The 72,089-nt window shown below is 39.0% G+C and overlaps 2 protein-coding genes and 2 pseudogenes across 13 annotated transcripts in view; 3 read left to right on the forward strand and 1 right to left on the reverse strand.

Moving 5' to 3' along the window:
• Window positions 1-6,702: 6,702 nt before the first annotated feature.
• On the forward strand, window positions 6,703-7,137 carry LOC144380311 (ubiquitin-ribosomal protein eL40 fusion protein pseudogene; annotated as a pseudogene).
• A 4,641-nt stretch (window positions 7,138-11,778) lies between these two features.
• Window positions 11,779-12,384, reverse strand: LOC118553135 (large ribosomal subunit protein uL6 pseudogene; annotated as a pseudogene).
• Window positions 12,385-17,494: 5,110 nt separating this feature from the next.
• On the forward strand, window positions 17,495-57,509 carry ZNF573 (zinc finger protein 573). Of its 11 annotated transcripts, none has more exons than XM_036120083.2 (7): window positions 17,495-17,548; window positions 25,274-25,329; window positions 29,595-29,667; window positions 33,878-33,966; window positions 35,248-35,380; window positions 36,485-36,583; window positions 53,840-57,509. In XM_036120083.2, exons 3-7 carry the CDS (start codon window positions 29,637-29,639, stop codon window positions 55,543-55,545), a joined length of 2,058 nt encoding a protein of 685 aa, XP_035975976.2. In that variant the 5' UTR covers window positions 17,495-17,548; window positions 25,274-25,329; window positions 29,595-29,636; the 3' UTR covers window positions 55,546-57,509. The 11 variants fall into 11 exon arrangements, with proteins under 11 accessions (XP_035975976.2, XP_035975970.2, XP_077919387.1 ...); XM_036120077.2 differs by having other exon boundaries at window positions 17,498-17,548; window positions 25,248-25,329; XM_036120078.2 differs by having other exon boundaries at window positions 17,527-17,571; window positions 25,248-25,329.
• A 4,871-nt stretch (window positions 57,510-62,380) lies between these two features.
• LOC144378667 (uncharacterized) overlaps window positions 62,381-72,089 on the forward strand; it is an 18,412-nt gene continuing 8,703 nt past the window's right edge. Inside the window, exons 1-3 of one of the 2 annotated variants that reach the window (XM_036120095.2) lie at window positions 62,381-62,953; window positions 68,675-68,757; window positions 70,545-70,671. In XM_036120095.2, the coding sequence (XP_035975988.2) occupies window positions 68,749-68,757; window positions 70,545-70,671 (136 nt within the window). In that variant the 5' untranslated portion in view covers window positions 62,381-62,953; window positions 68,675-68,748. The remainder of the gene's footprint in view (window positions 62,954-68,674; window positions 68,758-70,544; window positions 70,672-72,089) is intronic. The other variant, XM_036120105.2, reaches the window with a different exon arrangement.

Here is a 72,089-nt window from a genome sequence, read left to right on the forward strand (position 1 = left end):
TTATTATGTTGAGGTACGTTTCTTCCCTACCTGCTTTGTTGACAGTTTTATCATTAATGGATGTTGAATTTGTCAAAGTGCTGTTCCCGCATCATTGAGATGATCAAATGATTTTTGTCCTTAATTTTGTAAATGTGGTGTATTACATTGATTTGTGGATGTTTAATGATCCTTGCATGCCTGGAATAAATCCCACTTGGTCATGGTGTATAACCCTTTTAATATATTGTTGAATTCAGTTTGCTAATACTTTGTTAAAGATTATTACACCTATGTATCTGGTTTTAGTCATGGTAATGCTGGCCTCATAAAATGAGTTCGGAAGAATTTGAGAAGGATTAGTATTAATTTTTCCTGAAATGTTTGGTGGAATTCACTAGTGAAGCCATCTAGTCCTGGACTTTTGTTTGTTGGGAGGTTTTTGATTACTGATTCAATTACCTTACAAGTAATCAGTCTGTTTAGATTCTTCTATTTCCTTATGATTCAATATGGGTAGGTTATATGTTTCTAGGTATTCATCATTTCTTCTAGGTTGTCCTTTTTTTTGGTGTATAATTGTTCACACTAGTCTCTTATAATTCTTTGTATTCCTATGGTATCAGCTGTAATGCCTCCTTTTTTATTCTGATTTTATTTGAGTCTTCTCTTTTTTTTTTCTTGTGTGTGTGTGTGTGTGTAGCTAAAGGTTTTATCTTTTGAAAAAACCCAGCTCTTAGTTTCATTGATCTTTTCTGTTGTTTTTAGTCTCTATTTCATTTATTTTCACTCTGATTTTTGTTATTTCCTTCATTCTACTGCCTTAGGGCTTCATTTGGTATACTGTATGTCCATTTTCTTTGTCTCAAGATGTATTTTTAATTTAATGTACATTCTGCTCAAGTGCATATATACACTCAAAATAGATCATATGCTGGTCTTAAGGTCTTAAGATGTCTTAAGACACTAAGAAGGATTGAAACCATACAGAATATGTTCTTTGGCCACAGTGGAATTAAATTTGAAATCATTAAAATATCTAAGGAAACTCCCAGTATTGGAAAATAAATACTACACACAGGAAATTAGAAAATATATAGAAATGAACAATAATGAAAATGTAGCATATAAAAATGTATGTTATGTAGCTAAGATAGTATTTAGAGGGAAATCTATAGTTTAAATGTTTATATTACAAAAGAAGAAAAGTATAAAGTCAACAAACTAAGGTTGTACTGCAAGATTCTAGAAAAACAAAAGCAAAATAAACCCACAGTTACTGGAAGGAAAGAAAATAAGAAGGATAAAAACAGAAGTTAATGAATTAGAAAACTGACAAATAATAGAGAAAATCAACGGAGCCAAAGCAAAGTTGAAAATATCAGCAAGCTTGATAAACTCTTAGCAAAAATGATCAAGAAAAAATAAAGAAGAAAAACACAAATATCAGAAATAACAGAGGGGGGCACCTGGGTGGCTCAGTTGGTTAAACAACTGCCTTCGGCTCAGGTCATGATCCTGGAGTCCTGGGATCAAGACCCGCGTTGGGCTCCCTGCTGAGCAGGGAGTATGCTTCTCCCTCTGACCCCCCCCTCTTGTGCTCTCTCTCTCATTCTCTCTCTCTCGAATAAATAAATAAAATCTTTAAATAAAAAAGGGAGAAGCAGGCTTCCCTCGGAGCAGGGAGCCCAATGTGGGGCTCGATCCCAGGACCCCGGGACCATGACCTGAGCCGAAGGCAGATGCTTAGTGACTGAGCCACCCAGGTGCTCAAAATAAATAAAATCTTAAAAAAAAAAAAAAAAGAAATTACAGAGGGTTTCTAATTACAGATCCTATACAAATTAAGTAATAAAGAATACATGAGTAAATAATAATTAAGGAAAATATTATGAACCCTTTCATACAAGCTAGATGAAATGGATACATTCCTTGAAAGACAGCAACTAGCAAAGATTACTCAAAAAAATATGTAATATGAATGGCTGTATATCTACCATAGAAATTGAATTTATAGTAAAAGTATTGCCCTAACAGTTATAAGTATTGCCCTAACATGGCCCTAATGATTTTATGGATAAGTTCTATCAAGAAATAACACCAATACTACACAAAATCTTTTAGAATTAGCTCCTAACTCACTGCAGGAACCCAACATTAACCCTGCTACTAAAACCAAGAAAAAGGCATTATTAGAAAACTATAGATTTCCCTCATGACCACTAGTGTAAAAATCCTTTTCAAGTACTAACAAATAGAGTCCAGTAATATTTATAAAATACATAGTGCAGCATAATCCAGAGTTTATCCCATGAATACAAGTTGGATTAACATTTGAATATTAATTAATGTAATTCAACACATTAACAGATTAAGAAAGCAAAATGATAAGATCACTTGAATAAAGGCATAACATACTTAGACGAAATCAAAACAGAGTCCTCATAAAAATTCTTACCAAGTTAAGAGTAGAGAGGAACTTTCTCTCCAATAAAGGGCACTCAAAATACATAAATAACGTATTCAATAGTGAAATATTGAAGGCTTTCTCATTTAAATCAGAAACAATGGTAGTGATTGATATATTTATAATCTTGATTATGGCAATGGTTTCACAAATATACACATACATCAAGATCTGTCAAGGGGCTCCTTGTTGGCTCAGTTGGTTGGGCATCTGACTGGATTTCTGCTTAGGTCATGATCTCAGGGTCCTGAGATTGACCCCTCTGGCTCTGTATTGGGCATGGAGCCTGCTTAAGATTCTCTCTCTCCCTCTCCCTCTGCCCCCCCCCCACAAAATTTGTCAAAATGTATCTTGGGCCCTTGAGGGAAACTTTTCATATAGTATCTCAAAGGAAAGACACCACTACTCTGACTAGTTTTGGGTTCCTTGCAATGCATTCCTATTGCTCCCAACACGCTCACCTGGACACCATCCTGCTTTTCCCCATCCGAGGTTCTCTCCCTTGTTCCAAAAGGGAAATCACTGCTGGCTTTGAAATAGCAAGTCCTGCTCAAAGATATGGGATATTAAAAATGAATATAGTAGGGGCGCCTGGGTGGCTCAGTCATTAAGCGTCTGCCTTCAGCTCAGGTCATGATCCCAGGGTCCTGGGATCGAGCCCCGCATCAGGCTCTGCTCCACGGGAAGCCTGCTTCTCCCTCTACTCCTGCTTGTGTTCCCTCTCTCGCTGTGTCTCTCTCTGTCAAATAAATAAATAAAATCTTTAAAAAAAAATGAATATAGTGTCAACTATACTTAAACTACAATGAATGAATGAATGAATGAATGCATGAATGTTTTTTTATTTAGAGTTGGTTTAACCTAAGCAAATTCAGATCTAATTGTTCATCAGAAGAATGATGGAAACAGCAATTCACCATTTGGCAAATACCAGAGTAATAATTGCTGCATGCAGCAATCGTTGATGGAAGCTAAAATATAGGGGAAGGTATCATGAGAAAGAGGACAGATACAGAGTATTCACAACAAGCTTAATGACTGCAGTGGTAAACTAGTGGCTTTATAGTGCAGAAGCCTGGAGAACACTACTATAACCAACAGATCAAATTAGCGTTACTGGTAATAAGGGACGCCTGGGTGGCACAGTCAGTAGAGTAAATGACTCTTGGTTTCGGCACAGGTTGTGATCTCAGGGTCATGAGATCGAGCCCCATGCCGGGCTCCACACTGAGTACAGGGTGTGCTTGACACTCTCCCTCTCCCTCTGCTCCTCCCCTCTGTGCTCTCTCTGTCTCAAATAAATAAGTAAATCTTAAAAAAAAATAGCATTAATAAGTATACAAACATCAACCAAATGGGACTAAAAAAAAAAAAATAGATGGTAGATCTATCAAGATGGTAGGCTTAAAGCCAACCATATCAATAATTCCATTGAACAATGACTTAAACATTCCAAGTGCAGGTGGCTGAATAATTACCCCAAAGATATCAAGTCCTAATCCCTGGAATCTTTAACTATTACCTTATATGGTAACAGAGACTTTGCAATATGATTAAAGATGGTGAGATGGTGAGAATATATTGGATCATCTGGTAGGCTATAAATACAATCATAAGTATCCTTGGGTCTGTGATGGGAGAAAAGGGGTAGTGCAGAGAGAGATATGAGATAGATCTACAGAAGAGAAGGCCATTTGAAGACTGAGCAGAGACAGTTTTAAGATGCTAGCCTTGAAGATGGGAATGATGCAGCCACAAGCCAAGGAATTTGCAGCCATCAGAAGTTGGAAGAGGCATGGAATGGATTCTTCCTTACAGTCTGCAGAGGGAGTGCAGCCCTGCAAATATCTTGCTTTTGGGATTCTGGCCTAGAATTGTGAGAATAAAATCCCACTGTTTTAAGCCATTTTGTGGTAATTTGTTACAGCAGTCATAGGAAACTAACAGACCAAGAAAAAGGCAGAGATTGTCAGATTGGATTTTAAAAAGGCAAGATCCAACTATGTTCTGCCTACAGAAACAAATCTAAACATAAAGACACAAATAGGATAAAAGTACAAGTATGGAAAAGAACATATGTTGCTAAAACTAATCAAAAGATTGTTTCAAAACTCATAAAACCAAAGTTGGTAACAGTGCAACACCAAATCCAGTTAAGAGTTAGGGATTTCAACACTCCTTTCTCAAGGATTGATAGAACAAGTAGATAGAAAATAAGTAAAGATATCAAATGCCTGAATAGCATTATCAGTCAACTTGTTCTTGATGTTTGTAGCCCACTCCACCCAAGAAGAAAATACAGTCTTTTCAAGTGTACACAAAACAATTACCAAGATAGATTACAATATGGGTCATAAACAAGGTTCACTAAATTTAAAAGGATTCAAGTCATACATATTATATTCTCTGGCCATAATCATTCAAATTATATTCTCTGGCCACAAAAGGATTAAATTATAAATAAAAAATATAGAGATACCTAGAACACCCCCAAATATTTGGAAAAAAATAACAGAATTCTAAATAGCTCATAGGTTAAAAAATTAAAATAAAGATATTAGAAGGCGCCTAGGTGGCACAGTCGGTTAAGTGTCCGACTCTTGGTTTTGGCTCAGGTCATGATCTCAGGGTCGTGAGATCAAGCCCTGCATCAAGCTCTGCGCTCAGTGGGGAGTCTGCTTCAGACTCTCTCTCTCCCTCTCCTTCTGCCCCTTCTCCCCACACGTGCTCTCTCTCTAAAATAAATAATAAAACAAAAATCTTTAAAATAAGAATGTTAGAATTAGTAATTGAAAGAAATGAATACAAAAATATTGAAATCTGTAGCTAAAGTTTTTAGAGGAAAATATGTAATTTCTTATAGGTAGATATGTAATTCTAAATGTTTATATTAGAAAAGGAGTAAGGCTCAAATAAGTGAACTCAGCTTTTACAGCAAGATACTAGATTTTTAAAAAGGACAAATAAAAAAATAATTTAAAAAAGGGGCATAGTAGGGGCACCTGACTGGCTCAGTTGCAAGCATGCAACTCTTTACCTCAGGGTTGTGGGTTCGAGCCCCACATTGGGTATAGAGACTACTTAAAAATAAAGTCTTAAAAAAAGGCACAGTAATAAGAAGAAAAGAAATAATAATGATCAAAGCAGAAATCAATGACAGAGAAAAAATTAGAAAAAAACCCAAAGTTCATCTTTTGAAAAATTGATAAAGCTCTAACCCACTGGGGAAAAAGAGAAGACACAATTACCATCAGAAAGAAGAAAGATGGCATTACTGCTAATTCTACAGGTATTGAAAGGAGAAAAAAAGTATTTAGAACATACCTGTTAATAAATTAAAAACTTAGATAAAATGGACAGATTCCTTGAAAAACACAAATTACTAAGGCTCACATACAAAGAAAATGAGGTGATGTCAGTAAGATATTGGAATAGGAGGTTCTAGCTCTTGACTCTCAACAGAAACACTAATTTAACAACTATCCATTCATGAAAATACCTTCATAAGAGCTCCTGAGTCCAGGTGAGAGGTCATAGCACACCGTGGAACAAAGAAATAAGACAAGACATACTGAAAAGGGTAAGGAGTACAATTTAATTTTATCTACATCACTTCTTCCCGAAATTGGCACAGCACAGAACCAAGAGAAATACTCCTGGTCTACAAGTTCTGCATGGAGTAAACAAGAAATTAAATGAATGCCCAAATTGTCCCAGCCTTTCAGGGTGCTACTTGAGAGGTCTGTTTCTGTCTGTCACACCTCACACAAAACAGAAGAAACTGGCATGGCTAGATCACCTAGCGGGTAACTAGGAACACAGGGCCAGGGGCTCTCAACAACCAGCAGGCAGCCCTCAACAGATGGCCCATGGATGAGCCTGAAGGACATTATGCTCAGTGAATAAGGTAGACACAGGACAAATATTTCATGATACCACTTATGTGAGGAATCTAAAATAGACTTATAGCATAGAGTAGAATGGTGGTTGCCAGGGGCTTGGGGGATAGGGAAATGGGAAGTAATTAGTCAAAGAGTACAAAATTTCAATTATACCAGATAAGTCCTAGAGATCTACTGTACAGCATCATGCCTGTAGTTAAAAATACTATATTGTATACTTAAAAAGTTGCCAAGAGGGTAGATCTTAGGTTAAGTGCTTTTATCTCTCACACACACACATCATCATCATCATCGTCATCATCAAGAGGGCAGATCAAGGTGGCCAAGCGGATCGGTGGCAGTGGCCTTGCAGAGATGCAGATTTTTGTGAAGATCCTGACGGGCAAGACCATCACCCTTGAGGTCAAGCCCAATGACACCAGGAAGAATGTCAAAGCCAAAAGCAAGAGAAGGAGGGCATCCCACCTAACTGGCAGTATCTGATTTTTGCCAGCAAATAGCTGAGGATAGCTACACTCTCTCAGATTACAATATCCAGAAAGAGTCCACTCTGCACTTGGTGCTATACCTGCAGGTTGGCATCATCGAGCCTTCCCTCCACCAGCTTGCCCAGAAATACAACTGCAACAAGATGATCTGCCGCAGATGTGTTATGCTTGCATGCACCCCGGCACTGTCATCTGCTGCAAGAAGTGCAGCCACACCAACCACCTATGCCCCCAAGAAGAAAGCTCAAATGAGGCCCCTCTGCTCGCTCCTCCTTTGCCTGCAGGGTGGTCTCCTGTCTGAGCCCCAAGGCCTTTGGGCCTCAATAAAATTTCTCTTTCATTGACTGGAGCAGTAAAAAAATAAAATAAAGAGGGCAAGAGGAAACTTTTGGAAGTGATGGACATGTTCATGGCATAGACTGGTGTGATGGTTTCACAGGTATAAACTTATATACAAACTTATCAAGTTGCATACATTAAATATGCACAGCTTTGAGCCCTACGTGGGGCTTGAACTCAAGACCTGAGATCAGGACCTGAGCTGAGATCAAGAGTTGGATGCTCAACCAACTGAGCCACCCAGGTGCCTCAAATATGCACAGCTTTTTGTATGTCAATCATACTTTAATAAAATGAGTATTAAAAAGGAAGAAAATGATCATCTGAGTAGCTTCATATCTATCAAATTGAATTTGCAGTTAAAAAATCTTTCCTTTATTGAAAATCCAAGGACAAATGGCTGGGAAATTTTACTAAACATTTATAGAAGAAATAATACTAATTCTAAAATTAACTCTTCCAGAATGGGAATACCTCACAGGTCATTCTATGAGTCAGCATTATCACGATACCAAAATCAGACAAGGACATTATAGGAAAAGACTAATATCTCTTACAAACAGAGTTTCAAAAATTCTAAACAAAATTTTAGCAAATCAAATCCAACAATATATAAAAAGTATAAGAAATCATGATCAAGTGGGTTTTTATTCCAGAAATGTAATGTTAGTTTATAATTCAAAAATTAATAAAATTGTTCCTGGTAACAGAAAAATCAAATTCAATATATTAATTAAAAACAAAGTGCTGATTTCAAAAGATGTAGAAAAAGCACTTGAAAAAATCTAACATACTTTCCTCATATAACTCTAAATAATGAGATGAGGAATACAATGGGATATCCTCAATCTACAAAAAACCTGCAGCTAACATTGTTCATAATGGTGAGTAACTGAATGCTTTCTCCCTAAAATCAGGAACTAGACAAAGATGTCCATTCTCACCACTTCTAATCAATACTGTAAATACTAACCCATCCAACAGGGCAAAATTAAAAGAAAGAAAAAAAAAGCAACCAGAACAAAAAGGAAGAATCAGTCTCTCTTCAAAATGGCAAAATCTTCTACAGAGAAAATCCTATTGAATATACAAAAAACTTACTAGCAAGTGAGTTCAGCAAAGTCAATTTTATTTCCTACCAAATCAATTGTATTCCTAAAACATAACAACAAACAACTGGAAATTAAAACTAAAAAAAAAATTTACAGTAGCATCAAATATATAAATTACTAGGTGTAAAAATCTGACCAAAAATGTATAAAATTTGTACAAGAAAACTACAGAACACTGGTTGAAAGAAATTAAGTAACACCTAATGGAGATATATACATCATATTCATGGGTTAGATGACATAAATGTTGTCAATTCTGCCCAAACTGATCTATAGCCAACACAATCCCAATCAAAATTCCAGCAGCCTTCTTGTAGAAATTGGTAAACTCACTCCAAAATTCATATGGAAACAAAAGACTTAGAACACTGAAAACAACTCTGAAAATGAACAAAGTTGGAAGGCTTATATTTCCTGACTTCAAAGTCTAAGTCACAGCAATCTAGACTGTGTTATTGCCTTTGAGACAAATTAATGGAACAAAATACAGAGTCCAGAAATAGGCCCACACATATATGGTCAAGTCAATTTTTGCAAAGGTAATTCATTTGAGAAAGGGTAGTTGGGTCAACAAATAGTATTGGAACAACTGGATATCAATAATTAAAAACATTACTTTGAATCCATACCATTGAGTCATTTGAAGTTTATCCTAGAATGAATATGGATCCAACTTCCTTCCCCCATCCTTCTCTTCTTCCTCTCCCCCTCCTTCCTTTATTTCAAGAATGGATACCAGTTATCCCATAATTATCAATGAAACTGCTAATATCCTTAAGATGCCACATTCAAAGTATACCAAATTTTCTTATTTTTTGGATCTATTTCTAGATTATATATCTGGTTCATTCTGTTCCATTGGTCTGATTATGTATCAGTATGCTATTCTTTTAATTAGGGCTAGTACTCACTCATTGATCCTTTTTTTCCCCCAGACTTCACTTCTATTATTTTTTAAATTTTTAAAAAAGATTTTATTTATTTGAGAGGGAGAGAGAGGAGAGAGAGCACAAGCAGGGGGAGCGGCAGAAGGAGAGGGAGAAGCAGACTCCTCGCTGAGCAGGGAGCCCGATGTGGGGCACAATCCCAGGACCCTGGGATCATGACCTGAGCTGAAGGCAGATGCTTAACCGACTGAGCCACCCAGGTGTCCCTCACTTTCTATTCTTATATGTTTATTTTACTGTACAAATTTTAAGATAATCTAAACTAATTTTTAAAAGTTGCTGGTATTTTTTTTTTAAGATTTTACTTGTTTATTTGACAGAGACACAGAGAGAGAGGGAACACAAGCAGGGGGAGTGGGAGAAGGAGAAGCACACTTCCCGCTGAGCAGGGAGCCCAATGTGGGGCTCGATCCCAGGATCCCAGGATGATGACCTGAGCCGAAGGCAGACGCTTAATGACTGAGCCACCCAGGTGCCCTAAAAGAGTTGCTGGTATTTTTATGTGAATCTCACATAATTGATAAAATGACTTAGGGAGAATCGGTACCTTTATGAAAGATATTTCCATTCCAAGATTATGGCATGTCTTTCCATTTGTTGAAATCTTCTTTTATGACCTTCGGTGGTAATATCCCATGACTGTTTTGCATATTTCTTACATTGTTTCAAGATATTTTATCTTATTGGTTGCTTACTTAAATGATATTTCCTTTCATTAAATGTTTTTTTTATTTAAATGTACATATTTGTTTCTTAATTTTGCACGCAATTTCTGTTCCTTTTTAAGATTTTATTTTTAAGTAATCTCTACCCAATGTGGGGCTCGAATTTACAATCCCGAGATCAAGAGTTGCATGCTCTACCAACTGAGCCAGTGAGGCACCCTTCACCCAATTTCTTAATAGCTTTATCATTTAAATTTAAATGCAAAGAAACTGTGGTGAAATAGTCACAGGAAGATCTTTGAGAGATGCAGTATGCTTTATTACATCCCAAAGACACTGTGGCCTGGGGAAAACTGGAACAAATTAGCAGACTGAATCTGGTCTAGACACACTGAGGAATGGCTTAATCCTCCTTAAACAGGATTTCTCTGGGGCACCTGGGTGGCTCAGTCGTTAAGCGTCTGCCTTCAGCTCAGGTCCTGAGCTCAGGTCCTGATCTCAGGGTTCTGGGATCAAGCCCCACATCGGGCTCCCTGCTCAGCAGGAAGCCTGCTTCTCCCTCTCCCACTCCCCCTGCTTGTGTTCCCTCTCTCTCTCTGTTAAATAAATAAATAAAATCTAAAAAAAAAAAACAGCAACAGGATTTCTCTGAGCCAATGTTTTCTCTTCAGGAACTGCAGTTACAGTGCCTCACCTAGCATCTTGAACCCCAAATTCTAATCTATGGTAGTCAGTGTTGCCTCTTAATTATTCCTTAATCCAGGGCTTCTCAAACCAGCTACAGGAACATTCCCTAAACAACAGAGTAAATGCCTACTTTGAGAGTCTGATACAAAAACAGAAGTCCCGTAAAAACAAGTTCCTTTAAAATATTTCTTCCTATCTACACTTAAAATCCACATGAATTTGGTATTTTGCGCAATAATAAATTTATTTTTTATACTGTTTTACAGTATTTAATATATAATTATATAAAATTACTTCTATAATTACATAAAATTATATTAAAATCCTGTTTAATATTATTTATATTAATTAGATCAATTATTTAGCTTTATGTCTTCCAAATTTTCAAGTAAAATGGCATCCAAGAAGAAATGACCTTATTGGGGCGGCTGGGTGTCTCAGTCAGTTGAGCCTCAGACTCTTGGTTTCCACTCAGGTCATGATCTCAGGATCCTGAGATCAAGCCCCAGTGTGGGGCTCCCTACTCAGCACGTGGAGTCTGCTTGAGATTCTCTGCTTCTCACTCTCCCTCTGCCCCTCCGCACACTCCCACATGCTTGTGCTCTCTCTCTCTAATAAGTAAAAAAAATCTTTAAAAAAAAGACATCCTTATTTTCACCATTTTACAGTCGAAGAAATGAGGATCAGGGGTCACAAGTCCCTCTCACCCACATTCAGAAAATGATCACGCATGTTCTCTCTGCACTCTCATACAATCACACCCTCCATGGAGCTTTTCACTCAAAATATGTCACACTTGCAATCACACTTAAGGTCATACATAGCCAGAATCCCCTCTGGACAAACCTATGCACATCCCCAGCTATGACCTAGAATGCCAGTTCATCTCCTACATATACCAGGCCAGGCCTGCTTCTAATACACCCAGGCCTCTCCTTCTGCACTCCAAACTGAAACCAGACTCACCCCCACACAAAAGCATAAATCATGCATCTGTGCACTCCTAGGATGAGCAAGTGCTCTCCAAAGTCTCTGGCACAAGCTGGGTGACTCCCATTTAGGTCAGGCTGGGCACTGAGATGTTTCACAACAACCTCCCCCTCTCCAAGTAAGTTTGCTGTTTTTTTTTTTCTCCCCCAAATCAATACAGCTTTTATTGTATCTTTAAAATATCACAAATACATCTGAAAAATCATCTGGCATCTTGCTGTTTTTGTAGCTGGACAACTTAGATCTTATTCATCAGCCTGCTGAACTGTTCCTTTTTCAGAAACAGATACCATCCCAAAATATTTTGATATCCTTGTTTTTTACTGTTGTAGCTTGCTGAATCAAAGCAGCTGAGTTTGATGCAAGTTCAGTGTCATTTCCTTCAAGAATTAACTCATCTTTCTGGGCTTGAAATACAGAACAAGCCACACCTGGCCTCATCCCAAACCTGTGGATATATTTTTCACCCAGGAAATTTCAACAAGAGAACCATTCTCCTGAATAACAACGTTGATGGGGAAGTGAGCATTCACAGACCTCAACTTGTAACGGAAGCCCAGTGTAACGCCTTGATCATGTTCTATACACAGATAGTGGGAATAATAGCCAGTTCTTTTCTATTCCTCCACCACTTGCCAACCCTGAGCCTCTCCTTTTTCTTTCCAAGAAGACTGAGTTCTACGTTGATGTGATTGAAGTCACTTCACAGAGTTCCTCTGGGGCCCTTTACAGTTAACAGTGCATCCCTTCAGAGTGATGTTGACTTTTCTGGAATGGCGACAGTGTGATTACTGAGGATGGTCTTCATTCCCACAGTAGATGTGGCAGAAAGCATCTCAGTTCCACTGTTTTGGGACTCATAGCCTGGACATTTTCCAGAAGGCTATGCTGCTGCAACTAAACATTTCATGGAATATGTTCTTCTGAGCTTGAATAGGCAGGTGCTGAAACCTATGAAGCATTTCACTTCAGGCTGGGCAGGAGTTCTTTGCTTCAGGCTCAGTCTTGTGGCAGAGAGGGACTGACGACCCAGCTCTGGTTGTCCCCTTATTCTTGGAGCACTGGACTACACTTCACGGAGGCCTTAGAGGTTCCATGCTTTCCACTGGAACTCAGCCATCTGCCGACCTGAGGAGCCTTTAGTGGAGCTCCTGGAGGCATGATGTTCTGCTAGGCAAGGCCCAGGGCTGCCCAAAATGTGGAATCTCAGTGCCGGAGCAGACAGGGCTTAGGCCTGTGTGGGTAGAGGCGGCAGAACAAGGCAGTGGAAAGATCCTGTATGCAAGACTTTTATTTTTTTTTTTAATATTTATTTATTTATTTATTTGACAGAGAGAGAGAGACAGCGAGAGAGGGAACACAAGCAGGGGGAGTAGGAGAAGAAGCAGGCTTCCCGCAGAGCAGGGAGCCCGATGTGGGGCTCAATCCCAGGACCCTGTGACCATGACCTGAGCCAAAGGCAGACGCTTAACGACTGAGCCATCCAGGCGCCCCTATGCAAGACTTTTAAATCCACCTGTAACATCTGTCTCTTAAAAGCAGCATTTATTACCATTTACACTTAATGCAGCTACTGAAATATTTTGATTTAAATGTGCCATTTTATATTCCACTCTATGTTGCATGTTTCCTTTTTCTCTCCTTTATGTTGGATTTTTAAAATTATTATTCCAATTTTTCCCTTTACTGGTTGGTAAGTTCTTTTAGTCACTGCTCCAGGAATTGTCATACTTACCAAAATACAAGGTTTTCAATACTCTTATTCTCCTCTCAAGTAATGCATTTAATTACATTTGTCCCCTTAGACTTAAAATACAAGATCAATAACCGCATATCTCTGTATGTATATAATTACTGAATTTAAATGACACCCTTACCCAAATTACAACAGTACAATTTTGTTTGGTTTGTTAGTGTTCATTTACATTTACTCATAACACTGATACAAGTGGTGTTCAGAAAAAAGTTAGGTCTTGTCAAAGAAAAGCAAAGCAGGATGCTACTTACAGGTGGTAAAGAAAGATTTTATTCATTAATAAGTACCATAGTAGGGAAGAAAGTCCAGTGTAAGTAGCTCAAATTTCCTGAAACAAAAGGCAGGAGACTTTTTTTTTTTCAAGATTTTATTTAAATTCCAGTTAGTTAACATACAGTGTAATATGTTTCAGGTGTAGAATTTAGTGATTCATCACTTACAACACCCAGTGCTCATCACAAGTGCCCTTCTTAATACACATCACCTATTTAACTCATCCCAACACCCACCTTCCCTTCAGTAACCTTCAGTTTGTTCTCTATAGTTAAGAGTCTGTTTCCTGATTTGCCTCTCCTTTTCCCCCCATGTTCATCTGTTTTGTTTCTTAAATTCCACATGCGTGAAATGATATGGTATTTGTCTTTCTCTGACTGACTTACTTCCCTTAGCATAATACTCTCTAGCTCCATCCGCGTCATTGCAAACGGCAAGACTTCATTCGTTATAGCTGAATAATATTCCATTATATACACACACACATATGTAAACCACATTTTCTTCTTTTAAAGATTTTATTTATTTGAGAGAGAGAGAGAGCATGAGCAGGGGGAGGGGCAGAGGGAGAGGCAGAAGCAGACTCTCCACTGAGCAGGGAGCCCGGGGCGGGGCTCGATCCCAGGTCCCCAGGATCACAACCCGAGCCGAAGGCAGACACCCAACTGACTGAGCCACCCAGGTGCCCCTATATATATAAGCCACATCTTCTTTTTTTTTTTTTAAGCCACATCTTCTTTATCCATTCATCAGTCGATGGACACGTGGGCTCTTTCTATAATTTGGCTATTGTTGATAATGCTGTTATAAACATCAGGTGCATGTATTTCTTCAAATCAGCATTTTTGTATCCCTTGGGTAAATACCTAATAGTGCAATTGCTGGATCATAGGGTAATTCTATTTTTAACTTTCTGAGGAATCTCCATACTGTTTTCCAGAGTGGCTGCACCAGTTTGCATTGCCACCAACAGTGTAAGAGGGTTCCCCTTTCTCCACATTTTGCCAACACCTGTTGTTTCCTGTTGTTGATTTTAGCCATTCTGACTGGTGTCAGGTGATACCTCATTGTAGTTTTGATTTGTATTTCCTTGATGATGAGTGATGTTGAGCCTCTTTTCATGTGTCTGTTAAGGGCAAGAGACTTTTTTAATGTTGCTAAAAAAAGACACTGCAGGGTATTAAGTTGGTCCCTGTGACTAGGCCACCTGGGTTTGCTAATTTGCACTTATCCAGAGGAGAAACAAATTCTTTTTTTTTTTTTTTTTTTACTGCCACTGACAAGACCTTGAAACAGGTAGAGTGATCTACCTCTAGGTGCTCAGCTGCCTCGATGTTGACACTTTGCTAAGGGCAAAAGGCAATCTTAGTCCAGTGCCTCAGGATCCAGTAAATCTTATTTAACATATAAAAATTCCTTTGGAAACTTCCTTTATCTCTACCCCCAAGATATATGTTGGCAATCATCCCTCAAGCATATGGCTCACTGACATACATCTGAAGGGTCTCATGACTAAGGTTTTATTAGACAATAATAAATGACCTTTTCCTAACAATAGCCAGCTTCCTCAAGGTTCTGGAAACCTTGCTTCCAAAATTCCTTAGAGACTTATGCTATCCCTGACCCCCTCCCAACTTGAAAGTATATAATCAGTCACTCCTCATAACCCCAGTGCAGCTCTTTCTGCCCATGGGTGCCTATGCTTTAATAAAACCACCTTTTTACACCGAAGATATCTCAAGAATTCTTTCTTGGCCATCAGCTCCAAACCCCAACATTTCCTACATCAATAAATAACCTAGAACTACATGCAACAACATGCAACTGGTGAATCACACAAACAATGTTGGGCAAGAGAAGTCAGATACAAGAATATATACTGTGTAATTCCATTGATATAAATTAAAAGATTGCCGGGGCACCTGGGTGGCTCAGTCTGTTAAGCGTCTGCCTTCGGCTCAGGTCATGATCCCAGGGTCCTGGGATGGAGCCCCGCATCGGGCTCCTTGCTTTGCGGGAAGCCTGCTTCTCCCTCTCCCACTCACCCTGCTTGTGTTCCTGCTCTCGCTATCTCTCTCTGTCAAATAAATAAATAAAATAAAATAAAATAATAAAAAGATTGCCAAATCAATCTTTGCTCTTAGAAATTTGGATAGTGATCATTCTTGGAGAATGAGAAAGAAAACAGAAGAGAGCATGAAGACATACTTTGGGATGCTGGTAATGTCCTGTTTCTTGATCTGGATACTAGTTAAATAAATGGATGTGTTCAGTTTCTGAAAATCCATCCAGCGGTACTTAGGCTATATGTGCTCTTAGGTATGTATATTACACATCAAAGAAGTTACTATTACAAAATCAGAAGGGCTTCTGCTTTTTTGCTCCAAAATGGAAAAAGCTTGTAAGTGATTACTACTGTCCTCAAAGCAAGAAAAAAAGCTAATAAGCAAACTGAAAATTAATAATTCTTTTTATTGCCCTCAGAGAATTGAGGTCACAGGGCAAACAAATGGTCTGAGAACTGGAGAGAGAATCACAGATAACCTGAAGGAGAAGCTGCTAGAGTCAGGGACTGGTAGGAACTGATGAACTGCTGGAAACTGAGTGGGGACCAGCTTGAGAGTTAAAAACTCCTACAGGCCCCCACTTTCTTGAGTTTGACCTCTAAGAACATCACCACTTTCTCAGAATGAAGATAAGAAGAAATTCTCCTCACGCTTCTAGCAGGGGGAGGGGAAAATAACCATTTTGAAATATTTTAGATAGCCTGTTGTCCACCTGCCCTCAAGGGAAACTAATTTACCAGAGAATAACCAATGCGGAGGAAGGGAAATACCCAGCCCCCTCTAGCCCTCCTGTGTCACCTACCTGGTTGAGGGAGGAAAGGACCTGAGAAGAACTTGTGCAGGTCACAGCTCAGGGTCTCAGGCAAACTGAGAGACTGGGACCTAAAATTCTTCCCCACCCCTACACTTCCTCTATATCAACAGGATTCTTGTATAAAAACAGGGTTAGAGCTGAAAAAAGAAAAACCCGCGATCATATCAATTGATCAGAAAATTATTTAACAAAACTCAACAGCCTTTCATCATAAAAACATTAAACAACAAAATCCTTGCTAGTTATTTTGTGGATATCGACAGAATGATACTAAAGTTTGTATGGAGAGGCAAAAGACGAGAATACCCAACACAATATTGAAGGAGAACTAAATCGGGGGCCTGACAAATAATTATCCAGTCAAATCTTAATATTTATATAACATTTCTCTCTGATTATGCTTGGAAAAGCTATTCCTAAACCAATATTACCAAACATATACAAGATTATCACCAGATCACTTTTACATTTAATTACTCAGTCAGCGTTGAATATATCCTAGTGTAAAATATTAAATTAATATTACTTTCCTCCTACTCACCATTATTAAATGTAGCTAACACGGTGTCTTGAGAAAACCAGCCCATTCTTGGCAGTACCAAAAGTTACTTTCCTGTATGTTATCACCAGGCTGCAGCTACCTTAGGGAACACTGCACCAGAGTCCCCGACATGGCCCTGGGGCCGCACCAGTGACCCTACCTTGCGGCTCTGCACCCACAGGCCTGAGGTTTCGGCAGCCGCCGTTCCGGACTGCCCTTCCCTGCCTTCTAGCCTGATCTGGACCACCAGGACGTGCGCACCGCGCCCTCTCCTGTTTCCCCTCCAGCGTTACCAGTCGTCGCGTGCCGCACTCCTCAGAGCGACAACTCTCGGGGTGCCCGCGCAGGGACGTCCCGGCGGCCAACTCGCGCTCTAGCGAGGCTTCTGGGATGCGGGCTACTTTTCCCACAAGCCACCGCGGCCACGGACATTCAGGTTCGAACTACATTTCCCAGAGGGCAGCGGTCACAGCGGATCTTTGGCTTCCCTTCCATTTTCGCGCGGTTCTCGCGCTGCGCACGGTGAGTTGAACTCATCTCAGGATGTAAGAGCACCGGGTGCGGACAGGCTGGACTCCGGACAACCAAGTTAATCCGGGGTGGGGGAGGAAGTCTTTAAAGCGTGGAAGCCGGTAGTAGGGGCGGCCAGTTGTTACCGTGATCTCAGGCCTGCGGTTCAAGCACCATAGAGGAGGGTGGTGTGTGTCTATAGGGACAGGTGGGGGTTGGTGGTGTGTGTCTATAGGGACGGGGGGGTTGGCGCGCGCGCGGCGAGATGTGCCTCCGTTACAGTGGGTACGCTTGTGGAGTGAAAGTGAGACAGGTGCGTAGCTGTGCGCGTGTGATGTGCATTTGGTTGCGTGTCTTTTACCTGTGCGGCGATTGTTGTGGTTCTGTTGTGTCATTGTCCCATGGCTCTAGGTTCCCTGCTGCTTCCTTCGTCTTCTCTCCTCACAGCTACTTGAGGCTGCCACCGGGGAACGGTCGTAAGAACGAAGTTCGAGGTTGGGAACGCCTTGGAAATTCTTTACTTGGGAGCTCTGAGGGGCAGCCACGTGTCTCAGAACCACGGCGTTCCCAGAGATCTGACCGCAGGGATTTGCTGTAAACCTTACACAGATTACACGCTGTCCCACTTCCGTCTGTTTGTGTGTGTGTGAGCAGGGCAGGGGTGGACCTAGAGAATGTTGTGCAACGAAGTCATTCTGTACTCCAAGGAAAACCTGGCGTCCTATGTATGACTCCCTACCTGGTCCTGCCATTCCCCCAAAGAAGGACCCTGATGAGGAGGAAAGAATTGTTAAATCCAAAAAAATCAGTGTTTGGGCTAGTTTTTCTTTCATAAAATTACTGGTTTTAGGGCATGCTTTCCTTTGTCAGAAATGTCCTAATTGTGATCTGGTTTCTTCCCAGTGGATGTTGGGTACTACTGAGGTAAACCTCGTTAACATTCTCATGTTCATTGGGTTATCAATACATCCTCCTGTGTATTCTCTTATTGTAGACCAAAAAGATTCAGAGTTTTTGGTCTAGAATCAAGGACAATTTTCCTGTTTTTGATGATGTGAAAAATTAATGTTCAGGGTTATGGAAGTGTTTAATGATGAACCCATATGGTTGACTATTATGCAGCTGATAAGATTATGTTTATACAGGGGCATCTGGGTGGCTCAGTCGGTTAAGCGTCCCACTCTTGGTTTTGGCTCATTATCTGGGGGTGGTAAGATGGAGCCCCTACTACAGCTCCCGACTCAGGGGGGAGTCGACTTGGGATTCTTTTCTTTTCCCTCTGTCCCTCCCCCATTCATGCACATGCTCTTTCTCTCTAAAATAAATCTTTAAAAAAAAAAAAGATTATGTTTATAGAGTTAGACTTAAGAAGAAAATGTACACTCTATAATGTTAAGCAATATTCATATTTATCAACAGTAATACCCTGGAAAAATTTTAATTAAATATGAATCCCACTTAAGAAGGTATTACTGTGAGAAGTTTTCCAAGGAGTGCATCATAAATATTTTAATTGTTTATTGAGGAAGGGTAGTGGTGTAGCTACATTTATGAAGCATCTATTGTCTATCAAACACTCTTCTACCTTTATTACATTCTATGATGCAGTCTGCAAGTGCCACTTACCTGTATTGTGTTCATTTTCAGTAGAATCTTGGTAATGAAAGTGTTGGGGAGATATAACCAAAGGATATCCAAGGACTAGGTGTAATTTGTTTCCCTTGTAATAATTGCCCATGTCATGCATAGAGTTCAGGTTTCATAAATACAAGAATGAACAACCTGTTCCTGTTTTTTCTCTATGATTTTTTAAAAAGATTTTATTTATTTATTGAGAGAGTGCGTGCACGAGCATGAGTGAGGTAGGGGAGGGCAGAGGGCAAGGGAGAGAGAATCTCAAGCAGATTCCGAACTGAGGGCAGAGCCCTACACAGGGCTTGATCTCACGACTTGAGATCACGACCTGAGCTGAAATCAAGAGTCGGTTGCTCAACTGACTGAGCTGCTCTCTGTGACATTTTAACATTAGTCATATGTTGAAATGTCTTTGAAATATTTTGAAATACCTTATATTCTGGTGATGGCATTAATGAAGGCTTGTTGTAAAACATGCAGTATCCTAAGGAACTTCTGATAAAGAAATATAAACTACTCTCATTCCCATCACCCAGAGTTATGCTATTAATATTTTTTCCATTTAGTATATATGTATTGTTTTGTTTTGAAGAGTATGATCACATTAAGTTTAAGAGTCAAACCATAAAGAAATAAGAATCTGAGTTTGCAAAAAGAGTCCATGAGTTTTATTATTTTTTTAAAAAAAGATTTTATTTATTTATTTGACAGAGAGAGAGAGAGAGAGCACAAGCAGGAGGAGTGGCAGGCAGAGGCAGAGGGAGAAGCAGGCTCTCGGCAGAGCAGGGAGCCCAACGTGGGACTCGATCCCAGGACCCTGGAATCATGACCTGAGCCAAAGGCAGTGGCTTAACCAACTGAGCCAACCAGGCGCCCAGTCCATGAGTTTTATTATATGTGCATGTGAGTGGAAGAGAGAAGTGACAATTTCTGGTTTGAAAAACTTTCCAGATATTTACATCTTTTAGATAATAGAAATAACCATTAAATTAATTACCAGGGCAGCAAGTATCAAACAGACGGTATTTCAGAGTTAGATTTTCTTTAGAGATTTTTTTTTTTATTTTTAAGAAATCTGTACACCCAACATGGGGCTCAAACTCACAACCCTGAGATCAAGAATTACATGCTTGGGGTCCCTGGGTGGCTCAGTTAAGCATCGGACTGTTGATTTCAGCTCAGGGCATGATCTCAGGGTCGTGAGATTGAGCTCTCTGTAGGGCTCTGCGTTGAGCATGGAGTCTGCTTGGGATTCGCTCTCCCTCTCTCTTCGCCCCTCCCCCGTTCCTGCTCTCTCTTCTCTCTCCTCTGTCTCTCTAAAAAAAAAAAAAAAGTCCCATTCTCTACCAACTGAGCCAGCCAGGCACCCCCAGGGTTAAATTTTTAAGAAGAGATTTAAGATTGGTTTTACAAAATTTTGCAATAATAACTGATTTTTTAGGTGTCTTCCAAAAAACATTTCCAAGTATGGATTGTACTAAGAGAAAAGAACTAATAATTTTACTTATTCACATTTCTTTCTTTCACCGATTAAAGGTATTGAGCCTCTTATTAATGTTCTCACTTTATGAGACACCTGATCAGATCAGATTCATTGAGCAAATTATGATTCAAAAAAGTGTCTTTTTTTGCTGCTGCAGTTAGGGGAAAGGCAAATTTCTTTCCTAGATACTCTTAATATTTTATTCAGAAGAAATGCATTCTTGGGGTGCCTGCGTGGCTCAGTTGGTTGGGCGACTGCCTTTGGCTCAGGTCATGATCCCAGAGTCCTGGGATCGAGTCCCGTGTCGGGCTCCCAGCTCAGCGGGGAGTCTGCTTCCCCCTCTGACACTCTCCCCTTTCATGCTCTCTCTCACTCTCTCTCTCTCAAATAAATAAATAAAATCTTTAAAAAAAAATGCATTCTCAAGCCAAGGTCCTCAATTTTTTTGTGTGTGTTATAAGAGTAGAGCTAAGAAGCACAACTTTACTCTAGAAAGGAGATTTTAGAATTGCTTCTTTTGTAATAATCAATTAGAGAACATGAAATGTTCTTCAGTAAAATAGCTAACATTAATATAGTATTATAGCATACTCTTAAGTTTTTATAGAGATTATCTTTCTCTAAAATATTAGTATTTAGTAGGTGAACTTCATACTCTGGATTTTACTGATGAAAAACCAAGGTAATCAAATCTCATGGACTCTAAGAACATTTCCACATTTAGAAAATCTGAATACAGATTTTGTCTTAAATTCAACAGAATGCCTGGGCGCCTGGGTAGCTCAGCCATTAAGGTCTGCCTTCGACCCAGGTCATGATCCCAGGGTCCTGGGATCGAGCCCAACATCGGGCTCCCTGCTCAGTGGGATTCCTGCTTCTCCCTCTCACACTCCCCCTGCTTGTGTTCCCTCTCTCGCTGTCTCTCTTTCTGTCAAATAAATAAATAAAATCTTAAAAAAAAAATTCAACAGGATGCCATTCCTACATTATGTATATTTATTAGCCCGGACCAGTATCATGATTAATAATGGTCTATATGCCATCATATAGTAGAACTGAATTAATTAACCTGTTACCTACTGGTAGATTTTTGTGTAGATATTTAATTAATATAAATTCCTAGGAGTAGAATTTGGGATAAAACAATCAGACTCTTACTAAGTGCTTATGATTTGCCTAATCATGCAATCTTAGTATTTGGGTTGATAAAAAAGACTCAAATGACATGGTTGCTACTTTTATGTTTCTTTTAGTAAGTAAGGTAAACACTGAATGGGAGTAAATGCATCAGAGGCCACTAGGGAGATTCAGATAATGCAACTTGTGATTTTATAAGGGAGTGATGTTATTCTGACAGTAGCTACCATTGTCACCTTACTGTCAAATTATGCTGACCTAAAAAAGCACTGTGATGGTAAGGAATTTATGTATAAATTTTTACCCTTTTTATTAATATAATTCTTTACTATAAAATATATCTTTTTAAAGTATATAATTTAGTAGTTTTTAATATAGTCACAGGGTTGTATAACCAGTACCACTATTAATGCACCACTATTAATTATGTGTAAGTACTGCATTTGTTTTTTTATGTGGTAAATTATACATAACAAAATTTCACAGTTTAACCTTTTTTTAGAGGGGGGAGTGGGGAGAGAGAATCTTAAGCAGGCTCCACACCCAGTGGAGCCTGATGTGGGGCTTCATCTCAGAACCCTGAGATTGTGACCTGAGCTGAAATCAAGAGTCAGACACTTAGCCAACTGAGCCACCCAGGTGCCCCAACATTTAATCATTTTTGAGTATACAGTTAACTAGCATTAAGTATATTCACATTGTTCTGCAACCATCACCACCAGTCATCTTCAGAACTTCTTCATCTTCCCCAACTGAAACTCTACCCATTAAACACTTCCCATCCCCCTTCTACGCTCCACCCCAGTCCCTGGCATCCACTTTCTGTCTCTATGAATTTGATTATTCTAAGAATCTCATATAAGAGGAATCATACAATATTTGTCCTTTTGTGACTAGCTTATTTCACTTAGCATGATGTCTTCAAGATTCATCCACGTTGTAACTTGTATAAAATAACCCTGATTTTTATGGCTGCATAATATTCCCTTGTGTGCATATACCACATTTTCTTTATCCGTTTATGGACATTTGGGTTTCTTCCACTTTTTGGCTGTTATAAATACAAACACTTGTGTACAAGTTGTTTTGGATTTTTTTTTTTTTTTTTTTGAGTGAATGTGTATTTTCTATTCTTGGGTATATACCTACGGGTGGAGTTGCTGGATCACATGGTAACTCCTACATTACCTGTTTTATTCTCATGATGTTGATGTAAGTGAAACTAATAGAATAATTCAGCAGCTTTCTGGAGGATGTGACTAACAGGGTGGGAAATAGCTCTGTGAAGAAAACTCAACATCAATATATGTAAGACTATTCTCAGAGACTTTACCCATCTTTTAGGCAGTAATCCAGTGGTGAGCATACATAAAAATCAGAGAGTGTTGTATTACTGGTAGCTGAAGAAAACAAGAACCATTTAGCAAAACAATCCAAATTTAATGTACTTCTCCAAGACCAAGTAAATACTGTTTAAAAGAATGAACTTTGCACATTTTGGAAAACAACTTCCACTTAAAACATAACAAAGGTTCATATGCATATACATTTTAATTTAAGACATGGCCATTGAATCAGTAACTTCATATACTGAAATTCTCATCAAGATCAAAAGAAAAGTATGTGCCATATATACAGAGGAATATTATACAGCCATTCAAAAGAAGATTTTGCTATTTGCAACAACATGGGTGGATGTTACCCTAAATGAAATAAGTTAGAGAAAGACAAGTAGCAATACTGTATGATCACACTTATATGAGGAATCTAATCCTCCACCCCCTCAAAAAAAAAAAAAAACAAAAACCTGAATTCAGATACAGAGAAAAGATTGGTGGTTGCCAGAGGTGGGGGGTGGGTGAAATGCATGAAGGTGGGCAAAAAGTTCAAACTTTCAGTTTTAAATGAGTCATGGGTATGTAATGCCCAGCATGGTGACTATAGTTAATAATACTGTTATAATAATAATACTGTATTGTATATTTGAAAGTTGCTAAGAAAGTAGATCTTCAGAGTTCTCATCACAAGAAAAAAATGTAACTATGTATGATGATGGATATTAACTAGACTTAACTGTGGTGATCATTTTGCAATATATACAAATACCGAATCATGCTATATACCTGAAACTAATATAATGTTACATGTCAATTATATCTCAAAGAAATATGTAAGTTTTAGGGTCAAGTCTAATGCAACAGTATATTATCTCTAAAAACTGGTTATTGAGGCATGACCTTCTTGAGGTTGCTTTAGGTATTTTCCATTAGCTTTGTTTTCTAAGTATCTAGTTACTTGATCCCTGGTGAAATTTTGAGATTTTATGACTCAGATTGCATAACAATATTCTGGAACACATACACACACACACACGTATACACACACACGTACACACACACACACACAAATACACTTTGGCTAAGATTAGCCATGTGAGCTTCACCTTTCTTCATTCATCAGTACAATGAAATGCCTATGTCAAAGGAAATCTTCTCTTCAAATGTCTATGTAAAGAAACCTGTCTCTTGTGTGTAGGCAATTATTATTACTTTCCAAGAAAAAAAAAATTAAGAGAAAAAGAAAAGCACTGTATGAGTGTATAGCTTTCTGGACTTTTTCTGTCTACTGGAGCCTGATGATTTGTCAGCCTTTCAATATTGAGATATGCATATATTTTACAAATAGTATAGTGTAGCTATGGTTTCATAATCTGATTTTTCTGACAGTATTTCTGGAGTATTTTCCATGTCTTCATTATTTTCCCTTCACATTTTGTATGTAATGTATTCAGCAGTCAGTTTTTCTGGAATCAGAATGTTGAACCCTGCCTGACCAATTCTATGGCTTTTCTAACCTGTACATCCTTTCTTTTCTTTTCTTTTTTAAACGACTTATCATTTGAGAGAGAGAGAGTAGGGGGGAGGGGCAGGGGGAGAAGGAGACAAGCAAGACTCCCCACTGAGCAGGGAGCCGGCCGCGAGGCTCCATCCCAGGACCCTGAGATCATGACCTGAGCTGAAATCAAGAGCCTGACACCCAACTGACTGAGCCACGCAGGTGCCCCTAACCTGTACACCCTTTCTAACCTGTTCATCCTCACTGATCCCAAAGCCAGGAAGTAAGGTGTGGTTTAGCTGGTGTAGGTCCTTTTCAATCCTGAAAGCTGTGAATGAAGGGAGGAGAATGTGTTCAGGGCAGGACTGAGCAGCCCAGTCTCAGGTGCTGAACAGCTTCCCCAAAATGGAGGACTAGCCAGAAAGCTGTCTGCTGAAGTATCTGCATTTCTGGGGATTAGGGGAAGAGTTTCAATTTATCTAAAATCCTTCTTTTGTAATTGGGTGTGTTTGTATGGTGGGAGGTATTAAGTAAAATGCAATGGAGAAGCAAAACATTCAGTTTCTTATATAGTAACACTAAAGCATGCTTGCTCTCACAGGGTCTCTTTTTCCTTCCCAGTTCTGGATTCTCTTGTTTTTCTCCAGTAGAGAAACCCCAAGGAAGACTGATCAGTTTTTGCAGATATCAAACCATGACATATGTAAGTTGGTGTTCCCTTCTTGTTGAAATAAATGTTTTCATTACATTTCATTTCATTCTTGTGATATAAATGTTTTCATTAATTATCCTGGAAACTTACTACCAGGAAACACCCCAATCAATTATTGGTTCCCTATACCAGTGAACAATCGTTGCAGATAACCTCGTGTTCTCCTTCTGTGACCCAGGCTCTTCCAATCTGTGTTTATGTATATACTGGCTAGAATATGCATTATCTCTTATGTGCCCAACTTACTTTAAGAGCAGTGATGAAAGAATGAAAAAATAAAGTCCTGTAAAGAAATCATTTGAGCTTCCCATGTCAGGATTATAGCTGATGAATTAGAGATGAGGATCCCATTTGGCCAAACATGGAAAGATTCTGACGTTCTCATAGACAGGAGTTTTCTAGGTACAGGTGACAAAGCCTGGTAATAAATGATCTCTGTCTTAGTGTAGATTGAGATTAATGCTTTGTGAGGCTTTTAAAATTGAATAGACATGTGATTTAGAACTTGCAAATATATGGATCATGGGTTTTAGTAAGGAATTTCTTTTTTTAAATATAATACTGGCTTTTTTTTTTTACTTTTTCTAAGATTTTATTTATTTGAGAGAAAGAGCTCAAGCGGGTGGGGGGTAGGGAGGAGTAGAGGGAAAGAGAGAGGGAGAAGTGACTCCCTGCTGAGCAGAGAGCCCGACTTGGGGCTCCATCCCAGGACCCTGAGATCATGACCTGAGCCGAAATCCAGAGTCAGATGCTTAACCCACTGAGCCACCCAGGCACCCTATATTTGATTTTTTAAATTGAGATATAATTAACATATGACATTACAAATGGTTCCCCACTTAATTTTTCAACTTTATGATGGCATGAAAGCAATACCCATACAATCATTCTGTTTTTCAATTTCAGCATAGTATTCAATAAATTACATGAGATATTCAACACTTTATTATAATGTAGGCTTTGTGTTAGATGATTTTGCCCAAATGTAGGCTAATGTAAGTGTCCAGAGTATGATTAAGTTAGGCTAAGCTAACAGCGATGTTCAGTAGGTTAGGTGTATTAAATGCATTTTTGATTTATGAGATTTTCAGCTTATGATGGGTTTATCAGGATATAACGCCATCATAAGTCAAGGAACATCTGTATATTAGTTTCAGGTATACAGCATAATGATTTATTTGTATACATTGTGAAATGATCACTACAGTAAGTCTGGTTAACATCCACCACTGTACATAGGTACAAGTGGATTCATTGTGAAATGTGTATATATCCATGAAACCATCACTACAATCCAAATAATGAACAGATCCATCACCCCCAAAAGCCTCGGTAATCCTTCCCTCCCAACCCCCCCTGTCCCCTCCCACTGTGCTTCCAGGCAGTTACTGATCTGCTGTCTGTTAACATAAGTTAGTTTACCCTTTCTAGATTTGTATACAGAGAGAATCAAACAGTATATGGTCTGTCTTGTTTCTTGTATTCAGCATAATTATTTTGAGATTCATCCATGTTGTTGCATATATCAGTTCAATCCAAAATATAGTTGAATAGTATTCCATTATATGGATATATCATAATGTAGTCATCCTTTCTCCTGTTGACATTTTGGTTGTTCCAGTTTGCATTATTATAATTAAAGCTGCTAAGAACATTCCTGTGAAAGTCTTTGGGTGGGTCTAAGTTTTTATTTCTCTTAGGTAAATGCCAGAAAATCAAACTTCAGGTGAGTTTCAGTGTTCACAAAACTTTTATTGGGACATGAGAACATTTGATTTTCTTTGCCTGAAGTATATACTAGGTAGAGACCGTCTTTACACCTTCCATCCCCAGTTAATGGATAGAAGTCATTGAGATAAATCCTGGCTCTGATTTTCTCTGTCTTCTCCAGGTAATAGTCATATATTCAATTGGCAAATCATTTGAATTATACAGTTGGTCTTTATTTTATTTATTTTATTTTTATTTTTTATTTATTTGAGAGAGAGAGAGCACAAGAGTGGGGTGAGGGGCAGAGGGAGAAGCAGACTCCCCACTGAGCAGGGAGTCCGATGTGGAGCTCGATCCCAGAACTCCGGGATCATGACCTGAGCCGAAGGCAGACACTTAACTGGCTGAGCCAACCAGGTACCCCAGTTGGTCTTTATTTTAGATGGTGATTAAGCAAGGCAGCGTGGGTTTATATGGAATTACATACCACATATTTCTGATATTCTGCAGAGGCCTGATAGTCAACAAATGACAAAGGCATCTGCTTTGTGAAGCTTTTGGAAGTGGGACTGTAACTGGGTATTTGAGGATAGAGATCCGTGTCAACAAGGGGAGGAATATGTTCAGGTGATCTCTAAGTTATGACCAGTAGTACTAGTCAGGTGTTATTTTTGGCCTGGCAGCCTGAGTTTTTTTCAGGTATATCATTGGGTGAATTTTGAGAGGCAGTGTGGTGTGATATTGAAGAGGATGGGCCCTGGATATCCGATATTTGGTTTGAATATTTGGCTCTGCCACTTCCTAGCTGTATGAGCTTGGTGTATTCACACAGCCTCTGTGTTCCACAGTGCTCAGATGTACATTATAATAGTACATATTTCATAGGGGTATAACAAGGATAAAAATGTAAAGCTCATGACAACAGAGCCTGGAACATAGGATTGTTCAATAAATATTAACTGTTGTAATTCTAGGTGATTCCCCTTCAGGGTCCAATAGTAATAATGGAAATACAAAGGTAATTGATGGTTATTTGCAAGGTAAGAAAATTATCCACAGGCTCAACTGGTTAAAAACAGGGGTTCTTAATCTTCCGTTCTTTGATTGCTCTTGTGAGCTTCCAGGGGCCCATAGATCATTTGAAACAGTATTCAGAAGTGTGTATTTACTGATTATCAAAGGTGAATATGACCAAAAATACTCAGAAATGTTGGTTTGGAAACAAAATGGTAATAATGGGTACAATCTTGTATAAAGTGTTCAAGATTACAGAAATAGTTGAGTAAATCCCACCACATACTACATACATACATGAGATAAAATAACATGCAGCTAGTGAAATTATGCTTATAAAGATTCTTCACGGGGCACCTGGGTGGCTCTTGGTTAAGCATCCGACTCTTGGTTTCATCTCAGATCATGATCTCAGGGTCGTGGGATGGAGCTCCATGTCAGGCTCCGCACTCACTGGGGAGTCTGCTTGAGATTCTTTCTCTCTCCCCCTCCTTCTGCTCTTCCCCCCAACACACCACATGTGCTCTCTCTCTCAAATAAATAAATTAAATCTTTAAAAGATTCTTCATAAGAAGGAAAAATACATAATGTAATGGGAAGCAATATTCATAAATATGAGAAGTATTATTCAAAAGCACTTTAAAATTAGATATGAATCTCATTTAATACTATAGGGTTATGTAAAATATTTTACAAGGTTTGTATCCAAAATGGTATTTTAATTACATATGTGTAAAGGAGACATCTATATCTACATTTATTGAGAATCTACTGTATACAAAACTGTTTTCTGTCTGCTTTTTACACATGTATTCAATCTGCTAATTCCACTTACCTGAATTATGTTCATTCACAGAAAAATCTTGATAGTGAAACTTTTTTTTTATTATGTTCAGTTGGCCACTGTATAGTACATCATTAGTTTTTGATGTAGTGCTCAGTGACTCATTATTTACGTATAACACCCAGTGCTGATCACAACACATGCCCTCCTTAATACCCATCACCCTGTTACCCTCTCCCCCCACCTTCTCCTCTGAAACCCTCAGTTTGTTTCCTGGGGTCCATAGTCTCTCATGGTTCATCTCCCTCCCTGATTTCTACCCCTTCAGATTTCCCTCCCTTCCCCTTTGGTCCTCCGTGCTATTGCTTATGTCCCACATATGAGTGAAACCATATGATAACTGTCTTTCTCTGCTTGACTTACTTCACTTAGCATAATCCCCTCCAGTTCCATCCATGTTGATGCAGATGGTGGGTATTCATCCTTTCTGATGGCTGAATAATATTCCATTGTATATATGGACCATTATATATATATAATCTTCTTTATCCATTCGTCTGTTGAAGGGCATGTTGGCTCCTTCCACAGTTTGGCTGTTGTGGACATTGCTGCTATGAACATTGGGGTGGATGTGGCCCTTCTTTACACTACATCTGTATCTTTGGGGTAAATACCTACTAGTGCAATTGCTGGGTCGTAGGGTAGCTCTATTTTTAACATCTTGAGGAACCTCCATACTGTTTTCCAGAGTGACTGTACCAGCTTGCATACCCACTTTTGAATTATACTGATGATATTACTCAAGGATTGTCCAAGAAATGGTAGGTGAAATTTATTTCAACAACATTGTCCTTCCAATTCAGAGTTAGAGTTTACAGTTTATGAGTGGAAAGATCTCCCTATAATTTTACTTTAAAAAATATTTTGTGTAATATTGGTGCCATATTTCCAGGTAGGAATTATATCTGACCATTGCAGGAAAATCCAGTAACCTAAAGAATTAATGAACAAGAAAGATAAAATTACCCATAGTCTGTTGTCATCATGTCCTTCTTCCTCCCTGCCCCCCGACTGCCGTTAATCACCAATTATATTTTGATATAGATTTTTCCAGTTTTTATCTGTAACCATATATTTTTGGTCTTGATTCTGTAATATAAAATAACCGTATTTGATCACATAAGGTGACAAAAGAATTTCCAACTCATAATTTGTAAAAGAAATCCCGAGTTTCATTATTGTCTCTATGCATGTAAAGAGAAGGCCCTTAATCCCCTTACTCGAAAAACCTTTCTGAGTATTTTCACCTCTTAGGAACATAGATTTGTCAGTTAAAATCAGTTACCAGAAAATGGTAACATTTCTGCTAACATAGCATTTTTTCTAAAGATTTTATTTATTTATTAGAGAGAGAGAGCACAAGCAAGGGGAGCTGCAGGCAGAGGGAGAGGGAGAAGCAGGCTCCCTGCAGAGTGGGGTTAGATCCCAGGACCCTGGGATCATGACCTGAGCCAAAGGCAGGCACTTAACTGACTGAGGAACCTAGGCACCCCAACATAGCATTTTAAAATCAATTTTTTAGGGGCACCTGGGTGGCTCTTAGTTTTGGCTCAGTTCTTGATATCAGGGTCATGAGATTGAGCCCTGCATCAGGCTCTGTGCTCAGCTCAGAGTCGGCTTGAGATTTCCTCTTCCTCTCCGTCTGACCCTCCTGCTCGTGCTCTCTCTCTCTCTCTTTCAAATAAATAAATAAATCTTTGAAAAAAAATAAAATCGATTTTTTAAAATTAGATTAAATGTCATTTCAGAGAATATAGAAAAGATCTGATGTCTGGGTTATTCCAAGTATCTGTTGTATAAACATTTCCAATGATAGATTTATGTAAACAGAAACATGGAATAGGTAGTAAAAGTTACGAATAATCAGATAAATCTCCACCTTGTTCCAAAAAACAGTATTTAGACACTCACTAAATTCTTAATTTGGTACCTGATCATCAGATTCTCTGAACTCCTTTAGGATGTTGAAATGATTTTTCTGAACTGCCTGGGGCAGGGGATGGGCATATTTTCTCCTAAAGTGTTGGAGAATCTTTTTTGTTAATATCTGTTTATTGAGGAGAATTACATGCTTAAAGCCAGGCTTTGACATTTTTTAATTAGCATTATAAGAATGTAGGCCTAAGGAACTTAAATTTTATTGTAAGAAAAAATGGAATTAGCAGAATTGTGTTTCTTTTAAAACAGTAAATTAAGGAACTTGGAAGGTTCTCCACTTTATTTTTTTTAAGATTTTATTTATTTATTTGAGAGAAAGAGAGAGAAGACAAGAAGGGGGAGGGTCAGAGGGAGAAGCAGACTCCCTGCTAAGCGGGGAACCTGATGCAGGGCTTGATCCTGAGACTCCAGGGTCATGATCTGAGCCAAAAGCAGACAGATGCTTAACTCACTGAGCCACCTAGGTGCCCCGAAGTTTCTCCACTTTAAATAATAATAACTAACTTAAGCAATTATTTTATTAAGTATTTTATATAGATTACTTAATCTTCAGACTATTTTATATGCTATTTGATATTCTTTCCCAGTTTACCAATGAGACTTCAAGGGACTGGCATGTTCATAAACATCAGAGTTTCAATCTGAAATTCATGTCCTAAAGGTCTGACAACAGTCTGTATTCATTATAGCAAGAGACCACCTCCCAAATATTGATTATTTTTAAAAGCTACCTGCCTCACTCAGTAATTCATCACAAGTATCTTTTCTTCACTTGTTTGTGTGAACCAATATCATAATTATTAATAATAGCATAGTATGCCAGAATGTATTACAACATAATTCTTTTTTTTTAAAGATTGATTGATTGATTGATTTGAGAGAGAGAGCACCGGTGGTGCAGGGGAGTGCAGAGGGAGAGGGAGAGAAATCTCAGAGAGACTCCCCACTGAATGCAGAGCCCATCTCTGGGGCTCAAGGCAGGGCTCGATCTCATGACCCTGAGATCATGACCTGAGTGGAAATCAAGAGTCTGCTGCTTAACAGACTGAGCCACCCAGGTGCTCCCAACATAATTCTTTTAACATGTTGCCTACTGTTAACATGTTTTCAGTTTTTTGTTATAGAAAAATTCTCTGAAAAACATTCTGCATATAACTTTTATACCTCTTTTTATTTCCTTAATTTTTAATAGTGGACTTTCATATAAGAAATTAGACATTTTAAGGGCCTACAATATTGTCTGACCCTGTGGTACTAGCATTTGAGTTGATTAAATGACTATACATATGTAGCCCTTCCTTCCCCCCCTCCCTTTTTCTTTTAAAGAGAGCAAATGTACTGAATGGAGTGGGGGGAGGTGTGCGTAGGAAGAAAGAATCTTAAGCAGGCTCCACACTCAGCACAGAGCCTGTGACACAGGGCTCGATCTCACGACCTGGAGATCATGACCTGAGCTGAAATCTAGAGTCAGACGCTTAACCTAATAAGCCACCTGGGTGCCCCTTTAGATGTTACATTTAAATGCCAATAATCCAGCGGCATATACACTACGATTAAGAATAAGTATAGATCAGTGTATAGTAAAGACCACTAAAGAGAGTTAGATGACCTACCTTGGGAATTCATGGGAAAGTGACATTGGTTGGATTCTGGCCATTACTGTAAAGTATGAACAAGTTATACTGAGCCCATGGAATCTCTCTGGAGATAAGTGGGATTTATTGTGTAAACTTTTGCCTTCTAATTTCTTCCCTCAACTGATGTTTAGATGCAATATGAGACTAATAGGATAAGTTGACTGGGCAGTTGTCTGGAAGACATTGTGGCTAAATGTCAAGAAAAAAACCTCCTTGGGGTCAAGAAGACTTTAGAGTACTCAGAGCTTTTTTCCAAGCTCAAGAAGAAAGTGTTTTAAAATTAAATGAAATCTCAGGTCGCCTGGGTGGCTCAGTTGGTTAAGCGTCTGCCTTTGGCTCAGGTCATAATCCCAGGGTCCTGGGATTGAGCCCCACATTGGGCTCTCTGCTCAGCGGAGAGCCTGCTTCTTCCTCCCACTCTGTCTACTGCTCTGCCTACTTGCGCTCTTTCTCTGTCAAATAAATAAAAAAAATCTTTAAAAATTTTAATTTAATTTAATTTAATTTAAATTAAATGAAGTCTGTACTTTTTGGAGAATAGCTTCTTGTAACACATACATTTGTGTATATATATATTTTTTAAGTTAATGTATGGCCACTGTTAAAATAATTATGAAGTATATTTAAAACAAAAAGAAAACCAAGATTACGCCTATAAAAAAAGGGATGGTAACATAGGATTGTGTAATGTAATAAAATGGATAAATTACCAAACCTTTCCATCAGTTGATATCCTATTCCCTGTCCCCCAATGTCTGTCTCTTTTTTAGTGATCTAATCATGTTGTACTCCTATTTTTTATCTTATTTTTCTATTGGTAGTATATCTGTAATATCGTCCATGTCCTTAAATATATTTTCCTTTTTAGCATTTAATGGCTGCTTTGTATTCTGTTGCCTGAACATTTAGTATTTAAGTAGTCAGCTTGGCTGGACTCCAAACACAGAATGTAGGCCTAAGCAATTCCTTCTTTGTGTTCATTTCCCATATATTGACCAACTTCAATGGACCATGAGGCCATAAAAGCACCTCTGGTTTGGATGGTGAGGCCTCTTTCAGCCTTGGAAGGTGGGAGTGAAGGCAGGTGGATCCACTCATGGAAAGACTGAGCAGCCCAATCTCAGGACTAGATCAGCCTTCCCAACATGGGAGCTTGTCCAGGAGATCTCCTGCTCCTGTGTTTGGATCTGGCTTCACTGAGAGAAGTGACTTATTCTACAACGACCTTTGTGTAGTCTGGTGTCCTGGGACTTGGGAGAGACCTTAGATCCATCTTCTATTTTTCCCTAAATTGTGTGTGCAGTAGTGGGGGCTAATTTTAGAAGAATGGAGGAACAAAAAGATTTTGTTAAATTAAGTCATATTGGGAACACTAAAACTTTTTTTCTTATCTCAGCTCTGGATTCTCTGGAATTTGAATTGTTTTCAATGGAGGAACACCAAGGAGCACTGATCAGGTCTTATATTTCTAAAACCATGACCTGTGTAAGTTGGTTATTCCTGTCTTCTTGCAATATTATGATTTTAGTCTATGTGGGTTTTTTGATTAATTAACCCAAAGCTTCCTACTTAAGAGGGCCTCTTTCAGTTATCTGCTCTACAGTTTGTCCTAAAATAAAAAAAAGTGATAGAAAATAGCTCAATTTCCTCCTAATGAGTGTTTGTTATCCAGTTTTTTATTTATCATCCAATTTACTCATTCCACTTCTATGCTTAGTCTTCAATCAAAGGCTGTGATGGAGCAGTAAAGGAGTGAAGTCCCGTGAAGGAAATATTTGAGTTTCCTTTATAGGTCTCTGGTTTGATGAGTTAGAGGTGTTGGTCCCATTTAATTACCACAGGTAGACTTTCAAATTCTCCACAGACCTGAATTTTCTAGGCAGATGAGATGGATATTGGTATCAGTTGGTCTTAGTCTTAGTATATGATGGTATCTCATGTTCTTGAGCATTGTAGAATGATTGGAAACATTTGGGTCATGCATCTTTCTAAGGAATTATTGAGAGACAAATATATCTATTTTGTGGTTGAATGTGATCTGATGAATTTGGGTGACATCTATTTGATTATGGCTCCCATCCTTCATCAGTATACAGTTAGAAACAAAAATTTGAGTAACTGATGAAAGATGACAATGAATGAGAATTTATCCTAAGGAGTGTAAATGTGTTAATTTCTAGAATTGATGAAGACCTTTGAAATTTTGTCCAACCAAGTATATAACTGTCAGGAAGGGATTAAGTCTGAGATATCTATAATAAAATGGATTGTGACATCCAGAATTTATTTGTCAAAACAAAGAAAAATGTTTATGATGTGTTCTGACAAAGGATGAACTGAATGCCTTTAGAAATGTCAACTTTTTTCAAAAGCTTTTACTTAATACAGAAATTTTTATCTTCAATATGGGAGGCAAATCCCATCTTCGTTTAACTCTGAAGGAAAAATAATTTAGAACCTGGCGTTTTTTTGAGAATTTATACATCATGCAACTAGCTGACTACATGATTGTGCATTATACTTTATTGAATAGGAAGAAAACTTTAATCTTATCCATTCCCCAGTAGGTCTGAGTTTTTGTGATGGCCCACAACCTACAAAGACTTGTCTGTAGCAATAGGATTCTTCAGGAATATGTAGGCATTTGGCTTTGATTTTCTAGTCCATTTGTACTATATCACTCCCTTTCTTTAATTCATTCCTGTAATCTCCTGTCTTTACCATCTTGAAAATGTGTTTCCAATTTCATACTACATGGGTTTGCAGTTTCAGGAATTAGTGACATTCAGGGATGTGGCCATAGACTTCTCTCGGCAGGAGTGGGAATACCTGGACCCTATTCAGAGGGACTTGTACAGGGATGTGATGTTGGAGAACTATAGAAACTTGGTCTCATTGGGTAAGTTCATTTGCCACGAGAAATTTAGAATGTGCTCTGTGGTATGTTGACTTTCAACACACGGAATTTCAAAGCTGTCTTTCAAGATGTAAGCTGAATTTCTTTTTCTTGTTCCCAGAGGGAGGTTTGAGGTCTGTCAGTTTGTGAGTGCCTCTGCCACCAACCATGGTCATTTCCTCTTTTGGTGATGTTCACATCTGCCTCTCGCCCTTCCTGTCATTGCCTCCCTTCCTTACTTCCCATGGGGCTGGACAAAAATTCCTTATATTTATTCTATATATAGCTGTTGTCCAAGAAGCCTTGTTTCCCATTGTGTTCAGGCTGAATATTGCTGTGGATTTGCTGGGTCATCCTCTGATCCACCTGCAGGGCAATAGTTAGATGAAGATTTGTGATTGGCTGTAGCTGTGAGAAGAGCTCTATAACTTCTGTAGTGGTGGACTGGATAAGCAATATTCATTTAAAACTGAAGGGTACACATTTCATTTCCTGCAACCAATTTTATATGATTTATGGTTGAAAGTTACAATTCATGAGCATGACATTTATAATTGAATGAATATTTTATAAGTGAATGAGGATGCTTCTTGTTTTCCTCTTAAGGAAATAAAATAATTTTAATTGGCATTCTGTCCCAATTATGATACTCTTCCTGGGAAGCAGGGGGGAGAGGAATATATATACATGCATACAAATTTAATCATCAAATAACCACGCAATAATAGTATTATCATACCGATTGTACTTGCCAACATTGGGGAGCAGTGTGTTGAAATGGTTTCCTCAAAGTCACAAGGTTGGTAGACATTAGAGGAGAAAGAATTTGTGCACACGCCCTTAGCTCCAATGAGTGTCCTCAAACATTGTTAACCTTTTCAGTCACTTTGTTCAATTTTCTATTAAGAGGAAGAGTCTATATGAGTTTAAATTAAAATAAAATTTCATCATACCTGCCTGGTTCCTTAAATCATCTCATCCTTGTATTATCTGAAGTCTGTATCATTAACATTTAACCTTGATTTCATGACAAATTTAAGCAAAGCTAAAGATTTTGTGAGTTCTGTTTTTATTTCTGTACCATGTGGCATTTTTTTTTCTTGTAAGCAGGACATTCCATTTCTAAGCCAGATGTGGTTGACTTATTGGAGCAAGGAAAAGAGCCCTGGATGATTTTGAGGGAAGAAACACAAAGACAGTACACAGGTAAGGAGGGCAAGGAAGGCAAAGAGAAGCCATCAGGGCTGGTAGCAGCCTATGTGGTAAGGGGAAGGAGTACATCTCTGTGGTATTTGTAAAGCCCTCCAAGGTACCAAGACTTGGTGGTGCCAAGAGCATGGGCTTGTGACGTGGGGAGGAAATCAAGGTCTCAACATGAGCTGTAGAAGAAACTTCAACTTTACGCCATTTGCCATTCATCTTCTTTCCTTATATTTCAAACCCATTTTCAGTGACAGGGAATCTCATTTTTCATTCGTGCAATATTTTATCTATACATTGGATTCAACTGTTCTCTATCTCCCCTTTTGCACACACACACATATATCAATGCAGTGATAGTGAACAAGACTTATAAGGTCCCTGCTCTCGTGGAATTTACATTGTACTAGAGTGAGGATAACTGTAAACAGCTAAATAGATAAATAATATTGGGCAATGGAATGATGGAAAGTAAGCAGAAATGGGGCCATTTTAGATAAGGTAGTTGCGGATGACTTTTCTGAGGTGGTAACATTTGAGAGGGGACCTGACATAAGGGCCCAGGACATGTGTTTGTCTGGGAAGAATGTTCCAACCTAAATGAACAGCTTGGAAGGCTCAGGCGTGGCTGGGGCAGGGAGAAAGGGATGAGGAGACTGGAGGGAAGGGGGCCAGAGAGAGCTTTGTGAGTTTGAGGAGCACCATCGTAGACCAGAATAGAAGGCCTCAGGAGAGAGTAATAAGTAACGCAGCCACAACTGTTAGGAGGAATCAGCTCATATGAGGTTTTATTAGATTTGAATCATTAGGAATAATAAGTATTGGGGCGCCTGGGTGGCTCAGTTGTTAAGCGACTGCCTTCGGCTCAGGTCATGATCCCAGGGTCCTAGGATCGAGCCCTGCATTGGGCTCCCTGCTCAGCGGGAAGCCGGCTTCTCCCTCTCCCACCCGCCCTGCTTGTGTTCCCTCTCTCGCTGTGTCTCTCTCTGTCAAATAAATAAAATCTTTAAAAAAAAAAAAAAGGAATAATAAGTATTAGAATCAATTATGTTATCTGTTTTTAAATTTTTAATTTTAAACCATTTTTTAAAAAATGTTAGTCAAATACAGAGAGCCGCGTGAAGCACATGTCTAGCTCAATGAGTTAAATGCGTTAAACACCCACATTAGGAATTAAAACTTTTTTTCTTAACTTCTTATTCTGAAATAATTTCAAGTCACAGAAAGGTTTTAATAATAATGCAAAAACTTATTTTATACCTTTCAGCCAGTCTTTCCAAATGAGGAAAGCTTTCTAGTCCACACTGAAGCCCTTCACATGTCCACACCCAATCACAATCTTCTCCCCCTGCTAAGTGTAACCACTCTTCTGATTTTAATGGAAATCAGTTCCTTCCCTTTTTTCTCCCTCCAATGTCTTTATATGCTTTTTAAAAAATTTTTATTGTTATGTTAATCACCATACATTACATCATTAGTTTTTGATGTAGTGTTCCATGATTCATTGTTTGTGTATAACACCCAGTGCTCCATGCAGAACGTGCCCCCTTTAATACCCATCACCAGGCTAACCCATCCTCCCACCCCCCTCCCCTCTAGAACCCTCAGTTTGTTTTTCAGAGTCCATCGTCTCTCATGGTTCGTCTCCCCCTCCGATTCCCCCCCTGCATTCTTCCCCTCCTGCTATCTTCTTCTTCTTTTTTTTTTTTTTTAACATATAATGTATTATGTATTTCAGAGGTACAGGTCTGTGATTCAACAGTCTTGCACAATTCACAGCGCTCACCGTAGCACATTCCCTCCCCAATGTCTATCACCCAGCCGCCCCATCCCTCCCACCCCCCACCACTCCAGCAACCCTCAGTTTGTTTCCTGAGATTAAGAATTCCTCATATCAGTGAGGTCATATGATACATGTCTTTCTCTGATTGACGTATTTCTCTTTATATGCTTTTATTTTTTTTTTTTTTTTTTTTTTTTTTAAAGGTTTTATTTATTTATCTGAGAGAGAGAATGGGAGACAGAGAGCATGAGAGGGGGAGGGTCAGAGGGAGAAGCAGACTCCCCGCTGAGCGGGGAGCCCGATGTGGGACTCGATCCCGGGACTCCAGGATCATGACCTGAGCCGAAGGCAGTCGCTTAACCAACTGAGCCACCCAGGCGCCCCTCTCTTTATATGCTTTTAAAATCTTCTTTAATCTCTAAGTTTCCTCTTCATCTCTTTTGTTCTTAACCATTTATTTGCTGAAGGAACATCTTCCATTCTGTTTTGCTGATGCCATTTTGAGATTTACTTAAACATGTTCTCTGACTTCTCTGTATGCTCTAAAGGTTTTATTTATTTATTTGACAGAGAGAGAGACAGCGAGAGAGGGAACACAAGCAGGGGGAGTGGGAGAGGGAGAAGCAGGCTTCTCATGGAGCAGGGAGCCCAATGCGGGGCTCGATCCCAGGACCCTGGAATCATGACCTGAGCAGAAGGCAGTCGCTTAACGACTGAGCCACCCAGGCGCCCCTCTCTGTATCCTCTAAATAAGTAGTGGGATCAAGAAGCATAATGAGATTTAGATTATCTATATATAATGATATTATATCATATAATATATAAATATATACATAAATATTTACATATAATTTAAATATATTTACTATATAAAATTTAAATATATAAAATTTAAATATATAAATATATTTTAAGATTTAAACATATATTAAAATATATATTATATAATATATATTTTGGCAAGACAACTTTCTGGACAGTCTTGTATACATAATCTGTTTTCAGTATCGAATGCTGGCTCCCTAAATATCAGACAGAACTGAGCTTATTGCTTACTGTGGTAAAGGAAAACACCACCTATAAAGAGCTTTGGTAGTATTTCAAAGGAGGAAATGCAAGGATGGATATTATTGACAATTGGAAGTTTGGTTTAAGGCCAGTCTTTCAATGTGATTAGGATTGGGTCAAGATCAAGATACAACAGTGGAAAATTCATGGAAATTAGGTAAGAATTTTGAGGCTTGGGGGCCACCTGGGTGGCTCAGTCGGTTAAACATTTGCCTTCGGTTCAGGGTCCTGGGGTCATGTCCCGCATCGGGTTCCTTGCTCAGCAGGGAGCCTGCTTCTCCTGCTGCCTGCCACTCCCCCCTGCTTATGCTCTCTCTTTCTCTGTCAAATAAATAAATTTTTTTTTTTAAAAGAAATACTCTTCAATAAAAACTCAACAACAGAATGTACTGTTACACTTTTAATTTTTTACAAACCTGATAGGTGAGAAATGGTATCTCGTTGTTTCAATTTGCATTTTCTCTGTGAGTGAAAATTTTTTTCATATGTTTAAGAGCCAATTCTCTCTATTTCATGAGTATTGGAGTTGTGTGTCTCCCCCATTTTTCTATCTGGCTTTTTATCATTTGTCCCTCAATTTTTTTTTAAAGATTTTATTTATTTATTTGAGAGACAGCGAGCAAGTGAGAGAGAGCACAAGCAGGGTGAAGGGCAGAGGGAGAAGCAGACTCCCCGCTGAGCAGGGAGCCTGATGGGGGGCTCGATCCCAGAACACTGGGATCATGACCTGAGCCGAAGGTAGCCGCTTAACTAACTGTGCCACCCAGGCGCCCCGTCCCTCAATTTTTAAGAGTGTTTTTATATATTAGGAGTATTAGCCTTTTGTCTGAAGTGTATGTTGTAAATATTTTCTCCCAGTTTCTCAATTTTTTTTTGTTATTTTGATTATGGCAGGTTTTTTTTTGTTTTTTTTTTTTTAAGATTTTATTTATTTGTCAGAGAGAAAGAGACAGCACAAGTAGGGAGAGCGACAGAGGCAGAGAGAGAAGCAGGCTTCCCGCTGAGCAGGGAGCCCAATGTGGGACTCGATCCCAGGACCCTGGGATCATGACCTGAGCTGAAGGCAGACGCTTAGCTGACTGAGCCACCCAGGCGTCCCATGGCAGTTTATTTTTTAATATAGTCAAATTCATCATTCTTATTATCTCTGAATTTTGTGTCTTGGTTAGAAGCTATCTCAAGGTTAAAGATAAATATACAGTTTTTCTTCTATCACATGTATGATTTTATATTTTACATTTAAATCCCTAATCCATTTGGAGTTTATTCTTGCGTATAAAGTAAGGTATGGATCTAATGAAATTTTTTCCCACATGGCTACCCCAGTTGTCCCAACACCATTCATTTAAACATCCATCTTTGCTCCCTTCATTTGAAATGCCACCTTCGGGGCACCTGGGTGGCTCAGTTGTTAGGTGTCTGCCTTCGGCTCAGGTCATGATCCCAGGGTCCTGGGATCAAGCCCCGCATCGGGCTCCCTGCTCAGCAGGAAGCCTGCTTCTCCCTCTCCCACTCCCCCTGCTTGTGTTCCTTCTCTCACTGTGTCTCTCTGTCAAATAAATAAAATCTTAAAAAAAATGAAATGTCACCTTCATCATATAATAAATTTCCATATATTCTTGGGTCTATTTCTGGGCTTTCTCTTCTGTTCTATTTGTGGATCCATGCACCACTACCACATTGCTTTTATTATAGTTATATTGTAGCGCATTTTAATGTTTGTTAGGGCTAGTCACCCCTTTTAGATTTTCAATGTTTTTCTGCCTATTTTTGAATGTTTGTTTTTCCATGTAAACTCTATTATTAACTTTTCTAACTCCATGGAAAGCTTATTGGTATTTTATTTGAATTGCACTAAATTTACAGATTAATTTAGGAAGAACTGAGATCTTTATAATGTTTATTAATTTTCCCGAAATACTTAATCATGTTCTTTACTGTTATAAATTACCTTTTCTCTACCGTTTTGTCCTTTACCTAGTTATGGTTTTCCAATAGGAAGACTTAATTTTTTCAACAGGTTTATTGATACATAATTTACATAACATAAGATCATTCTTTTTTTTTTTAAAAGATTTTATTCATTTATTTGACACAGAGAGAGAGAGAGAGAGGCAGAGAGCAAGTACAAGCAGGGGGAGCAGCAGACAGAGGGAGAGGGAGAAGCCAGGCTCCCCACCAAGCAAGGACCCCGACGTGGGGCTCGATCCCAGGACCCCGGGACCATGACCGTAGCTGAAGGCAGATGCCCAACTGACTGAGCTACCCAGGTGCCCCTAAAATCATTCTTTTAAATTGAACAAGTCAGGGGGGCACCTGGGTGGCTCAGTTGGTTGAGCATCCATCCAACTCTTGATATTGGCTCAAGTCATCACTTCTCAGCCTTTTGGCTAAGATCAAGTGATATTGGTTCAAGTCATGATTTCAGCATAGTGATATGGAGCCCTGCATAGGGCTCCACGCTCAGCAGGGAGTCAGCTCGAGATTCTTTCCCTCTGCCCCTCCCCCTGCTCGTGCACGCTCTCTCTCAAATAAATAAATGAATAAATCTGAAAAAATAAAGGGAACAAGTCAGTGTTTTTTAATATAATCACAATTTTGTGCAACCATCACCACTATGTAATTCTATCACCCCAAAAAGAAATCTGATACCTATTAGTAGTCACTCTCTATACCCTACTCTCAGCCTCTGGTAACCACTAGTCTACTTTCTATAGATTTGACTATCAGGAGTATTTTATATACATAGAATCATACAACATGTAGCCTCTTGTGAATGGCTTCTTTCATAGTGTTTTTGAGATTCATCAATATAATATCAACTTCATTCTTTTATTCTGGCTGAATAATATTCTATTATACTCTATGATTTCTTTTGTTGTTTTGATTTTGGTATCATACTTAGGAAATCATTGTGTGATCCAAGGTCTCAAGAATTTACTGCTATGTATTTTTCTAAGAAGTTACTAGTTTTAGCTCTGACATTTAGGCCTTTGATCATTTTGAGTTAATTTTCATGTGTGTTATAAAGTGTAAGGTTCCAACTTCATTCTTTTGTACATGAATATCCACTTGTTCCTTCACTGCTGCTAAAAAGACTCCATTGAATTTTGTTGGCTCCCTTTTCAGGAATGAACTGATCATAAATGGAGATTTTATTTCTGGACTCTGAATTATATTCCATTGATCTATGTATCTGTCTTTATGCCAGCACCATACTGTCTTGATTTATTGTAGCATTGTAGTAAGTTCTGAAATCAGGAAGTGTGAGTACTGTACTTTGTTCTTCTCTTTTTTTTTCCTTCAAGATTATTTTGGCTGTTTGGAGTCTCCTATATTTCCATATGATCATTTTCAGCAACAAAAGCAGTTGACATTTTGATATGGATCGCATTGCATCTGTTGATCAGTTTGCGGAACATTACAATCTTAACAGCATTGTCTTTCATGAACCTGAGAGGTCTCTCCTTTTATTTAGGTATTTAATGTCTTTCCACAATATTTTGAAATTGTCAGTGTATAGATCTTAGGCTTCTTTTTTCAATTTATTCCTACATATTTTATTCTTTTTGGTATGATTGTAAATGGCATTTCTTTCTTAATTTTGGTTTTAGATTGGTACCCTTGATTTTAGTAAGTTGACTTTATATCCTGATATACTATTACATCACCTATGATATAGTGATAATCTTATTTTTTTTTGATAATTTTATTTCTTCTTTACCTCCTTTTCTACCTCTGATTTATCTTGTCTAATTGAATGGCTAATATCTTTAGTACAGTCTTGAATAGTTGCAGAGACAGTCGGCTTCCTTGATTTGTTCTTGATCTCGGCAGAAATGCCTGTAGTGTTTCCCCACCTAACAAACCGGCTTTAGAACTAAGGATGTGTGTGTGTGTTTTATGTTGTGGAAGTATCCCTGAGCTCCTGTTTGCTTGGATTCTTCTTTGTTAATATTTTATATGTTTTCTGTTGATATTCATAAGTTATTTTGGCCCATATTTTCTTTTAATGTCGCTTATCAGGTTTAGATATTAATATTTTTTTCATAAAAATTACAAGAGAATTAGAAAGTTTTCCTTCATTTTTAATGATCTGGAACAAGTTATGGAGCATTAGCTCTATGGGTAAAAGCAGTTATGGCCTTCTGTGACTTCTCTCCTAATATTTCCTTCAAAAAGGACAAAGGAATGAAAAAGTAGTAAATCTAGATAAAATCCACATCCTAGTTTATCTTAAAGTCAAGATACCAAAAGTTCCCGATATCTGTAAAAAAAACCCCACACTTGCCCAGGAAAGGCGGTTGGTTCTTCTTGCTCTTTAATAGTAAAATTAGGGTAGGGACGCCTGGGTGGCTCAGTCAGTTAAGCGTCTGCCTTCAGCCCAGATCATGATCCCAGGGTTCTGGGATCGAGTCCCGCATTGGGCTCCTTGCTCAGCAGGGAGCCTGCTTCTCCCTCTGCCTGCAGCTTCCCCTGCTTGTGCTCTCTCTCTCTGACAAATAAATAAAATCTTTTAAAAAAATAGTAAAATTAGGGGTGCCTAGCTGGCTCAATTGGTAGAGCACACAACTCTTGATCTCAGGGTCATGAGTTCAAGCCCCATGTTGGGCATGGAGCCTGCTTAAAAAAAAAAAAAAAGTAAAATTCAACACTATTGAAAGAGCCTCACAATGAAAATGACATTTACATAGATCACCAACTGATAAGATTTTGCCATATCTTCTTTATTTCTCTCTATACCACATTTATTGAGGTATTTGAAGGCATGTCTTAGGTATCATGACTTGACCCATGAATCATTCACCAAACATCTCCTAAGAATAAGGGTGTGTTTTCTTATTTTTTTAAAAGTTTATGTATGTATATATGTATGTGTGTATGTAATCTCTACACCCAATGGGCCTCAAACTCACAACCCAGAATCAAGAGTTGCATGCTCTTTTGACTGAGCCAGCCAGGCTCCCCAAGGGTGTGTTTTTGGGGCACCTGGGTGGTGCAGTCCATTGAGTGTCAGACTCTTGATTTCAGCTCAGGTCATGGTCTCGGGGTCCTGAGATCAAGCTCCGAGTCGGGCTCTGCGCTCAGTGCAGAGTCTGATTATCCCTCTCCCTCTCCCTGCTTGCTCTTGCTCTCTCTCAAATAAATAAAATCTTTTTTTTAAAAAGTGTGTTTTTAAAGGTTTATATAATATTTTTCACAGAGAAGAGGTTCTGTTTTACATAATTGCTAAGATTTTTCTCAGGAATTATTCTTTCTACATTTATTGACATAATCATATGATTTTTTTTCTCCATTGTTCTCTTTCTGTGTCAAATTCTATTTATTGACTGACTGAATTCTGAAGTCTAGTTCTGGTCATGGTGTGTTAATATATTATCCCTTTTCAATATTGTTAGATTGGAATTTTTAATATTTTATTTAGGTTTCATGAATGAGATTAGCCTGTAACCTTCCTTTTTTATTATCCTTTTTAAGGTTGGATATAACAGTTACATTGGCTTTATGAATATGTTGAGGAGAATGTATGCTTTCTCCCCCCTTTCGGAATGTTTGAGGAAATATGCCAGAAAAACCATCTGGGCCTTCAGTTACCATTGTAGTTTTGGTTTTTTTGGGTTTTTTTTGAGACAGAGGCGGGGAAAGGAGGGGCAGAGGGAGAGGGAGAAAGAGAATCTCAAGCAGGCTCCACACCTAGCATGTGAGCCCCACACAGAGCTCAGTCTCACAACCCTGAGATCATGACCTGAGCTGAAATAAGAGTCACTTTTTTTTTTTTTAAGATTTTATTTATTTATTTGACAGAGAGAGACACAGCGAGAGAGGGAACACAAGCAGGGGGAGTGGGAGAGGGAGAAGCAGGCTTCCTGCGGAGCAGGGAGCCCGATGCGGGGCTTGATCCCAGGACCCTGGGATCATGACCTGAGCCGAAGGCAGACGCTTAATGACTGAGCCACCCAGGCGCCCAGTCACTTTTTTTTTTAAGATTTTATTGATTTATTTCAGGGAGAGAAAGAGAGAGAACACGAGCAGGGGGAGGGGTGGAGGGACAACCGGACTCCGCACTGAGTGGGGAGCCCAAGTGGGGCTCAGTCCCAGACCCCAAGATCGTGACCTGAGCTGAAGTCAGACACTTAACTGACTGAGCCACCCAGGCACCCCTGTAGTGTTTTTTTTAAACTTACTTGGTTTGGGGCGCCTGGCTGGCTCAGTCAGTAGAGCATGTGACTCTTGATCTCAGGGTCATGGATTTGAGCCCCACGTTGGGGATAGAGATTACTTAAAAAACAAAATTTTTAAAATATTAAAACTTATTCAGATTATGTAATGCTAGAATTTTGAAGTTTTCTGTCTGTTGATTTTGTAGAGGCTGTTTTGTAGAGATGTATGTGTTTCATCCAGGTTATTAACAAACAGCGTTTTCTCATGATGTCATTTTACTCCGTTTGTGAGGTGTAGATGGCCCAAAAGTGAGGTCCTTGTTAGCTGGAATTCCTGCATTGAATATTGTTGCTGTCTCCTTTTACTTTTATTAGTTTTGAGAGAATCACATTAGTAACATTGCTTTAAAATACAATATTTGGCATTGTGGATCTTCTGTGTTATTTGTGGGCACTATCTTTTAAAAGTACTTTTATCTTTCTAATCTGTTTTCATTTTGTTGCTCTTTTTCTAGCTTCTTGCAATAAATGTTTAGATCATCAATTTTCAGGTTTTCTTTTCTCATATGTATTTAAATCTGTTACATAAATTTTTTCTACTTTAACTACATTAGATATAAATGGATGCAGATGTTATAATTTGGTTCAAAATAATTTCTCTATGGAAATTTAGAAAATACTGCCTTAGATTCACTATTTTCTTTCTTTCTCCCAGCTTTTTGTCTTTAAAAATTACCAAGCCAAGGGCGCCTGGGTGGCTCAGTTGGTTAAGCGACTGCCTTCGGCTCAGGTCATGGTCCTGGAGTCCCGGGATCGAGTCCCGCATCAGGCTCCCTGCTCGGCGGGGAGTCTGCTTCTCCCTCTGACCCTCCTCCCTCTCATGCTCTCTGTCTCTCGTTCTCTCTCTCTCAAATAAATAAATAAAAAAATCTTAAAAAAAAAAAAAAAAAAATTACCAAGCCAAATGATAATATTAAAAATATATATGTAGTTAATTACCCTTCACATAGATTTAACTTTGGTTATTAACATTTTGCCTTTTTCTCTCTATATATGCACCTTCCTTCTTGGCTCACTTGATGGTAAGTAGCAGTTAATCATTAAATTTCACCTCTCAAACACTTCTGTGTGCCTCTTCTAAGAATAAAGGCTTTCGGGGCTCCTGGGTGGCTCAGTTGGTTAAACCACTGCCTTCAGCTCAGGTCATGATTCCAGAGTCCTCGGATCGAGCCCTGCATCGGGCTCCCTGCTCATGCAGGAAGCCTGCTTCTCCCTCTGCCTGCCGCTCCTCCTGCTTGTGCTCTTTCTCTCTTTCTCTCTCTCTGTGTCAAATAAATAAATAAAATCTTTAAAAAAAAAAAAAAAGAATAAAGGCTTTCTTCTATATAGTCACACTTTTTCTTTTTTTAAGATTTTATTTATTTGACAGAGAGCACAAGCAGAGGGAGAGGGAGAAGCAGACTCCCCACTGAGCAGGGAGCCTGATGCGGGACTCGATCCCAAGACCCTGAGATCATGACCTGAGCCGAAGGCAGCCGCTTAACCGACTGAGCCACCCAGGCGTCCCTATAGTCACACTATTATTATCATAGCAATTCAGCCTTACCATCTAATATAGAGTCCATATTTAAATTTTTGAACTTTTTCCAAAAAACGCCATTTGTAAGATTTATTTCCAGGATTCATTCCAGATTCATACACTGCACTGCATTTGGGTGTTAGGATTTTTATCTTACTGTTATCCTGCCTTTTTTTTCACTTTGAGTTTGGTTATTTTGTAGCGTCCAGTTTCGTTTTCTTATGGAATGTCTGCGTTCTAGGTTTGAAGTTTTCTTCTTATAATTAGAATAAGGTTAAACATTTTTGCCCAGAATACTACAGAGGTGGTGAGTGATTATTTTTTTTAGTAAACTTTATTTTAGATTGATTCTAGATTTATGGAAAATTACTAAGATAATAGAGAGACTTCCTGTCTATACCTCTCCTGATTTCTACCATTGTTAACATCTTATATCATTAAGATGCATTTGTCAAAACTAAGAAAATAACATTGGTATTAACTAAACTCTTGGCTTCATTTGTATATTTCACAGGTTTTTCCATTAATGTCATTTTTCTCTTCCAGGATCCTTCCAGTCAGGGTAGCACATTGCATTAATTTGTCATGTCTCCCAGTGTCTCCTGGTTTGTGACAGTTTTTCATTTTTCCTTGTCTTTCTGGAATTTCCCTGCCAGGTATCCTTCAGAATACCCTCTAATCTGGGTCTGTTGTTTTTCTCATGATTAGACTGGAGATAGGGGTTTTTTAGAAAGACTGCAACAGAAGTGAAATGTCCTTTTCATCACATCATATGGGGGGTACATGATATCCATGTGACGTCACTGGTGATGTTAACTTTTCTCCACTCCGAAGTTACTATTTTTCCTTTTCCATACTCCACTCTTTATTTTTACTTTTTTAAGATTTTATTTATTTATTTGACAGAGAGAGACAAAGCGAGAGAAGGAACACAAGCAGGGGGCGTGGGAGAGGGAGAAGCAGGCTTCCCACTGAGCAGGGAGCCCAATGCGGGGCTTGATCCCAGGACCTTGGGATCATGACCTGAGCCGAAGGCAGATGCTTAATGACTGGGCCACCCAGGCACCCCTCATACTCCATTCTTTAGAAGCAGCTCACTAAGTGTAGCTCATCCTGTGGGTAGGGGTGTAGGATTGGGGATTAAGCTTCTGTCGGGTAGAAAATCTATATATTTTATCTGGAATTCTGTATAAAAGATTTGTCTCCTCCCCCTTTATTTCAGTGTGGACTCATTCATATTTATTTTATACTTGGAGTTCTAATTACATGTTATGTTCTTTATTTTGCTTTGGACACTGATAGCTCTTTTGGATTGGTTCCTGTGTCCATTAATATCCCTATCCTTTTGGTTTTTGAGGATTTCTTTCCTGATACGATTTTCAGATTCATTTTGTTTTTTCCCCTTCCCTGGTCCTAGAATCAGCCATTTCTCCTAAGAGCCCTGGTTCCTTTTATTGGAAAATAGTGTTTAGAAACCACGATCGGGGTGCTAGGTATACTCATTGCTGTTGGTATGCTGCTGCCTCTGGGCCCCTACTCCACCTAACCAGGCAGTAAATGTGTGTATACATGTATATGGACATGTAACTGTAATTGTTTTAGTATCTATCTGTCTGTATCTACATGAAGCTAAACATGAGCTCATACTGACGTCTCCAACTCCCATCCCATATTTCAGGGTGCATTCTAGCCTTCTTGTCCTGTTTATCTGTTACTTTTTTTCTCAGACAGTGAGAAAACTGGCTCCCACCATCCATCATCCATCCCCACGAGAAACAAATTTACTAACTTGGTAGTGTTTATGTGCAGTTCCTTTTGTCTTTAACTTTCAGTCAAAACATTGTTTTTTAAAGTTTGTAATTATTATATCATAGGGTACAGTTTGTGTAGTGTATTGATCAACTACAAGCACTTTTTAATTTCCCAATATATGTTGATAATCTAGTTGGTTTTGTCATATTGATTTCTAGCATAACTTGTGATCGGGCAACATAATATGTATGATTTTGATCCTTTGAAATTTGTTGAGACTTGCTTTGTAGCCCAGTTTCTGGTCTATTTTTTTTTAAGATTTTGTTTATTTATTTGAGAGAGAGAGAATGAGAGAGAGAGAGCACATGAGAGGGGGGAGGGTCAGAGGGAGAAGCAGACTCTCTGCCGAGCAGGGAGCCCAATGCGGGACTCGATCCAGGGACTCCAGGATCATGACCTGAGCCGAAGGCAGTCGCTTAACCAACTGAGCCACCCAGGCGCCCTGTGGTCTATTTCTATAAGTAATTTGTCTGTGACTGAAAAGGAACTGAATTCTGCAATATTTGGCTTATAGCCACAAAGTTCTAGATCCTTTATTAAATGTTTATTATTAAACATTTAATATTTATTTTTTTATTAAATGTTCCACTCAGACTTTGGATTGTGTCGATATTTGGTTTATTTCATTCTGTGTTAATAGATGAACACAAAATTAATAACCCTTATTAAACAATCTTCCATGTGCTTTGTAGAAAATTAGAAAATAGAGACAGGTAAGATTTTTTTTAAATATTAAAATATCTTGGGGCGCCTGGATGGCTCAGTTGTTAAGTGTCTGCCTTCGGTTCAGGTCATGATCCCAGGGTCCTGGGATTGAGCCCCGCATCGGGCTCCCTGCTCAGTGGGAAGCCTGCTTCTCCCTCTCCTACTCCCCCTGCTTGTGTTCCCTCTCTTGCTGTCTCTCTCTCTCTCTGTCAAATAAATAAATAAAATCTTTAAAATAAATAAATAAATATTAAAATATCTTATTCCTACCACTATAACACCTTAGTGGATATAGTACACACACGCCTCTACATGTTTTTCTTTTTACCAAAGGGACACCATAGTCTTACTGTTTTATAACCTGATTTCTTTATCAGTGATTTTTCTACTTACTGTTTCTATGACATTTTTATTTTATTGCATCTTCAAAACCCAAATTCTATTCCTATTACTCCATTTGGCCCAATTTGATTTGTTCAAATCAGTATCCCAGTGCAAGACTGTGCATTCCATCTGGTTATTATACACTGAAATCCCTCTTAATTTAACACATTCCCTTTATTTATGATACTAACACTTTGAAGAGACAAGGCCACTTAAATTGCAAAATTTGCCATCTTTTGAACTTATCTCAATACTGTCCATGATACAATTTGTTTATTCTCTACTCTCTGTATTTTTGTAGATTGGAAATTATTTTCTGTCCTGAGAGATTCACATTAAATATTTTTGGCTGAAGTACATCACATAGGTGATTATGTGTATTCTATCAAGAGACACATGTATTGAATTGCACTGTTAGTTTTGGAATGTTAAAACTCGATTAAGCTAACAGTTTGATTCCTCCATTATCTATCTTTCATTTACTTAATATGTTTATTCAACATAATCATTTTTTCTGCTTTTTTTTCCCACAATATTGGCCAAACACAAGTTAATACTCAGAAGCATGTGTTTTTTAACAAAAACATAAATCTTTTAAATTTTTCTTATGTGTTTGGCCCAAGATTTGTGAGAATTATCTTGTATCTTCCCTGACCCGTTCTTGGAATTAAACATTTCTTTAAGGGTTCCCTGATCATAATAGTAGGTATTTAGAGATGACAATGTAAATGATCAGGGTGCTTATTGCTACTAGCCTTTTTAACATTTTTTCTATTTCCTGAAAATTAACCTGTTTCAGATTTTTGTCCTTTGTAGGATTGATTTTGATCAATATTTTCTTATGTTTGTCTTTCACTTTTATAATATCTTAATTTTTTGTTTGTTCTCCCCTCTTTTCTTGATTAGTTTAGCTAGTGTACATTCATACGTTGATTTTTTTTTCCCAAGAGATACCTTTTTGTTTTTCTGTTTTGTTTTTTGGGCTTTTTTGTTTTCTTAGAGAGTGGGGGTGGGGGGAAAAGGGAGTGGGAGAGAGAATTTTAAGCAGGCTTCACGCCCAGCTCCGAGCCCAACACAGGGCTTGATCTTACAACCCTGAGATCATGACCTGAGCCGAAATGAAGAGTTGGACGCTAACCAGCTGAGCCACCCAGGCCACCCTCAAGAGATATCTTTTTTAATTTATGTGTTGATTTTCTTTTTCTAAACTCATTACATTCTGGGTTTTTTTTTTTTTTTTTTAAGATTTTATTTATTTATTTGACAGAGAGAGACAGCGAGAGAGGGAACACAAGCAGGGGGAGTGGAGGAGGGAGAAGCAGGCCTCCCGCCAAGCAGGGAGCCCAATGCGGGGCTCGATCCCAGGACCCCGGGATCATGACCTGAGCTGAAGGCAGACACTTAACGACTGAGCCACCCAGGTGCCCCTACATTCTGGGTTTTTTATCTTTATACTTTCTGCTTTCCTTTGGCTTACTTTGATGTTTTTTCTAAACATTTTCATAAATTGTTTATTTAATTTGTGTTGAGGTGACAACTTTTCTCTGGGCATTATGGTTAAATATTGTACCTTCTGAAATGTAGTATTTTCATTTTTTGTCTGGTTATATTTCTCTAGTTTCACTGTTTATTTCCTCAGTATAATAAAGATACTGACTCTATTTTTGATTTTTGACTGCTGACAGCTTTCAAGCCCCATGTGTCTACCCGACTTTTGGGCAAGCAGATAAAAAGCCTGAGAGCTGCCTACTTTGGTGCCTGTGGAAAATTCAAACCATGCAAACCTCATGCCCAGGAAACCTTAGCCCTGCCCCACACCCTAACTACCAAAAAAAACCCCCAAGTCATTCTCTTCCAAATCTCTCAAGTCCTCTTCAGACCTATTTGGGAACCACTCTGCTCTTTCTAGGAAGCCTTGTTATAAAAGTAATAAATCTTTTCACATCTTCCTGATGTATATGTGTCATCATTAGTCTTGACGTCCAAGTCAAAGTTTGTGTGGCTATCCAATCTGCCTCTGCTGGTGCATTTAATTAGCAGAGAGCCTTTAATTTTTTAGATGAAGTGCTTTTTGTTTTCTGATGTTGCTGTTATTTTCAGTGTTATTTTTTGAGGTCAGAGAATGTATCATGTCACCTGTTACACACATCCCCCAATTGAGTCATATACTCTTTGCCCTTGACTCACACCTCCCCTCATTCTGCAGTGATACTCCTGAATCTTTTCCTGAATCTGGATTGCCATCTTCCAGCTTATATCTGATATTTCCTTTTAACAGTCCCAGGCACTCTGGTATCCCGGGACTTTACTCCACATTTTAATTTCTTGATTCTCTCCAGCATCTCCAAATGAAAGGAATTTCTTATTTCATTCAAGTACATATCTGTGATTGTCTGAAAAGACATCACAATACTGGGAAGTACAAGGATGGCTGGCCTTGAAAATAAAGAAAAAGAAGAAAGGATATGAAAAAGGATATGAACCAACACAGATTTAGCATATTTAGAATGGAGAAGGAATAATAAAACTCAACTGAAGATAAGTAAGAACAATTATTTAGCACCTTGATATATCAGAACCTTATAATTCAGTGATGAAAAAAAAGGACTGGGCGCCTGGGTGGCTCAGTCAGTTAAGCATCTGCCTTTGGCTTAGGTCATGATCCCAGGGTCCTGGGATTGAGTCCTGCGTCAGGCTCCCCGCTCAGCGGGGAGTCTGCTTCTCCCTCTGCCTCTGCCTGCCACTCTGCCTACTTGTGCTCTCTCTCTCTCTCTGTCAAATAAATAAATAAAATCTTAAAAAAAAAAAAAAAAGAAGGATTGTAGAGTCTGCTCTTGGGGAAGTTTAGGGAAATGTAAGTAGAATATCAAATAAGGAAACTAATGATACCATAATTGGAAACAAAGGGATGGTGGAAGTAATGAAGTGCTAGAACATAAAAAGAGAGACATGGATATACTTAGAGTTAGCAGGTGCAGCCTTTCCAAGGGATAGGACATTTATCCTGAGACTAAAGGATGAGAAGGATCAGCTTAACAAAGTGCCCAGGTCCAAGGAGTCTTGTCATACGAAACAGTCTTTGGAAAGCATCAAGTGAAAGAGAAGATTGTACCATATCCTAAGTGCTGAAAAGAGAGAATGTGAAAGGGGGCACCTCAGTGGCTCAGATGGTTAAGGGTCTGCCTTCGGCTCAGGTCATGATCCGGGGTTCTGGGATGGAATCCCACATCGAGCTCCCTGCTCAGCGGGGAGCCTACTTCTCCCTCTCCCTCTACTGTTCCCCCTGCTTGTGCTCTCGCTCTCTCTGTCAAATAAAATCTTTTAAAAAAAAAGAATGTGAAAGGAGATGGGGCAAAGGAGTCAGTGTTTGGACATTCCAAGAGTAAAGAGAAACACTAGAGAAACTTAGGATTAATTCTTAACCTTTGATCTGCATTTAAATCAGTGGTAGAAAGATTGAAAACAAAGATGCCAAGGTTTTTTCCCTCTTAATTCTAACTTAGTTGGTCTCTGACAGAACCAGGATATCAGATTTATAACAAGCTTGCCAAAGATTCTGGCCCACACCTAAATTTCAGTAACTTCACTATCTCACATAATTTCACATACATCTCTGAACTCTTGGCCTTTCAAAAATTTCATAACCATATTTTACAATTCAATAAGCCCTTTATTTATTATGATTGTTGGTTCGTATTTCTTTCGTAGAAGTTCCATGTTCTCTAGTATAAGAAATACAAATATTTTTTTGTTTTCTTCTTTTGTTTCAGATTTGGATTTACATTGTGAGGTAATCAGCTATGTAGAAATGCCCACTTATGAGAAAGATATGTCTTCTATACAACATCAGAGCACATACAACAGCGAGAAACTCTATGAATGTAAGAAATGTAAGAAGAAATTTAGTAGTGGCTATCAATTTATTCTACATCACAGGTTTCATATTGGTGGAAGATCCTATGAATGCAAGGACTGTGGGAAGAACTTTCGTAGTGGCTATCAACTTACCCTACATCAGAGATTTCATACTGGTGAGAAACCCTATGAATGTACAGAATGCGGGAAGAACTTTAAAAGTGGTTATCAACTTACTGTACATCAGAGATTTCATACTGGTGAGAAAACCTATGAATGTAGGGAATGTGGGAAGGCCTTTATTTATGCCTCACACATTGTTCAGCATGAGAGAATCCACACTGGAGGGAGGCCTTATGAATGTCAGGAATGTGGGAAGGCCTTTAGTCAAGGTGGACACCTTAGAATTCATCAAAGAATTCATACCGGTGAGAAACCCTATAAATGTCAAGAATGTGGGAAGGCTTTTAGTAGGCGCTCAAACCTTGTTGAACATGGGCAAATCCATACCGATGAGAAACCTTACGTATGTGAGAAATGTGGGAAGGCCTTTAAAAGAGGTCATCAACTTACTGTACATCAGAGTGTTCATACTGGTAAAAAACCATATGAATGTAAAGAGTGTGGGAAGGGCTATAGCACTGCCTCATACCTTATTCTACATCAGAGAATTCACAAAGGCGGGAAACCATATGAATGTAAGGAATGTAAGAAAACCTTTACCTTGTGTAGAAATCTTACTCGACATCAGCGTATTCACACTGGTGAGAAACTTTTTGAATGTAGGCAGTGTGGGAGGGCCTATACTACTGGCTCAAAACTTTTTCAACATCAGAAAACTCACACTGGTGAGAAGCCCTATGAATGTAAGGAATGTGGAAAGGCTTTTAGCTTATATGGATACCTTCATCAGCATCAGAAAATTCATAGTGGTGTGAAACACTTTGAATGTAAGGAGTGTAAAAAAACCTTTACTTTATATAGAAATCTTATTCGACATCAGAGTATTCATACTGGTAAGAAACTTTTTGAATGTAAAGAATGTGGGAGGGCCTATAGTACTGCCTCAAACCTTGTTCAACATCAGAAAACTCATACTGGTGAGAAACCCTATGAATGTCAAGAGTGTGGAAAGACCTTTAGCTTGCATGGATATCTTAGTCAACATCAGAAAATCCATACTGGTGTGAAACCCTATGAGTGTAAGATATGTAGGAAAACCTTTACTTTCTGTAGAAACCTTACCCTACACCAGAGTATTCATACTGACGAGAAACCTTTTAAATGTAAGGAATGTGGGAAGACCTTTAGACGTAGTTCACACCTTACCACACATCAGAGTATTCATGCTGATAAGAAACCCTATGAATGTAAGAAATGTGGGAAGTCCTTTAAAATGTATGGATATCTTACACAACATCAGAAAATTCATACTGGGGGGAAACCCTATGACTGTAAGGAATGTGGGAAGGCCTTTAGTCGTGCTTCAAACCTTGTTCAACATGAGAGAATTCATACTGGTGAAAAACCCTATGTGTGTAAGAAGTGTGGGAAAGCCTTCAGATATGGTTCAGCCCTTAAAGTACATCAGGGAATGCATTCTAAGAACATAGGAATGTGACAATGCCTTTAGGCATGGCCCAGACTTTTTTAACATCAGGCAGTTCACACTGGTGAGAAATTATTGAATATTAGTCTTTATAGGTATGTCTTCACCAGGTGAGAGAATTCATAATGTAGTTCTTATCACTTTATGAAGATTTCAGTGTCACTCCCCTTTTAATGGAATGTTTGACTTTAAACAATAGCAAATTAAACCCTGAATAGCCAAAGCAATCTTGAAAAAGAAGAATAAAACTGCAAGTATCATGATCCCAGACTTCAAGATATACTAGAAAGCTGTAGTAATCAAAACAGTGTGGTACTGGCATAAAAATAGGCACACGGACCAATGTTACAGAATACAGAGCCCAGAAATAAACCCACAGCTATATGGTCAATTAATCTTCAACAGAGGAGCCAAAAACATGCAATGGGAAAAAGTCTCTTCAACAAATGATGTTGGGAAAACAGGACCACTTTCTTACACCAGACACTAAAAATAAACTCAAAATGGATTAAAGACTTAAATGTGAGACCCAAAACCATAAAAATCCCAGAAGAAAGCACAGGCAGTAATTTCTCCGACATCGGCCATAGCAACATTTTTCTAGATAGGTCTCCTGAGGGGAGGGAAACAAAAGCAAAAATAAACTACTGGGACTACATCAAAATAAAAAGCTTCTGCACAGCAAAGGAAACAACCTACAGAATTGGAGAATATATTTGCAAATGACAAATCCAATAAAGGGTTAGCATCCAAAAAATACAAAAAACTTACACAACTCAACACCAAAAAAACAATCAAATTTAAAAATGGGCAGAAGACATGAACAAACATTTCTCCAAAGAAGACATAAGATGGCCAACAGACACATAAAAAGATGCTCAACATCACTCATCATCGGGAAAATGCAAATCAAAACCACAATGAGATATCACCTCACACCTGTCAGAATGGCTAAAATTAACAACACAAGAAACAGTGTTGGCAAGGATGTGGAGAAAAAGGAACCCTCTTGCACTGTTGGTGGGAATGCAAACTGGTGCAGCCACTGGAAAAAAAAAAACAGTATGGAGGTTCCTGAAAAAATTAAAAATAGAATTATCACAGGATCCAGTAATTCCACTACTGGATATTTACCAAAAGGATACAACAACACTAATTTGAAAAGATGTATGCACCCTATATTTATTGTAGCATTATTTACAATAGCCGAATTATGGAAGCAGCCCAAGTGCCCATCAATAAATGAATGGATAAAGATGTGAAATATATATATATATATATATTCGCCATAAAAAAGAATGAAATCTTGCTGTTTGCAATGACGTGGATTGAGCTAGAGGGTATAATGCTAAGTGAAATAAGTCAGGCAGAGAAAGACAAATACCATATGATTTCACGCATACATGGAATTTAAGAAACAAAACAAATGAACAAAGAAAAAATAGACAAACCAGAAAAAAAAGACTCTTAACTATAGAAAACGAACTGATGGTTACCACTCTGGGGGCTGGGGGGATGAGGGAAATAGGTGAAGGGGATTAAGAGAACACTTATCATGATGAGCACTGAGTAATGTATAGAATTGTTGAATCACTATATTGTACACCTGAAGCTAATATAACACTGTATGTTGACTGTACTGGAATTAAACTTTTAAAAAAAATAATAACAAATTAAGACAAAAAAATGGGAACCTCAATTTTTTCATGCCTACAACGTGCATGGAATTTTCAATTAAGTTTGTTAGTTTAGGGGTGCCTGGGTGGCTCAGTCAATTAAGCATCTGCCTTCAGCTCAGGTCATGATCCCAGGGTCCTGGGATCGAGCCCCACGTCAGGCTCTCTGCTCAGCGGGAAGTCTTGAGACTTCCCGCTGAGCAGAGAGGACTTCTCCCTCTCCCTCTGCCACTGATCAGAGAGGACTTCTCCCTCTCCCTCTGTTGCTCCCCCTGCTTGTGCACTCTCACTCACTCTCTCTGTCAAATAAATAAAATAAAATCTTTTTTAAAATTTTGTTAATTTAATGAATGGCTAAAAGCCTTCCATAATAATCAATGGCTGTGTTACAAATTACCCCAAATCTTAATGGCTCATCACAACAGCTCTCACAGTTTCTTTGGGTCAGAAATTCAGGAGTGACTTGGCTGAGTATTTCTGGATTGGGTTTTTCATGAGATTTCAGTCATCTGAAGGATCGGGTCCGGGTGGCTCACTCACATTGGCTTCTGGCACAGAGAAGGAGTGTCAGGAGAAAGCCATCCTCATCCACAGTGGACCTGATTTACATGAGGAAATCCTGGTCTGCCTTCAGCTCAGGTCATGATCCCAGGGCCTTGGGCTCGAGCCCCGCATCGGGCTCCCTGCTCCTCAGGAAGCCTGCTTCTCCCTCTCTCACTCCCCCTGCTTGTGTTCCCTCTCTCTCTGTCAAATAAATAAATAAAATCTTTAAAAACAAAACAAAACAACCGACAAAAAAAACCCAATTTATACTCAGAGGACCAGTGGTTGTGTTTTAAGAAATATATCCACAAATTCTTTGAAACTGCACCCTTCAAAACTGAAGCCTCTCTCTTGCTGCATTCCAGGCCACCTGAAAATCTGAGTAAGTATGTCTGCTTCTCACAGTTTCTGTGGATCAGGAATTTGGGAGCAGATATGTGAAGGAGTTCTGGCGCCAGGTATCTCATGGATTGAAGATCTCAAAGAGATTGATGGGGGTTGGAGGATCTGCTTTCGAAGATGGCTTCATTTTGTGGCTGATAAGTTCATCCTGGCAAGTTATTTCCTCTCCAGGGGGACCTCTCCATGTGCTGCTTGAGTGTCCTTGTGACAGGATAATTGGCTTTTCTCAGAAGTGATCCTATAATCTAGCCTTGGCAATCACTTCTGCCTCATCCTCCTGATTAGCAGTAAGTAGGTCAAGTCCAGCCCACATTCACCAGTCGTCCTTTCATATTAATCTTGTCTGCTCCAAAATTATGTTAACTTTCTTTTATAAGTATTTAACTGGTATATAATTTTTATCATCTTTTTCATTGCCACTTCTCTTTCTCCTTAAGCTTTAGATGTGACCCTTTTAACATCTACACCCAGATTTTTATTTTTATTTATTTTTTTAAAGATTATATTTTTTAAGTAATCTCCACACCCAAAGTGGGGCTTGAACTCACAACCTCAAGATCAAGAGTAGCACGCTCCACCTACTGAGCCAGTGAGGTGCCCCTATTTTAATTTTTTTTAATTTTTTTTGATGCAGTGTTCCATGATTCACTGTTTGCGTATAACACCCAGTGCTCCATTCAATACGTGCCCTCTTTAATACCCATCACCAGGCTAACCCATTCCCCAACCCTTAATTTTTTTTAACAGGAGGAAAAAAACCCAAAGTTTTATTTTGTGCAGTGGAGGCTCAATAATGAAATTGAGACCTCCTTAATTTTTAAATTGATGTTTAATGGAATTAATCCATTTAATTTACCAATGATTATTGACAAATATGAATCATTTTTAGTTGCCTAATGTTCTTTCTGTTTTTCTCTTAATTTCTTGTTTTTCACATTTACCTATTCTTTCTTGATCCATTTTTTTTTCTTTTATCACTTCGGAAAATTTTTACTCTTGTTTGATTCTGCAGGCTGTTAATATAGAAATATAACAAGCATTTTAACTTAAGAAAGTCCAAATTTAATTAATACTTACAGTTTTCCATACACCTGACATTTGTTAGAATTCTTCAATTTCAGGGGCACCTGGGTGGCCCAGGTGGTTAAGCTGGACTCTTGATTTTGGCTCAGGTCATGATCTCGGTGTCCTGAGATGAGCCCCAAGTGGGGCTCCTCACTGGGTGTGGAGCCTACTTAAGATTCTCTCTCCCTTACCCCCTGCCCCTCTCATCCTGTACCCGCGTGTGTGTTCTCTCTCTCTAAAAAAAAAAAAAAAAGCTTCAATTTCAACCTGGCACCTCCACCTACTGCCAGGTGGTGGCTGTCGGTGTAAAAGGCACCCTATCAATGGTTGTAAGGCCCTTTAGGCTCCCCAGCCAGATGTCACCCCAACCCGGATCTGGGCAAGCCTGTGCAGGGGAGGGGAAAAGGCAAGGATGATGGCTTCAGGTAAGCAGTAGATGCTGCCATCAGCTTGGTGTTGGACCAGATCAGCTCGTGTCTGGACCACCTGGAAGAGAACCTCTACCTCCATGTCTGTCTCCAGGAGCTGCCTGAGTCCAACTGGCAGACATGCCTTGAGTTCCAGCCCAGCTCGGGGAGGCCCCTAGGCTCTGCTAGCCCCCAGCCAGGCCCCAACCCTTCCTCTCTGGGCTAGGCTTTGGCCCTGGGCACTCAGCACCTGACTTAGATACCTTTTCAGGGTCAGACCTACAGGTCCTCTGGTAGGTCTGCCTGCCTCAGCCACCCTTCTGGTACTCCCCTTGGCATGCCTGGGCCAGCCCCCACCACATGGCATCCCCTCCTGGGGCCAGGTATGAGCCTGCAACCCACCCACCTTGCCTGCCTGTCTAATTCCTGGGCACTCCCCACTCTGCGCAGGCCTTGAGTGTCTACATTAAGCAGGTCTCAAACACCAATGAATTAAAAAATAAAAAAATGTTTCCACTTCAATCCTCCCTTAAAAGTTGCTATTATGGGGATGCCTGGGTGGCTCAGTCGTTAAGCGTCTGCCTTCGGCTCAGGTCATGATCCCCGGGTCCTGGGATCGAGCCCCGCATCGGGCTCCCTGCTCGGCGGGAAGCCTGCTTCTCCCTCTCCCACTCCCCCTGCTTGTGTTCCCTCTCTTGCTGTGTCTCTCTCTGTCAAATAAAAAAAAAAAAAAAAAAAAAAAGTTGCTATTATGTAGTTCCTTGATACTTTTTCCTTTAATTTTTTTTCAGGTTTTTTTTTTTTTTAAGATTTTTATTTATTCATTTGAGAGAAAGAAAACATGAGTGGAGGGGAGAGGCAGAGGGAGAAGGAGAAACAGACTCCCCACTGAGCAGGGAGCCTGACTCGGGGCTCCATCCCAGGACCCTGAGATCATGACCTGAGCTGAAGGCAGATGCTTAACCGACTGAGCCACCCAGGTGCCCCCTTTTATTTTTAATTGAACAAATTAGACATTATATTAGCAGTTCACACAGTAAATGGTAAGATATATACAGGTAATACAGTAGGAATAGTTTGCACATTTTATAAATATTTTATTTTTTATTTTCTGTTTTCTATTTTCTGTTGAATTATTTTCTGCCTTCATCTTTATTTCCTTCTTTCTGCCTTTTTTTTTTTTCTTTAAAACTAATCTCTATACCCAACATGTGGCTCCAACTCACCACCCTCAGATTGAGTCACACACTCTACCTACCCAGCCAGTCAGGCACCTCTGCTTTATTTTTAGTTTGCCCTTCTTTTATTGAAATCTTTCTTTTTTCCCCTTTGTCCCCCCATTTTAGAAGCAAGTCAATCTGTGTAGCCCATCCTTAAGAAAGAGTTACACATTCCAGAATTTTTAAGGTCAATTACAACATTTTTTTAAAAATTGTGATTAAAGGGGATGCATTGGGCTCCCTGCTCAGTAGGTAATGATATTTTTCTGATATATAAAGAGGAGTCCAATGATGCTAATGAAGAGAATGTGGTAGCCTATGAAAAAATATAAAGAAAATGAAGAGAAAGAGGCTGCTGAGAACGGTTTTAGAAATGGTAGATGTATAGGATTACTCAGGAGATTCATGGGCGATAAATCTAAGAACTGATTTAATGGAGGAGAGAAGTGATTGAAGGAAACCAGAATATGTCACCTCCAAATAGGCCTCTTTGACATAAAAGTTACTTTGAGCTGAAGGCAATTAAGAAGCTACAAACCCAGAAAGAACCCCTTTTCTGCCTAAGGGCAAAAAAATTATTTTGCAGGAGACTTTTCTCACCCCAGAGAGGGCATCAGAGGAATCTGCAAACAAACCCTACTCCATTTGTTTCCTCTTGTATATTTACCTTCCCACAGTTTGCTGCTCTTGGAAGCCTAAAACTGCTTTCTTTGTCCTGTCATTTCTCTATAAACTTATTGTTCTTTGTTGAAGATGCTATATAATCTGGAATTCTAAGCCACCAATTTGAGTTATTTTTGTTTTAGATTTCTCGCAGGTGATACCTGCTGCCCACCATGATAAGCTGTTTTTCTGCTGTTAATCTTGTCTTTTATTACGGGGGTCTCAGCCAGCTGCTCAGAAAGGTAGAAGGAAAATTATTTTTCCTCCCCTACATGATCAAGAAGTTCTTAGGTTGTGCCTTCACTATCTTTTTTGACTACTTTATTGGTATTTGTGAATGATTAATTTTTTTAGTCTTTGTTCCTTTTTCTCTTAGGGTATTGACCAATATTTTAAGTGAGAGAGACATTAAATTAATACCTGTTTGTCCATTTAATCTGTTATAAATATTTCCCCCAAATTCATAGATGTTGTTTTTATTTTTGCTTTATTTACTTATACTATTCAAATATTTTTGATATTTATACATAACCATTAAGATTTACAAATAACGATTATGTGAAGGTTCTCTCTCTCTCTCTCTTTCTCTGATTTCTCCCCTTGCTTATGTTTAGAAAATCTGTAGCCTAAACCAAAATAATAAAAATATTTACAAGATATTTCTTCAGATCGTTTTTTGGCCACTTCTAATTATTCAGTCCATCTTTAATGTTTCTAAGGATGAAGACCGCAATGGCAGGCGAGAATTCTACCACTGAACCACCCATGCACCCATTGAAGAACGCAATGGAATGAAGAATGTAAAGTCACCTGTATACTATGTTAGTCATTTACTTAACACTTCGTTGGACACGCTAGACCTTTTCCTATAGTATAAAAGTTAACATTTGCATACATTACTGAACAGGTTGTCTTTATTTCAGGGGACACAACAGACTCAGCATCCCACGTTCAGGGGCTCCACCCAAGCAAGCACACCATGGTCTTCGGGGCCACATCGCTGATTCTACAGGGCGGACCCTCACACACACGCCTGAGGCCTCCGAAGAGAAGAGCTCCGCAGTCCCCTTCTCAGAACTCCCTGGTCCGGGACCAGCCGGACTCGCCTTCACTCGGCAAGGACAGCCGCCGCACGCGCCCTTCGCCTCAGGTCCCGGCCTCCAGCAGGTCGGTGATTTGCGCTTGCGCACGCCCAGGCCGCGCGGCCACTCCCAGAAGTCTCCGGGGCTCGGGAGCGGGGCTGGCCGCTTTACTTCGGGACTTTTACGACCCTGCGCTCCGGGTCCCACGGTGCGCGTGGTGACTGGGACCTCGGGCTCTTTTTGTGTGCCTCCTGTTGGGCGCCGCGCGTGAGTGGCCCCAGTGTGAGGAAGACGTCCTTGTGGGTCGCCGCGGAAAAGGCTCTGCGGACGTAGCGTGGAGCCCGCGTGGACGGCGAGTGGCGGTGAGAGTGGGAGCCGGGGGCGCGGGTGCCGGTCCCCTCAGGCCTGTGGGTGCTCGAGCCGCAGAGGAGGGTGCTTGTGTCCCTGTGAGAAAGACGGGAAGCGTGTGTGTTTGTGGGAGGCGGAGCTGGGGTGCAGAGGTAAGACTAGGAGAGGTGCGTGGTTGCCCTCGTTTGACGGAGACGTAAGGTGCGTGTCATTCGTCTGAGCTTCGGTTGTGGTGAGTGGCTCTGGGACCGGTGGCTCTGGGTTCGCTGCCGCTTTCTCCACCTTCCTGCCAGCCACGTATGACTACCACCTGGCGGGAAACCATATACTGAGCCCTCCATGGAGGATTTTGGTAAGAAGGTATAGACCAGCTGTTAGGATGGGAGTTTTAGATCATGAATTACCCCTGAGACAGGCTTCTAGGAACGTGTGGATAGGGAGACTCCAAGAATGGTATTCCTTCCCGGGACTGTCCTTCCTGGGAGTTTTCTGGGATTCATTTACATACTTGAGAATGTCAGCATTCTCTTAGCCCTAAAGGAAGGAACCACATGTGAACAATCTTTCTTCATTATGGTTAATATGTATGAGGTCACAGCATATGTAGCCATGGAGGGTAGAACATAAATGCTCAGCACTGTAGTGACTCTGATTATTCCCCTTCAGGTTTCTGTAGTTAAGAAGAAATGAAAATATGAGGTTGTGACGTGTGTTTACAATTTAAGGGACTGAGCCAGAATTCAAGTGTCCAAGACCAGAATTCTTAACAAGGGTCCTTTGTATTTATGGGTGTAGATAATTGCTGCGTATATTTGGAAACTTTCATTTTCCAAGGGTGTATGTAATTCAAAAAATTTACACCTGGTTTTATCTAGCATCAAAAATTGTTATGCGTTGGTACAGTTTTGCACAAAATTAGTGATCAAGATAATGGGAATGGTTGACAAAGCCCATGACATCAATGAGAGATTATTATGCAGATGATACAATTTCTGTTTATAAAAATTAGTCATTATAAGGAAAGAGACTGTTATCTAATGAAACCATTAATATTTGTGGAGATAGTATTCAAGAAAATTTTAGGGGTGCCTGGGTGGCTCAGTTGGTTAAGTGGCAGCCCAGGTCATGATCTCAGGGTCCTGGGATTGAGCCTCATGTCAGGCTCCCTGCTCAGCAGAGGGTCTGCTTCTTCCTCTCCCTCTGCCCCACCCCCTGCTGTTATGCGTGCGTGCTTTCTCTCTCTCTCAAATAAATAAATAAAATCTAGAAAAAAGAAAAATTTAAATTATATATGAAGTTCATTTTTAAAAATAGAATTTTGTAAAACCCTTTTGGGAGGATTGTATCCAAAATGATATTTTAATTGGTTATTCAGAGAAGAATGGAAGGTATGTAGTCATATTTATTGGACAGCTTCTGTGTACTCAAAAAACTTTTCTGCCTATTTTACATACATATTCTCATTAACCTGCAAAGGCCATTTCCCTTCTGTTAATGGAAAAATCTTTATAGTAAAATGTATCTGATTATTTCTGTGTAGTACAACTAAAGGCTATTAAAGAACAGGTAAGTGGTAGTTGTTTCAATCACTGATTTCTCATGGTAGGCCTAGTATGTACAGATTTTTTAAATTTTTATTTTTTTTAAGATTTTATTTATTTGTCAGAGAGAGCACAAGCAGGGGGAGGGGCAGGCAGAGGGAGAAGCAGGCTTCCCACTGAGCAAGGAGCCCGGTGCAGGACTCAATCCCAGGACCCTGGGATCATGACCTGAGCCAAAGGCAGACGCTTAGCCTACTGACCCATCCAGGCATCCCAGTACAGATTTTTTTAAATGATGAAAATATAGCCTCTGCCATAACAGTGACTTAAAACAATTTAAATACTTTTGAATATCTTTTTGTTGTATTTATTATAATAGAATTAATGCAGACTTATTGCAAAAGAAATTAATGTCCTAAGAAATTTAAGAACAATATCTCACTGCCTAAAAATAATCACTTTTAATATTTGGTGTATGTGTTTCCAATTTATATGTGAACATTTCTGTGTGGCTTTGTTTTGGCAGAACATAATTGGTGAAATAAAAGAGTCAGAGTTCTACTCTTAGTTTGAAAAAGAAATCTAACCCATTCATGGGTTTTCTTGTACCTCTGTTTGTTAGGGAGGAGGAAATGCCAGGGATCTCCTTTGAAGAACATTCAATTTTCACCTTTTAGATATTAGGAATGTTGCTCAAAATCTTATTGTGGCACCAAATTACTAAATAATACATCCTTTCATAATTAATAATTTAGGCAGTGGCATGTGCCTGTAGTTCCTGCTACTTGGGAGGCTGAGGCAGGAGGATCACTTGAGCCCAGGAGTTCTGTGCTGTAGTGCACTGTGCCCATCGGGTGTCTGCAGTAAGCTTGGCATTGATACAGGAGACTACTGTGTTGCCTGTGAACTGGTCCAGGTCAGAATCAGAGCAAGTCAAAACTCCTGTGCTGATTATAATTAATAATTTACAGATTTAAGGTTACTTTCTGAGAAAATAGCACTAAATTCTAATTCTAGGTGTCTGGAACGTACAAATAATATTTCCAAAGATAGTTTTTATAACAGAAAATAAAGAGTGTAATATAAATCCCCCTATTATGCAGAATAAGATTTACTCATTTGTTAAGATTGCATTTTATCACATCCTGATTATAGGTGTAGATATAGATAATATATATATATTTAATATATACCCTTTATCAGTCCTCAGCAGCCATAGAGAGCAAGAAGAACTCCATTCAGCATCATAAATACGCTTGTGTGTGTTTATATAGCTGCTGGGGAGTGAGGAAAGGGACATACTGTCTTTTCCTGTCTGGTAATCTCTCTGTCTCTCTCTCTCTCATTACTAATGATTTTATCAAGAAGAATTATATTTTTTCAAAGATAGGAACTGAAATTTTTAAAAGTAAAGAGAAAGCCCAAGTAGCACAAATTTTCTATGAGAAAAACATAATGCAGCAGAATTAATTTCCATGTATAATAATGGATTAAGGGTCGTGTAATGACTTTCACTTTCAGTAGTGATAAATAATTTATATCAGCCATCTTATACTTTTTAGTGTTTATATAGATTGTCTTGTTTATTCTTCAAAACCGTCATATGTGGTAGGTAATACTCTTAACCTTTCTTTGCTGAGTTTGTAATAAACAGAGGCACTGAGGTAATATTAACCCTCACAGCTTAAAGCTCATTTTCAATTCCTATAAGTCTGACAATAGAGCCTGTGTTCTTAATGTCAACAGAATATCGCCTCCTACATTATGCATACCATTTAAAACCTGTCTTCTTCACTGAGTTAATATTGTTTTCCATCATTTCATATGGATTATTAATGAAGCCACAATACCATATTGCAGACCGTAATATGTTTAACCTGTTGGCTTCTGTGAGAAAGTTATGTTTTTAATTTTTGGTTATCAAAAATTATTTTCTGGGGGCGCCTGGGTGGCTCAGTTGGTTAAGCGACTGCCTTCAGCTCAGATCATGATCCTGGAGTCCCAGGATCGAGTCCCGCATCGGGCTCCCTGCTCGGCAGGGAGTCTGCTTCTCCCTCTGACCCTCCCGCCTCTCATGTGCTCGCTCTCTCTCATTCTCTCTCTCAAATAAATAAATAAAATCTTTAAAAAAAAAAATTATTTTCCGATGAACATCCTTGTGCACATGCCCTACATATTTCTAGTTATTTCCTTTAAAAATTTCCCAGAAGTGGAATTTTGTGGTTAAAAAATATCAAGACTTTTTTTAAGTGCCTACAATATGCTAAACCTAGGAATTTTTGGCTTTGGAGTATTACAATCCTGGATAGCCATAGTTGGCTTTCTGGAAAACGCTTATTATCTAAAATGAGGTAAAATCTGAATAGAAGTAATTGTAAGGCAGTGTGTGGTGAAGACCACTGGAGAGATTTAGGTGACCTATTTTGTGAATACAGGAAAGACACACCAGTATATCTACAGCAACAGTCAGGATATAAACAAAATATACCAATTTTATGGAATATCTATGGAAATAATTGTATTTTGTGCTGTGACTTTTATACTCACAGTTTTCCTTCTAATTTTGTTAGATATAAAGTAAAACTAATAGGATATCAATTCAGTTGCTGTCTGGGGGACATGATGGCTTAGCTGACAGGTTTAGAAACCAAATAAACCCTTCTGTCAAGAGGACTTCAAATAAAGCTGTATGAGAGCATCATCAGTTCATACAAGACATTATACAGAGACTGCTTCCTATTTCTTCTAGACAGAACTCCATCATACCTGAGAAGAAATGATAGCATGAGTTCAGATAGTGGGATCCAAAGGAAACAGACAGAAGATAAGCTGTTCAGTAAAATAGACTAACTTTAGATAACAAAGGACTTTCTTGAATTCTCCTTTTTGGATATCTTCCTGTTAATAAATAAAGAAAAAACACACATATATTTCAAGTTAATCTATGGTCATTGTTATAGTAATTATGAAGTACACTTTTAAAAAAAAAATCAAGAAAGGGGTGCCTTGGTGGCTCAGTCAGTCAAGCATCTGACTCTTGATTTCAGCTCAGGTCATAATCTTAGGGTCCTGAGATGAAGCCCCGAGTCGGCTCTGTGCTCAGCAGGGAGTCTGCTTGATTTTCTCCCTCTCCCCCTTCCCACTGTGTGCTTGCTCTTTCTTTCTCTCTCAAATAAATAAATCTTAATAAATTCATACATACATACATACATACATACATACATACATAACAAAAGAAAAAACAAGATCAAAATTAAAAAGAAAAACACTTGTTGGATGGTCCCATAACCTTCCAGGCTTTTTTATCTATTGATTTCAATTGTCCGTTTCTCTGCCAGTTTTTCTCTACACTGATTGATATATTCTTAGGGTGTTTTTTTTTATTATATTGGTCAATCTAATTATTCTTTTTTTTTTTTTTTTTTTTAAAGATTTTATTTATTTATTTGACAGAGAGGGAGACAGCGAGAGAGGGAACACAAGCAGGGGGAGTGGGAGAGGGAGAAGCAGGCTTCCCGCCAAGCGGGGAACCCGATGCGGGGCTCGATCCCAGGACCCTGGGATCATGACCTGAGCCAAAGGCAGACGCTTAACGACTGAGCCACCCAGGCACCCTCAATCTAATTATTCTTGACAGTATATCTGGAATATTTCTCATATCCTTAAATATTTTTCCCAACTTCACATTTGATATCTACTTTGTATTGTAGTACAATGATGGTTTGTCATATATTCAGTAAGATTTGCTAGACTTAACATACTGAACACTGATGTTCCATCTCCAATGTCTTAACCAACTTCACTCAGTTCCAAAGCCACAAGAGAGTTTCTCATTAAAATGCCGTAGGCTCTTTTCAGTCTCAGAAGATGAGAAGGGAGAGGATCAAAATAAGACTGCACTGCCCATTCTTGGGTCTGCATCTGTCTCACCAAAGTGATGCAGTGGCCAGAGAACTTCTGCTGACATTTGTAGGTCTGATTTTAATGCAGATATGCTTCTGTTCTATGACTTTGTTCATCAGAGACCCCTGGGATTTGGGGAAGGAAATGGCCTTATCTAGAATCCTAATCTCCCCCAAATTATGTGTGATGGATAGTAGGTTTGGAACCTGGAGTGGAAGATCCTAACATTAATTTATGTTCTGTTGGGAACACTAAAGCAAAATCGGTCTCAAGGTCTTTCTCTTCTCCCAGCTCTGGCTTTCTGGATCTGTGCTTTTCTGTTAGAGGAATCGTGAGGACTGATCCGCTCTTGCAGGTCTAAAACCATGGCCCATGTAAGTTGGTGTTTCTCTCCTTCTTGAAATATGTGTGGTTTTTTTAGATCATGTGAGTATTTTCATTAATTTTTTTGAAGTTTACTACCAGCAGAAGTCCTGTCCAATAACCTTCTTCCCATCTTTTGTTCCAGTGAAATGTGATACTAGATGACCCAGCATCCTCTCTATGTGACCTGTTGTAAACTAACTAGTGTTTATGTTATTACTGTGAAATTATTCAACCTGTCTTAAGTGTGCATTCTTTTATCAAGGGCAGTGATGGAGTAGTGGAGGAGATATGTCCTTTAAAGGTTTATGTTACGTGAGGTTGTTCTATAGTGTGGACAGATGGATACAATGGTTGTATTCGACCATCCATGAGAAGACTTTGAAATTTTCCGGACTTGAGATTTACAGGTAGATAGGATAGAAATTTGGTATTGAATGACTTAAGTCTCAGTGTAGAGTAAAGTCTCATAATTTGTGTGGATTAGTATATAATTGTGATTTGCAAACTGAGTCATAGACTTTGGGAGGAAATCTCTGAGATAAATATGAAGACTGTTCTGTTGTTGGATGAGACATATTGAGTTTAGGTGATATCTGTATAATTCATCATCCTTCTTCAGTATTCTTTAACTCAATGTATTAGTTATCTATTGTTGTGTAACAGACTACCCCAACACTTAGCAGCTCAAAGCAGTAAACATTTATCTCACAGTTTCAGTGGTTTGGTAATCTGGGCATGGCTTAGCTTGCTCTCCTGTCTGGATCTCTTACAAGGCTATCAAGGTCTTGGTGAGGCCTGAAGTCGTCTTAAGGCCAACATTGGGTGTATCTGCTTCCAAGCTCACTCACCTGGGCTTTGACAGGATCCAGTTGCTCATGGGCTGTTGACTGGAGGCCACTCTTGGTTAAGCAGGTGAGACATCAAAAGAGGGCAGGCAATGTGGAAATCATAGTCTTTTGTAATCTGTCAGAAGTAACATTTCATCACTTTAGTCATATTCTATTTATTAAAAGCAAGTCACTCAGTTCAGCTCATACACATGTGAAGGAGAGTACACAAAGGCATAAATACCAGAAGATGATCATTGGTAACCTAAGTAGAAGCTACCTACCATACTCAGCATAAGCTAGGTGTTCAATGACAGATGGTAGATGGCAACAAGAAAATTATATGTCATCATAAGTAGTAGGTGAACACAGAATCACAGAATTGGGGAAGACCTTATAAATATGATACATCCTACCTGTATAAATGATTAAATCCAACATATCCATAAATTATGTCATGTGCCAGAAAGTACATGGGTTTGTCAAAACAAGAAAAAATATTTACGGTAAGATCCCACATAATGAAGTATTTAATGCTTGAGGGAATTCTTAATTTTATATAAACCTTATTTTCTAAAATTGAGACTTCCTACTACATTTTGAAAAATATTTGATTAAATTTTCTCTTCTCTAAAAAGCAAAAATTTTCTTCAGCAACCCATGTTTACTGAGAGTTTATGTTACAGATAACAATCAAACATGGTTGAATTCATTATTTAATAGTCAGTGGTTATTATTTTATCTAGTCTCAAGTGATTCAAATATTTAGGAATATTTTGTCTATTCTGGCAGGCTTCCTCAAAAATATGTATATATTCTGCTTCAGTCCCCTCCTGTGTTACAGATTTTTAGCCTACATACTTGCTATATTGCTTTCTTCATGCAATGCAGTCTTTATCTCCTCTCCTTCCATCTTCAACAAAATATTTCTCTAATTTCTCTAGTAATACATGGGTTTGCCATTTCAGAGATCTGTGACATTCAGGGATGTGGCCATAGACTTCTCTCAGCAGGAGTGGGAATATCTTGACTCTCTTCAGAAGAACTTGTACCGGGATGTGATGATGGAGAACTATGATAACTTGGTTTCATTGGGTATGTTTATCAGCGTCTAATAATTTAGGATAATTTAGAGTCTGTTCTTTAAGATATGTATTTTTTTTCCACTGTGATTTTTAGGGCTGCTTTTAGGGAACTAGTTATATTTTTTTGTTATTTTTTCCCAAAGAAATGGTTTGAGCTTTGTCAGTTTGGAAATTGCCCCTCCATTAAATATTGTTGGGGAAGAAGGATTTTCCTTTACCCTTCAGGATTCTTCTAGCTGGTCTAAGAATTAAACTGACATGAGACAGAGTAACAGGAGGAAAAAAAGTTTATGTGTACACAGAGTCCTCAAATGAAGAAATCAGGCAGTTTTTATACTTTTTAGACAAGGAGACAACAAATCTATGGAGAATTGACAGGACAAAGAAAACTTATGTTCAGAATTTCAATTAGTAAGTAATCTTAACCGGAATTTGGGCTGCAGTAGTAAATTAGTAAAAAGTTACAAGGGTAGTTAACACAGCCTTCTCAGCTTTAAGTTCTCTATATTTGTTATAAGGATGTCTCTTTATCTCCTGATACAGGGAGGGTACCTTCCATTAGGAGATTTATTTCCTGCTTTCTGAAGACAAAGTGGGGATCATAGTGTTCTTCTTGCATTTAACTTTTTATTTTTTTAAGTAGGTTCCATGCCCAGTGTGGGACTTGAACTCATGGCCATGACATTGAGAGTTTCATGCTCTACCAACTGAGCTAGCCAGTTGCCCCTGCATTGAACTTTTAATTTAAAATAATCAATAAAGGGGGGTGGCTCAGTCAGTTAAGTGTCTGTCTTCGGCTCAGGTCATGATCTCAGAGTCCTGGGATCGAGCCCCACGTTGGGCTCCCTGCTCAGCAGAGAGCCTGCTTCTCCCTCTCCTGCTCCCCCTGCTTGTGCACTCGCTCTCTCTCTGTCAAATAAATAAATCTTTAAAAAAAAATAATAAAATAATCAATATGCTGGAGTGCTGGGGTGGCTCAGTCAGTTGAGCACCTGACTCTTGGATTTGGCTCAGGTCATGATCTCAGTGTCATGAGATCAAGCCCCATGTCAGGCTCCGTGCTCAATGGGGAGTCTGCTTGAGCTTCTCTCCCTCTCCTTCTGCCCCTCCCCAACTTGCACGTGCTCACTCTCTCTCTCAAATAAATAAATCTTAAAAAAAAAAAAAAATATGCCGGAGCGCGTGGGTGGCTCAGTCATTAAGCGTCTGCCTTTGGCTCAGGTCATGATCTCAGGGTCCTGGGATCGAGCCCTGCATCAGGCTCACTGCTCAGCAGGAAGCCTGCTCTCCCTCTCCCACTCCCCCTGCTTGTGTTCCCTCTCTCGCTGTCTCTCTGTCAAAAAATAAAATAAAATCTTTAAAAAAAAAAAAAATGCCAAAGTAGCACATTTTGGGATGGTCTGCCCTTGGCCTCTACAACATCTTTAT

Source organism: Halichoerus grypus, chromosome 15 (assembly GCF_964656455.1).
Source record: "Halichoerus grypus chromosome 15, mHalGry1.hap1.1, whole genome shotgun sequence".
Taxonomy (NCBI): Eukaryota; Metazoa; Chordata; class Mammalia; order Carnivora; family Phocidae; genus Halichoerus; species Halichoerus grypus.

Coding starts and splice junctions, on each gene's coding strand:
- ZNF573 (XM_036120083.2), top strand. CDS start 29,637: ATGATATTACTCAAGGATTGTCCAAGAAATG. Junction 33,967..35,247: donor TTTCTAAAACCATGACCTGT/GTAAGTTGGTTA, acceptor ATGGGTTTGCAG/TTTCAGGAATTAGTGACATT. Junction 35,381..36,484: donor TAGAAACTTGGTCTCATTGG/GTAAGTTCATTT, acceptor TTTTCTTGTAAG/CAGGACATTCCATTTCTAAG.